Below are 72,089 nucleotides of genomic sequence, written 5' to 3'. Positions count from 1 at the left end.
TTTGTCAAGGGACAAAATTACAACAATTTAGTTCAAAGGCTTTAATTGGCTTTATTTTCAATTATAGAATTGAGCAACACGTTATTCCATAAAAAGGAAAAATGTTCTGATAGTCTGAGCAAAGGAAGTTGATTTTATAGATAAAATAACTTGCTTCTTTTCTCATACAGTTGTTGAGAGCTATATATTTCCTGATAAGCACGGCTTGACATTTTGAAATAATGTTTTTGTTTTCATTAAAACTTTTTCTTGTGCTTTCTCCTTTGAACTTTGAGTTATTCATAAGTATGCTATTTAACTTCAAAATATTTAGCATTTTCTGAGATTTCTTTCTATCATTAACCTTCAATTTAATTTTGTTGTGGCCAGAGAACACACTTTACACAATTTAAGGTTTTTTTTTAAAGGTATTGACTTGTTTTGTGGCACAGTATATCATCTATCTGGAGAATTTCCCAAATGAACTTGGAAACAATGTGTCTTCAGAATTCTTTGGGTAGAACGATCTATAAATGTCAGTTCTAATAAGTCTGTTGATAGAGTTGCTCAAATTTTCTTTACACTAGCTGATTTACTCTTTCATTATTCTCTCAATTATTGAAATATTCAGCTATTGTTGGTAAGTGGTCTATTTCTCCTTTAAGTTCTGTCGTCATTTTTGCTTTATGTATTCTTGGCTACTGTTCTCAGTATGAATACATTTAAGATTGTTATAGGGATGCATGTTTGGCTTACTTGAGTGCTTAACTTTGATACTCTGCTCCAGCTTCTGACTCCAGCTTTCTGCTAATGCAGACCCTGGAAGGCAGCAGTGAGAGATCAAGTAATTGAGTTCCTGCCACCTACGTAGGAGACCTGGACTGAGTTATTGTCTCCTATCTTCAGCCTCATCTCAGCCCTTGTCATCACTGGCATTTGGGAAATGAATCTGCAGATGGGAGTGCTCTGTCTGTCCTTTTCACTCTCTATGCTTTTCAAATGGATAATAAAATGTTTTTGAAGTGTTGTATCTTCCTGATCCAATGACACTTTTATCAGTATAAAGATATTTTGACATCAGGATTTTGACTTGGTTTTCTTATATGATTTTGATCTCTTTTAAAGAATATTTTTATTGTTAGATCAGTGCTATCATACTTGCCTTCACTTATTTATGATTTTTTAAAAATTCTGAGTGATGAGTGACTTTTATACTCATGAAAAGCCCAGTTGGATGACCACTCCTGAGTTTATGCTAATGAGGCAACAGAAGTGGGCCCTCATGTATCCTCAGAATGGGGTTGGTCAGCAGAAAGACCAAGAGATTACAGACCTCCAAGGGAAGGGTGAGTGGGCTGAAGACTGAGTCTGTAAAAGTCCTAGACAAAGAGCTATGGAGAGCTTCCAGGTTGATGAATCCATTCACATGGCCAGAGGGCAGCATACTCCAGCTCCACAGTGACAGAGATTCCAGACCTTGCCCTATGTATGTTTTCATGTGGCTGTTTCTTTGTACTGTTGATAAAAATTGGTAAGGTAAATATAAGCAAATAGTTTTCCTGAGTTCTGCAAGCTGTTCTAGCAAATTATTGAGCCTGAGGAGATCATGGGAACTGTCAATTCATAACTGGTTCATCAGAAGGTGGGTAGGATGCAGGCATTTGGGTTTGGCAAGGTGGTTAGGACACCACATGAAACATCAGCATCAAATATCAGATCCTCTGGGTTTAAGTCTTGGCTCTACTCTCCAATGCCACTTCTTGCTAATGTGCACCCTAGGAGGCAGTAGGTGATGGCTTAAGTACTTGTGTCCTTGCCACCCATGTGGGAGACCTGGATGGAGTTCTGCACTCCTCTTTGGCTTGGCCCTGGCTAAGAAGTAAACCAGTAGATGAGATATCTCTCTGTCTCTCTCTGTCTCTGTCTCTGTCTCTCTCTCTCTCTTCCATTTTCAAATAGCCTAAATAAATACATGAAATAATTTAAAGTAAAATTAAGTTAAATAAAGAAGGACAAGTGCCCCAGGACTTGCATCTGGCATCTGAAGTGGGGGCAATTTTGTGTGATTGAGCCCTTTAACCTGTGGAATCTTACGCTAACTCTAGGTAGACAGTGTCAGAATTAAATTTAATTATTGGACTTTAGATGTTGCCAGGGATTCAGAGAATTGGTTAGTGTCAGAATATACCTCAGAGCTTGGAAGTACATCCAACTCTTCTCAATCTTCAATGTTATTGATCACTAACCCTTCACACATCCCCTTTGTGTGTGTGCACTGTCAGCCAAGGATATGTGGTTGATTTGTGTCTGCTCCAGCTCTTACTAGGCATATGTGGTGGGTCATATCAATATCCTCACATCTAGCTCAAGTTCAAGGTTTTGTCATTAACTCTCTGGCTTTTCTGCTAATCCACTGTGTAGCCCTCTAACAGAATGTAAACTCAGGTGATGCTGGCTCACCTTGTTCGTATTTATGAATATGAGGTCACTACTTTATTTTTTTTTTCTTGACAGGCAGAGTGGATAGTGAGAGAGAGAGACAAAGAGAAAGGTCTTCCTTTTTGCTGTTGGTTCACCCTCCAATGGCCGCCACGGCTGGCGTGCGCACCACGCTGATCCAAAGGCAGGAGCCAGGTGCTTCTCCTCGTCTCCCATGGGGTGCAGGGCCCAAGCACTTGGGCCATCCTCCACTGCCTTCCTGGGCCACAGCAGAGAGCTGGCCTGGAAGAGGGGCAACCAGGACAGAATCCGGCGCCCCGACCGGGACTGGAACCCGGTGTGCCGGTGCTGCTAGGTGGAGGATTAGCCTATTGAGCTGCGGCGCCGGCCGAGGTCACTACTGTAAGTGACCAAATTCCAAATCTAGGAAGACCCCTCCAATGGGAGCCAAGTTGCTAATTTTTACAGCCGGTCCTATCTTGGTTGGATTACTATGTCAAAAATGCTATGGAGTCATTTTCAAGAATAAATTTTAATACTAAACGCTACTCAGTTTGTTGTATGCTCTGGGATGACTCTCATTTCTCCTGAAATTGCTATTTTTTTTTAAATAATTACACATTCTTGGTCACTTTTTCAGAGGAAGATTCATTAATTTTCGTATTATGTCATGATGAAAAAAGGACTAAATTTGGAAAAAAGGTTACTTTAAAACAAGTACAGTTGCAGGGTACATAAGGGAAGAAGGAAGGCAGGCAGGTAGGAAGGAAATATAAAAACCATGGAGTAAAGTGAAAAGATAAATCTCTCCTGCTTGCCTTTAAATGCCATCCCCTAATGGGAACTACTGTTAATATTTATTATGTAACCTTCCAGAAAGTCCCTGTTAAAATAAAAGCATAGATTTGTCTCTGTATATAATTATGATTGTACTACATATTGGTGGAGACTCTGGGTGGTTCTTCTATCTTTCCTGTATCCTGGTTTCCTGCCTCCTCTTGAGTGTGGGTGGGGTCAGTGAATTACTTCTGAACAATCAAGTGTGGCATAGGTGACGGGATGTCACTGCCACCACTACAGTGCATTAATAAAACGTGGTCTGCCGGCAGGCTCACTCTGGAGACTCCTTGATGGCTGAACAAAGCGATGCCGTGAAAGCTCACATTGCAAGGAGTCGCTGGCAGCCTCTTAGGTGCTCAGGGCAGTCTTCAGACAAGAGCTAAGAAGCGGAAGCCTTGTGTTCCACCACAGCAGGGAAATGAACCCTACCCATCATGAGCGAACGTAGAGTATTCTTCTCCAGGCAACCTTCAGATGAGAGGGCAGGCTGAGTAGTGCCTTGATTGCACTCTGTGAGACTCTAATCAAAAACTGCAGATAAGCCATACCCAGACTCCTGAACAGCAGACACTGAGATTATTTAAATTGCTAAGGATATGATAACTTTGCCATGCAGTAATAGAAAACCAGTACAAGTGCCATTCTGCAATGTGATTTTTAGAAAAATTAACATTTTATCTTGGGCTTCTATTTTGATGTGTCAATGTACACCTTTACTTTCACTGAGTTAATGGTATTACTTTTAATGCAAGTATGTCAAATGCATATAAAGTTGCCTCTGATTATTGGAAATTTAATTTATTTCGAGATTTATTATTTTAGTTAACTGCATTGTGTATGTGTGTGTACAGTGTGTGTTGTGTTATATATATGTATATATTACAATGTGTACATTATTGAACATACATCTATGAGGACTAATGCCAAAACATCTGTAGGGCAACATGCATTAGTAGCAGCAGAATTTCTAAATGTTTGTATACTTTTCCTTTTGAGATAATAGCTTAATATTTTACATAAAAATTTTCAAAAGTTCAAAGCAACACAGAAGATTACAGAGAACAATGGTTTTAAAAAATTCCAAAATGCATTGACTGGACCTCATTTCAAACATAGCTTCAAAGAGAGACAGAAAGGACAAACTGATAGTTATATATGCAGACAAATCATTTAATCAATTCATATGTAAATAAGCCAATAGATAAAGAAGCCTAGCATTCAACTTTTATTTGAATTAAAGAATAGAAAATAAACTGAAATAAACTAACAAATTGTTTATTATGACAAGTATTAGGAGTGTGTGTTTAGGGGTGGATTTGGGGCACAGTGGTTGAGACATGGCTAGGGATGCTTGCATGCTGTATCAGAATGCCTCTGTTTGACTATTGGTTCTGCTTCCAGTTCCAGTCTCCTGCTAATTTGTGAGGCAGAAGGTGATGGCTAAGTATTTGGGTCCCTGCCATCCACAAGAGAAACCTAGAAACCTGGATTGAGTTCTTTTTTTTTTTTTTTTTTTCTTTTTTTGACAGGCAGAGTGGATATAGTGAGAGAGAGACAGAGAGGAAAGGTCTTCCTTTTGCCGTTGGTTCACCCTCCAATGGCTGCCACGGCTGGCGCATTGCAGCCGGCGCACGGCGCTGATCCGATGGCAGGAGCCAGGTACTTCTCCTGGTCTCCTATGGGGTACAGGGCCCAAGCACTTGGGCCATCCTCCACTGTACTCCCAGGCCATAGCAGAGAGCTGGCCTGGAAGAGGGAAGCCGGGACAGAATCCGGCACCCTGACTGGGACTAGAACCCGGTGTGCCAGCGCCGCAGGCGGAGGATTAGCCTATTGAGCCACGGCGCCGGCCTGGATTGAGTTCTGAGTTTGACCTAGTTCAGTTCCAATTATTGTGGACATTTGGGAGGCCAACCAGCAGATTGAAGATCTCTCTCTGGGGGGCAGTGTTGTGGAGCCACTGCCTGTCATGGGTTCCAGTTTGAGGCTTAGCTCTACCAGTTCCAATCCAGCTCTCTGATTGGGAACATTTGGACCCCTGCACACAGGTGGGAGACCTGGAAGCCACTCCTGGCTCCTGGCTTGTCCTGGCCTAACCCTGGCTGTTGTGGCCATCTGAGGTGTGAACCAGCAGATAGATGATCTCTCTTTCTCTCTCTCTCCCCCTGCCTCTGTCTTTCAAATAATAAATAAATGTAAAAAAATTTCTGCCTCTCCACCTTTCAAATAAAATCAAACAATAAAATTAGAAAGATTCTGTTAAATTTTGTTTGACAATCTTACCTATTAATTTTACATTATGTGTATTGACCTATGATTTGAAAGAAGTGTTACTGCATTGGAAAGTACCTCCAAGCAAAATTAGGATTCTTAATGAAAATTGGGCACATTCAATTGTCTTACTCCTTCTAAAGGGGGCTTTTCTAGAAGTTTTATCATAAAGAGAGTAGTACTTTTATGGTTGACACCATTTAAGAAAGCTGCTTTATATTATGGGTTACTAAAGAAAATGATCATAAATGAGAACTCGAATTTTGCGAAATTTCCTGTGTTTTTCTGGATGTAATAACATGATAATATGGCTTTTAATCTTTTGAATGTGATGAGGGAAAGATTTTTAGATGTTGAACTATTAGAGAATTCCTAGACTACCAGTGTATATGGTCACTTCTATAGTACCAATTTTAAATTACCTAAGGTAATTTATTTTTGTATCATTGAATATAATGGTTAAATCTGTTTTTAGGGACTCTGGCCTACAAGTCTCTTTTTATTGTTGTTACTGCGCATGAGAGGAAATCTTTGGTACAGCATTTCTCTTACCAGCTTGCTCTTCAGCTGTGTCCATTTTAGCCCATTTACGGAGTTGTTGTTCAACAATTGCATACCTCATTCTATCGTCTCTATTTGATTCTTTTTCATAGCCATCTAGTCTTGCTTCATGGTTGCTTCTAGGTCTTATAACAGTGCTCAATTTGATTTGCATATATGTGCATTTGAGATATTTATTGTTTCTGTTTCATAGTGTTAACACTTTAATATCTTTTGCTTTTTACTGTGAGCATATATTTTAAAGATTTATTTTTATTTGAAAGGCAGTGAGAGAGAGAGAATGAGAGAGAGAGAAAGAGAGAGGGGAGAGAGATCTTCTAGCTGCTGGTTTATTCCCCAAATGCCTGCAATGACCAGGGATGGGCCAGGACAAAGTCAGAGGCCAGCAGCTTCAACAGGGTCTCCCATGTGGGTGCAGGGGCCCCAGCCTTTGGACTTTCTTCCATTGCTTTCCTAGGCATATTAGTAGGGAGCTGGATAGGAAGTGGAGCAGCCGGGACTCAAACTGGGGCCCATAAGCAGCAAACAGCAGCTTAACCCAACGCTGCACTGCAGCACCAGCCCCTATGTTTTCTTTTTATCTTCCATTTCTTTTATCTAACTGCAGCCAGTTCAGTTTTCATTTTATTTAATCTCTTTTCATTTTTAACTCATAGTTGCAGCAGCGTCACATGCAAATTAATTTTCTGAATATATAGAGAAAATGTTTTTAAGTTTCCACCTTTTTGAGAGGGACTATTGTTATTCTACCTTTTGATTTCATTCCTTTTTTACTTATCACTATTCAAACTCACTGTGCTATTTATAGCTTTTCTTTGTGCAGGAAATTCATTATTTCTAAAAGCAAAGAGTGGGGAGAGAGGTCAATCTGTGGAGGATAAAAACTTAAATTTAGGTATTATCTGAGAACATTTTTAAAAAATAAAATCATTCTTCCTCTGTTCTGGGAACATATTTCTCACTTTTAAACGTTTGTTTTTTCACATGTGTATTTCCCAGAAGGGCTTATCAGAAATTCCAAGTCGGGGGCCTGGCGCTGCGGCGCAGCAGGTTAAGCAGTGGCCTGCAGGGCTGGCATCCCATATGGCGCAGGTTTGAGTCCTGGTTGCTCTACTTCCAATCCAGCTCTCTGCTAATGTGTCTGGGAAGGTAGAGGAAGATGGCCTAAGTGCTTGGGCCTCTGCACCGACATGGAAGACCCAGAAGAAGCTCCTGGTTCCTGGCATCAGCCTGGCACAGTCCTGGCTATTGCAGCCATTTCAGGGGTGAACCAGCAAATGGAACACCTCTCTCTCTCTCTCTCTCTTTCTCTCTCTCATTCTATCTTTCAAATAAATACATTAATCTTAAAAGGAAAAAAAAAAGAAATTCCAAGTCAGGTGCTTTGCACATCTCTGTCAAAGTACTTTTTATACCACATTCAATTTTGAAAAAAAGAAAAAAACTAGAGAAAGCTTGAAATGTATGGCTCTCCAATGAAACAGTAAAATCAAAAGTATAATTAATTTAAAAAAAAATGTGGGAGCCAGTGCTGAGGCAAAGCAGGTAAAGCTGCCACCTACAGTACCAGCATCCCATATGAGTGCCGGTTCCAGTCCCGGCTGCTCCACTTCTGATCCCGCTCTCTGCTACGGTCTGGGAAGGCAGTGGAGGATTGATCAAGTCCTCAGAGCCCTGGACCCATGCGGGAGACCTGGAGGAAGCTCCTGGCTCCTGGCTTCAGATCACTCAGCTCTGGCTGTTGCGGCCAATGGGGGAGTGAACCAGCAGATGGAAGACCTCTCTCTGTCTCTCTCTACCTCTGCCTCTCTGTAACTCTGCCTTTTAAATAAATACATACATCTTTAAAAAATGTTTCTTGAGCTTATCTGATAACATGGTAAGCGCTTAACATACTTCTGATGAAGATTTTTGACTAGGGCAAGTATTAGTTAGCCTTCTGTATCTGCTAAACACATCTGTGTACTTGCTTATAAAATCTGGGTTTAGGAGAAGAACCCTGCTCTGTCAGTTTAGCCAGAAGCCTCTGTCCTTAAAATCTTCAGTATCTGATCAGGTTCCTCATCCTCTGCCATCCCCTAAATAGCATCTGATTGCCTTGACCTATCTTCAGCAGTATATATTAGGTTGGTGTATATCAGCTTTTTTATCCCATACTATCTAAGCCACTTAGGTAGTAAAGACATTTATTTTGGTTCATGGTTTTGGAGGTTCACAATTCAAAATCTGGAAGGCCTATTGGTTCAGTCGTCTGGTAAGGCCAGAGGATAGCAATGGTGGAACATTTGTGGAGGAACACTCACACAGCAAGCCAGGAAGTGTAAAGAGTGGCTGGGCCCGATATGGCTTTTTTTTTTTTTTTAAGATTTTATTTATTTATTTGAGAGGTAGAGTTACAGACAGTGAGAGGGAAAGAGAGAGAAAGGTCTTCTACTCACTGGTTCACCCCCCAATTGGCAAAAATGGCTGGAGCTGCACTGATCCGAAGCCAGGAGCCAGGAGCTTCCTCCAGATCTCCCACACGGAGCGTTTGGGCCATCTTCTACTGCTTTCCCAGGCACAGCAGAGAGCTGGATCGAGGTGGAGCAGCCGGGACTAGAACCGGCACCCATATGGGATGCCAGCTCCGCAAGCAGAGGATTAACCTACTGCACCACAGCGCCAGCCCCCAATGTGGCTTTTATAAACAACTGTCTCACAAGAACTACCTTCTGAAGGTATGCACCCCCCCACCCCTATTACCTAAAGACCTTCCATTTACCTCAAGTCCTGGAAACCATAAATGGGGAAAGTCTTACTCTTAATCCCATCACGTTGTCACTTTGGTGTTTAACTGTCTGCATGCATTTGGGAGCTCTACCATTCTTTATAGCAATCAGCTTAGCTAGAATATCCCTGATCCATGATCCTCTAAGCAACATTCTACCCTCTGTCCCCATTCTGCTCCTTGGTTATGAATGCCCACAGGTGCATGCTGTATTTGGAGTTGAGCCCAATATCTTTCTCCCACTGCAAGACCCTGCTGCACTGATATTTATATGTGTTGTGATGGTCCTGAATAAAGTCTGCATTCCCATGCTTTAACAAGTATCATTGAATATTTTTCTTAATGCTGATGCAAACTAATCTGACCTTAGGAAAGTTAATCTATATGAACCTTGTTTTTCTTAGTTTAAAATGCTATGCTCAAGATAATTGATCTTGTAGATCCCTTACTGACCTAAAATTCTGAATTCTGATTATGTATCTCCATTGTCTTCTGGCTCAGTGCAACCATTAACAACTTCATATTTAGTTCTCACATCTGAGCATTATCTTCTTCTGTATGATTCTTAGCAGAATTATTGCATAAATTTTTCATTGTTTACTAAGCCTTCTCAATATATTTACAGAGATGTCTCTTTAGAATAATCTGATTATGCCTTTATTTGTTGCCAGCAGAGGTATGTTCATAGTAAACTCCATATTAATACTACATCTTTCCCTCTCATGGCGCTCAGTTCACAGTCAGATATCTTGTCTGGAAGACACCTGCAGAGAACAACAGAATTGCTCAAAGATCTCAGAGTTTCAGGCCATGAGTGGAACAGAAAAAGATAAAATTTCAAATATGTTGGTGTTTCTGGGGCAGGCATTTGGTGTAGCTGTTAAGATGCTGCTTGGGATGCTTATGTCCTGCATCAGAATGCTGGAGTTCAAATTCCAGCTTCACTTCTGATTCTGGATTCCTGTTACCGTACACCCTCAGAGGCAGCAGGTGATGGCTTCATTTCTTGGGTGCCTACCACCATGTGGGAGACCCAGACTGAGTTCCAGCTTCCTGATTTTGACCTGGCCTACCCTGGCTGTTGCAGGCATGCAGGCAGTGATCCAACAGATAGCTCTGTCTGTCTCTCTCAAATAAATAAAAATACATAAGTCAAAAAATTTTAAAAGGTGCTTCTCTTGCTTCCTCTTTCATATATTCACTAAATGAAGCATACATTTGTTATTCTATATGATGGACCAATCTAAAATTTTCTAATTACCATTAAATACAGTCTAGAAATAATTCTTTGGGTTTAAGATCTGGGAGAAAAAGGTCAAAATTCTGCTTGTGAATGGCAACTATGGGAGTATATTTTTAAAAAGATATTTATTGATTGATTTGAAAGGCGGCGGTGGTGGGGTGGAGGGGAGAGAGAGAGAGAGAAGAGATACTATCTGCTAGCTCAGTTCCCAAATGGCTGCAATAATCAGGTTTGGGCCAGGCTGAAGCCAGGAGCCAGGTACCCCATCCTGGTCTCCTGCATGGCTAGCAGGAGGCAAAGTACTTGAGTCATCTTCAGGTTCACTGGCAGGAATCTGTATCAGAAGCAGAGCAGCCAAAACTCCTGCTAGCACTCTTAATCGAGGATCCTAGCATCATGAGCAGCACCTTAACCCACTGTGCCACAATACCAGTTCCCATATAAGTCCTTTTTCTGTTACTGATAACACAGTACCATAGACTAAGCAAATTATAAAGAAAAGAGGTTTATTTCAGCTCACAGTTCTGGTCTATGGTTGAAGGTACCAGTGGTCATTGTCTTCTTGCTGGCAGAGTCCCAGGCTGGTAGCAGGGTGTTACATAGCAAGAAACAGAAACCAAATGTGTATTTGTCTTCTGGCTTTGGTCTTGGTCTCAGTCTCGGTCTTGGTCTCGCTCTCACTCTCTCTCTCTCTCATTATAAAGCCACCAGGATTCAATCATAGAGGCTCCATCTGGAGTCTTATGCAATCTGACCACCTTCCAAATCCTCCCTCCCCCCACCTAATCACAAGGTCGTACTGTTTCTACCCTCTTAATACCTTACAATGAGAATTCAATTTCAACACCTGAGAGCACTTCGAGACACACAGACCATAACACCTGCTCTCTTTGTTTCAGGAAACAATGACATTTTAGCCTGAAATGTACATTTCTTTGAGATTTACTTACTTCTCTGTTTTTTTCTCCCATGTATATATGAGGTTACATGTTAACGAATTTCGTTTCTTTTTCTCTTACTAATTTTTTATTACAGGGAGTCCCAGTAAAAAACTATGAGGGATAAAGAGAAAAATATTTTTCTTTCCCTACAAGAACAAGGAGCTACATGATATATAGTTATATAAATGTTTCACAAAAATACAACTGAATCATAACTGAATTTATGATGAACAAATCATTCTAAAGATTCTTGTAACACCAAAAGTAATGCTTTGTTTTCTCTCTCTTTTTTTTTAAAGATTTATTTATTTGAGGGTCGGGCACTGTGGCATAGTGGGTAAAGCCGAAGCCTGCAGTTCAATACCCAGCTGCTCCACTTCTGATCCAGCTCTCTGCTATGGCTTGGGAAGGCAGTGGAGGATGGCCCAAGTCCTTGGACTCCTGCATCCATGTGGGAGACCTGGAGGAAGCTCCTGGCTTCTGGCTTTGGATTGGTGCAGCTCCAGCTGTTGAGGCCATCAGTGAACCATTGGCTGGAAGACCTCTCTCTCTCTCTCTCTGCCTCTCTGTAAGTCTGCCTTTCAAATAAGTAAATAAATCTTTTTTAAAAAGGCAGAGATAGAGAGAAGGAGAGATAGATAGAGATCTTCCATCTGCTGGTTCACTCACTAAATAGCCACTGGGCCAGCCCGAAGCCAGGAGCCCGGAGTTTCTCCCAGGTCTCCCATAAGGTGCAGGCCCTAGGACTCAAACAGGTACCCATATGGGATGCTGGTGCTGCAGGTGGTGGCTCAATCCTCTATGCCACAGTGCTGGTTCAATTTTCTTGAACTGGGAGTTAACTGCCAAGTCATTATGGAATATCTCTAAGATTGGTTTTGAGTGGAAAGTATTGATTTATTTCTCTCAAAGAATTATACTGCACTAGTGTTTTCTGTTGTTAGGTTTGTAGGGCTTTAAATTTCTTTCATTTCATTCTGGTTGATTTTCCAAATATTTATTCACCATTGACAATATACAAGGCACAATGTAAGTGATAGAGTATAAATGGGACCTAGAATATAAAATATATTACTTCATTTGAAATGATAAGACATGTGCATGCAGATACTTGAAGGTAATTGATGATATAAAACAATGAGTTAAGTTCAAAATTATCCTTATGACTGCTATCATGGATGTTAAATATTTTCTTCTTTTATTTTTTATTTATTTGACAGATAGAGTTAGACAGTGAAAGAGAGAGAGAGACAGAGAGAAAGGTCTTCCTTCTGTTGGTTCACTCCCCAAATGGCCACTATGGCCGGTGCTGCGCCAATCCGAACCAGGAGCCAGGTGCTTCTTCCTGGTCTCCCACGTGGGTGCAGGGGATCAAGCACTTGGGCCATCCTCCACTGCCCTCCTGGGCCACAGCAGAGAGCTGGACTGTAAGAGGAACAGCCGGGACTAGAACCTGGCACCCATATGGGATGCCGGTGCTGTAGGCAGAGGATTAACCAAGTGAGCCACGGTGCTGGCCCCATGGATTGTTAAGTAGATAATTGCCTTATGGCTGCTGATAGTTTAAAAAAAATCATACTTTCCTTTAATAGAACACACATTTCTTTGTTAGAAACACAAGATTGAAAGGTCAGCCATCTGGGTTTTCTTAGTCCTGCCACTGAAATTCAAACAACATGTTTTGGGAGCATTATTAAACCAATTGCATGTTCTCAGGTTTCCTGGGGTAGACACTGGAGGGATGAAAAAGTAGCTGTTAGAAACTAACAAACAGTAGATGCTGGTGAGGAGGTGGGGAAAAGGAACCCTAATCCACTGTTGGTGGGAATGTAAAGTAGAACAGCCATTGTGGAAGGCAGTATGGAGATTCCTCAGAAAACTGAAAACACATCTACCATATGACCCAGCAAACCCACTCCTGGGAATTTACCCAAAGGAAACGAAATCAGCATATGAAAGAGTGATCAGTACTCCTAAGTTCACTGCAGCTCAATTAACAATATCTAAGATATGGAATCAATCCAGATGTCTGTCAACTGATGACTAGATAAAGAAATTGTGGTGTGTGTATATATACCATCCCCACTCCCATCCCGCCTCCCACTACATCTCCCATTCCATTTTCCATTAAGATTCATTTTTAATTGACTTTGTATACAGAAGACCAACTCTATACTAAGTAGAGATTTCAACTATTTGCACCCACACAGACACACAAAGTATAAAGTACAGTTTGAAGACAAGTTTTACTGTTAATTCTCATAGTACAACTCATTAATTCCATATTGTTCTTCAGCCCCCTTCAGTTCCTCCATCTTACGTTAAATTCAGAATGTCTCCCAGTGCCCAAGCACTAACGAGCCTCTTAAGTCCTATACCAAGTCAGCAGATAAAAATGTTGTGTGATGAACATGACCATTCTATTCTTCCTTCATGTTGCAGTCTTAATTTTCTAGCAGCTTTTTTCAGACTGGAGGTGCCCTAGTAGTTAACAAGTGACAGCTGTGATTGGCCACCAGCTTTATGAGTCTCCTGGGAGATTCAGCTTGTAGAAGGAGAAGGTCACCTTTATCTAATTGGAAATAAATTTGAAAGTCTCACAAAGATGAATCCAGAACATTAATAAAAACAGAGAAAGAAGCACTGCCAAAAGTGTTACCCAAACAAATCACTCAAGGGTTGGTCTTCTGGGACTGATAACATCACGAGCACTTGCTTAGAGCCTGTAGGAAGCCTATTGTGTCAGAGCTGTAAACTTACCAAGTTTATTCAGCCCCAAATACAAGGCATGAGAATTAATCCAAGACACAGCTCATGTCGTGTTGTGCACAGAAAGTAGTCTGATACCAAGCTACAGGTCTAAGAGGGAGGACAAGAGAATGGATAGCTTTTATTCAACTTCAAATCTATTTTAGATACTCAACAATAGGGTTAGGAATGAAGCTGAGAAGAAAAAGCCAGAATTAGTGATAATTCACTTTTGAAAGAAAAAATGCAAGCCTAAGGAGGCCTCATCTGTAAACACACAATTTCAGCAATGGTTGTTATTTTAGTTTTTGAAAGGGCACAGAACACTGTGGACACTGTTCCTCTAGGTGCTGTTTTCAGAGAACAAATTTATCAGCAATTGTTGTGGCCTATTTTACATAAACAACTGGGATAGAATTCTCAGGGAAAAAAAATCAGAAACAAGGAATTGTCCAGAATGAGTCTTCACAAAGAATCAATGATCCTGTCACTGCTTAATTTCCTCCCCTTTCCTCTGGCTTTCCCAGGACAGGAGTCCAAATCCTCTGTTAAGTCCATTAAGTACACGGCACCCATGAGACTCCCTGATTCACCTTCTAAGCTAGAACTCTGACTGTTGGGTCAGGCCATGAACGTGAAATTAATGCCTTCACTTCCTAATTATGCAAGGACACATGAGCTCTCCCCAGGACACCTGGTCTAACCATGTAACATTTCATTTACTTTCTTTGGTATTGAGGGAATCAATTTGAAGCAAGTATTTGGAATAAATAGTTTAAATATTGGCCTCTTATTTTTTAAGTTCACATAGGTATGCTACTGCTCATTTCTTTAAAAAAATTCCATTATAAGATAAGAAATGAATATTTTGAGAAAAAGTTGTCTATCAGAGCATCTTCACTGGTTAAAATAAGATACCCTATGGGCTACAGCAAACCAAGTACCAAGTAAAATCCTAAACCATGTAGTAATTAGTATTTAGTGAACCCGTATTTTATATCAGGTATATGGTTGAACTTAGTAATAATCTGCACATATAACAAGAGCCATGGCCAGGCTCCCTTGATATGGCCCCACTGTAGCTTTCCAATACTTTCTACTATTTTGCTTCACTGACCCAGGCCACCGTCAAATCAGTCAGCCAGCTGGCCTCTTTTACTTTGTGATTTCCTGCTGCCACTTAACACTGCAAGGAATGCCTTTCCTCCTCCCACGACCACATTCACATGCCTCAGAACTGTCACCTTTCTCAGCTCAGCTCAGTGCTTCTCTTGCTGGCCGGAAGTAATTTCTCCTTCCTTTCAACTTTTATAGCACTCTCTCAGAGGTTTGCTCAAGAATTTATCACTTGTCACTTTGTAAGATCACTATTTATATCAGAGTCCTGTTTGACTCTCTAGACCTGAGGGCAGAATCTATGATTGACTCACTGTTTTATCTTCCTCAGAGCTTAACTTCTATAGTAGAAGATAACAGAGAAGTGAGAATGCCAGATTTAGAAAAAAAAAAAGGTTGAAAGGACACATAGTTAAATTTTATTTTCTTATGGGGAATAATTTTAAGCGTACTTGGACATTTTGCATATTGAAATATTACATGGAAAATAAGTCACACTAAAAACATTCAATTCAAGGGCCTGGTGTTGTAGCACAGTTGGGTTAAGCCGCTGTCATCCCAAATGTGTGCCAGTTTAAGCCCCAGCTGCTCCACTTCTGATCAGCTCTTTGCTAATGTGCCTGGAAAAGCAGCGGAAGATGGTCCAAGTGCTTGGACCCCTGCCACCCACATGGGAGGCCTGACTGAGCCCCAGCCATTGCCACCATATGGGGAGTGAACCAAGAGATGGAAGATCTCTGTCTCTGTATCTCCTTCTCTGTAAATCTGCCTTTCAAGTAAATTAATCTTCAAAAAATTCAATTTTTATCTGGAATTAAAATTAACTAGATGTTCTATTTTTAAAAGATATTTCATATTTTTTTAGAGGCCCAGAGACAGAGAGACAAGGTAAAGAGAGAGAGAGAGAGAGAGACAGAGACAGAGAGAGCACACTCCCATCTGCTGACTCATTCCCCAAAGGTTCACAACAGCTTAACAGGGCTGAGCTGAGCTGATACTTGGAGCTGGGAACTCAATCCAAGTGGAAAGGTAGATAGGTGGTAGGAGGTGAGCTGAGGTCTGACAGTCCCTTCCCAATCCACCCAGACAGCCTATGTTGACGTCTAACAGCTTCAGCCCAACTGCATGATGGTATGGGTCTGTAATTGACCTGCCCAACTAAATAGCTGTTGACAGCTCCTTGCCAATCTGTAGAGGTCCTTGATTGACAGCTTTATACAGTTCACATTTTTGTTGGCCAGTGGGACAGCAGCACTAGCCCATATGACAGCCTGGCCCAGCTCCCATGTGGGATCCTCCTTCTATGCACCATCAAGGCTTCCTTCCCTTCCTCTGCTCAGGCCAGGACTCAGTTTCTGCGCCTGATGCAAGACTAACTCCCATGCTCCAACAAGACCCCTTTACAGTAGTAGAAAGCGGAAGTTCCACAATGTTGCAAACTTGCAACCAGCTCCAGCTGAAAATATCCAACTTGGCTGTAGGATATGTGCCCCCACCACCTTTAGGTCATTATAATAAAATTACCATAGGGCACGCCCACTCTCTTCATGCACCTGATGCCACTACACTTCTGCTATTTCCTAAAATGGGAATCAGCGATATCTGCACCCCACCCATAGCTGAATCCTTTCGAATATTCACTGGAGCTCCAGCTGGGACATCACCCCCAATGCCTCTAGAGAGAATAAATGATAGGTCTAACCCAACTGACAAGGCCTTTTTGTTTTTCCAAAATATTTATTCATTTAAAAGGCAGAGTTACAGAGACAGAGAGAAAGAAGAGACAGAAATCTTCCACCCACTGGTTCACTCCCCAAATGGCCCAAATGGCCCCAGCTGGTTCAGGCCAAAGCTAGAGTCCAGAACTCCACCTGGGTCAGAGGCCCAAGTACTTGGGCCAGCTTCCACTGTTTCCCCAGGTGTATTAGCTGGGAACCGGATTAGAAGTGGAATACTTGGGACTCCAACAGGTGCTCACATGGAATACATAACTGCCATAACTCACTGAACCACAGTGACAAATCCTGAGGACTTTTTCTAAGTCAAGTTTTTCCTTGGTTGGGGCTTTTCCTTTGTGGAGGGCTTTTTGACTGTTGGAAATCTTTCCTTGGAGAAGGGCTTTTCTTTGTTTGGGGCCTTTTTGAGTTTTTGGTTATTCATGCACAAGTTGGTTTTTGGGCTTGCACTTTTGTTTTACTCTAAATAAATCCTGCTTTCCTGTACATCCCTATGCCTCTACCTTTGAATCCTTTCATATGTGAAGGGGAGAACCTGCAGTAAGCCTAGCCAGGAGACCCCAGTCCCACAACACCAGGATTCCAGTTATTTAAGTCATCATCACTGCCTCCCAGGTTCTGCAACAGCAGGAAATTGGAGACAGATGCCAGAGCTGAGTATTAACCAAGTACTCTGATGTGGGATGTGAAGATCTTAACCAGCATCTTTTCTATTATTATTTTATAGATTTATTTTATTTGTTTGATAGAGTTACAGAGAGAGAAAGGGAAAGACAGGGAGAGAGATAGAGATCTTCTATCTGCTGGTTGGCACTTCTTCCTTTCATCAGGATTTTCCTGCCCTGCTCACATGTACTTGCCAGGTGGAAAAACAACCTGATAAACTAATCTGAGCAAAGGTGTCAAAGGCTGACATAGATGTAATAGGTTTAACATGCACCTCCTCCGACGTCACACTTCCTGTGCCGATGTTACTGATTTCCCAACAAAGTTAACCGCTTCCTCCTGGATGCTACTCCACACCTCTACCAACCCTTCAGTACTTGTTTAGTACTTCTCTGGTGGAAGAATGATTAACTGTTTATAAAGGCAATGCGTACAAATGTAGTGTTTATAAATATACACAAAGCCTTCATGTCTACACCACCAGTGCCTGGCATAGTTTCTGCCCAACAATAGGCAATCAATATATATTTGTTAAATAAATGTTTCTGTTAACTACTTAAACAGGGAGTCCTATATATGTAACAGTCAGTACAATGATTCTATAGTTATTAGAAGGCCCAGCACTGGTAGTAGTCAATAAGGAAGTGTTTTAGGTCTTGTGGTCTAATAAGTAGTCCTTAATTGTGTCTAGTGTTTCAGACCTGAAGATCTCCTCTGAGTATAGGGCTATTATTAGTTCAAGACTGTTTACAGTGCAGACTATTATTAACCTTAAACTGTTTTGTCTCTTTCTTTTTGAAAAAAATTTATTTATTTATTTGAAAGCTGAGTAAAAGAGATAGAAAGTGAGGAGAGAGAGAGAGAGAGATTGAGAGAGTCTTCCTTCGGCTATTCACTTCCAAAATGCCTTCAGCAACCAATGCTGGGCCATGTTGAAGCCAAGAGCCAGAACTCCATCTAGGTCCCCCACATGGATGACATTTGTAATTAGTGTCTCCATAAATGTTTTTCTCAATTTTCTTGAATGACATCTTAGACAGTTTGAATAACTTTCTGGTAAGTTTTAATTATTCAAATATAGGCTTGTCTAGATTAAAACTGAAAGCAGGAGTTGGGGAAAGGATTAAGTGCAGCCTGCTCTTCAACTCCCCCCACCCCCTTCCTCATTCAAGTCAATTTCTCTGAAGTTGAGGACAGGGAGGAGAGACAGGAGAACCAGAGGTCCTCTTACAAAAAATCCATATACTGGACTAAGGCATATGGCACTTCTGTAATCACCCTGGCTTTGAGTGGCTCTATCCTTTTTTGGTGGTATCTGTTGATATAGTGGTCTCTGTAAGGGCAGAGTACCTAGTTTCTTGGAAAGGTAGTCAGTTGTGCTAAGGCTTATCTCCTCCAGCTCTGCTGCAGTATTTTGCTGGGTGAGGCTTCTTGGTTCTGTGGCTACATGAGCTGCTCTAGAAATCTTATCTTCCACCTCTATCACTGTATTCTTACACATGGAATCTGGAAATGATTAGGTATATTAAGGTCTGAGGTATGATGTCCAAGTGTTAAGATAAACAATGTGTTAGCCACGCAATATTAGGGTATACAAGTCCAAGATTTGTTCACTTTGGGATTTTAAAATACTATAAATATAAGCTATGCCAGTAAATTTACTGACCTCAGAATATCTAAACCAGAAATAAGTACTTTCTTCCATGTTTACAAACATACTGTTCCCCCAAATTCTTTATCATGCTCTCCTAAGGCATCTTTCACCACACTACTGAGCTTCAGGGGGAGTTTTACAGTGGGCCTCTAGTTTCTACAGTTCTGCAAGGAAAAGAAAGACCAACTTCCTTTTGTTGGCATCTCCATCTGTGCCATGATTCTCTTACAGCACATGCCCTTACTTAGCCATCCTACTAGCCAGCTGTTCATAGCAGGAACACCAGTCCTCAGCTGGTGGCAGCATGATGGTACATAACTGTGACACTAGATTTCCCCTCCTGATGCCTTCAGAACTAATATGGATTCTAACACAAATCATTGAGAGCTGGTTATACATCTTAAAATAAATATTTTCATCATTAGCAAACCAGCATGTCATCAACAATATGAAGCTCAGGCATATTTTTAAACTGTTTCTGAATTGTTACTCTCTTCAATTTTATCTTTTCATATTCACAGATGTATAGCTTTAGAAATCACTGATGGGGCCGGCGCTGTGGGGCAGCTAGTTAAAGCCCTGGACTGAAGCGCCAGCATCCCATATGGGCGCTGGTTCTAGTCTCGGCTGCTTCTCTTCCAATCCAGCTCTCTGCTTTGGCCTGGGAAAACAATAGAAGATGGCCCAAGTCCTTGGGCCCATGCACCCACGTGGGAGACCTGGAAGAAGCTCCTGGCTCCTGGCTTCAGATCCATGCAGCTCCAGCTGTTGCGGCCATCTGGGGAGTGAACCAGCAGATGGAAGACCTCTCTCTATATAACTCTCTCTGTAACTCTGTCTTTCAAATAAATAAAATAAATCTTAGAAAAAAAAGAAATCACTGACATTGCCAGTCCAGGTAAATCAGAATAATCTTCATTTTCTGTTGAATGAAACCTTACTTTCCTCTGTGAGAGACTGAGAGTGTCATCAGTTGAATTAACTTTCAGTTTGTTCCCTCTGAAAATATCCAGACAGTGCTTTTTAAGAGCTCTGTTTCTAAGAAAAATAAAATGAATCATGTGTACTCAGCATGTTAATAAGCAATTAGTACTCAATTTTAAAAGGCTGAAATCCAAGGCTTTATGTTGCTCTAGGCGGAGCTGGCACATTTGTCCTGGTTTGAGCTCTCAGGTTATTTATAGATCCTGCCCAGGAAGGCTTTGGCTCCTGATGCTATGAACCATGTTTTATGGTTTGAATGGTGTCCTCCAGAAGAAATATGTTGAAACAGTCACCCCCAACAGTTTAAAATGTGACCTTATTTGGAAATAAGGTCTTAATAAAACTAATCAAGTTAAAATGAAGTCATTAGTATGGCTCTCTATCCAATATGACTAATGTCCTGATAAAAAGGAGTAACTTTTACACACACACACAGAGTCAGGGAGAATGCCTTGTGAGGCTGAAAGTAGAGATTGGAGTGGTACATCTACAAGCCCAGGTATCAAGCATTACCAGAAAATCATGATTTACCTCACAGCCTCAAAGAGAGCCAACCTTGCTGATCCCTTAATCCTGGACTTCTGATCCCCAGAATTGAGACAATGCATTTCTGTTGTTTAAGTCAACTAATTTGTGATACTTGTAATGGAAGTGCTAGCAAAGTAATGTGCAATACTCCGTTTCTAATCTCTTAATTTCTGACTTTCTCAATTGTATATAAAGAAGACTCACCTTAAATTTGGCGGCAATTATACAATTGGTGAGGATAAAACAGAGGGAAGAGCTACTGGCATTTTGGTATGGTGATGCTACTAAAAGTATGATTTTCCCAACCTTAGCTCTCCAGCTCTTGTTATCTCTATCTCATCTACTTTCTGAGACAAAGAGATGGCACTGCCCAGTAGAAATTGATCCTAATTGATCCTTTACTTTCATTTCTGAAGTGAAATGCCTTTCTATCAAATAAATCTAGGATTGAACATTGGCAAAGTAGTAAACGTTGAAGAACTTGATCCAAGTCTTCTCAATTTTGTGAAATAAAGATGAGAACTTTTAATTTCTGTTATGAGCAAAAAATATCTATCAAATCATCTGGAAAAAGGTTTTCATTTTAGTAAGTAGGAATTCATTATGGGTTAAGTAGAACTTATCTTCCCCAAATTCATGCAGATGTTTAAATTCTGATGTTTTAACATTAATGGTTAATAGATTAAGGGTACAGACTTAGTCTAATCATGGTTTCTGAGAGTTGGGTCTAGTGGAAGTTGGTCATTGGGAATGAACGCTCAGAGTGTGGTTCTTGTGAGAGGGTTAACTGAGCTCAAATTCTTCCTACTTGTTCTCTCTGTTTTCTGTAATTATGTAACTATTCCTCCACACCTGCAATGGCCATGACCAGTCTCCATCAGACACCTGACTATGGGGTGGCCCAATCTGAACTATAACCTCCAAACAGTAAACTGAAATAAAGAAGCTATTCTCAGGTATTTTAGTCAAAGTAAATGAAAAGCGGACTAATATAGAAATCAATACTCAAAATTTTCTAGACCAGTGATCTTCCTGTCACCAGTGGTAGACAGTTTGCTTTGATTCTTTTTCACTGATGGAGTAATGAATTACAGTTCAGTGAGATGGAAGTAGGGACAGTAGAGCAAGGCTTATTGCAGTATGTTCCAAGGGTGGAATATGACAGTTGAGAGAAAATGTGGCACATTTTCTTCCTGGTTTGAAACTTTTATCCCTAAAGCTTAAGGTTGTCAAGTGGTGATGTAGCTGTGATGCTCATGACATTTGTGATTGACATCTGGGAGATGCATAACTTCGGACTCTCTGAGCATGTGGCTATAAACTAAACTTTTGATTTGCCCGAGCTTCCATTTAATCAGGATACAAGTTACACTGCAAATCAGGCAGTCTTGGCTTGCCCTGGGAGAAGAGGAGAGGGTCCTTGGTTTCACGTCTGCAGGGGGGGTCTTGTGGCCCCTCCCCAGTTGCTTGTGTTCAACTCCCTGCCTGACACTTTTGTTTAGTCCCCACTTGCTGTAAGAATGAGAGACGCCAAAGTCTGTGCATTAATAAAGTATTACATTTCTATCACTTAATAGCAAGTAACATGATCTGCATTTCAAAAGTTGCAAGGGAAAAATGAGCTTTCACAATGCACAATCAGTTGCACAATGCAGCCAAGCACAATGTCTAGTAAATGATCAGAAACTCTTTTTCCTACTTACTAAAATACAAGATGATTTCAAAAACATGGAAGAACTAAATTAATGTTTATTGGCCACTCTGTTTCAGTACTTTATATACATTGCTTCATTTAACCTTCATCACAGCAGCCTTATTAACCTACTTTACTGAAGAGTAAGCTGAGGGTGGCAGTGCTGTGGCACAGCAGGCTGTCACTACTTGTGACACTGGCATCCTACATCAGTGTTCCAGTTAAGAGTCCCAACTGCTGTGCTTCTGATCCAGCTCCCTGCTAATGCACCTAGGAGAGCAGTGGACCCCTGCCACCCACGTGGGAGACCTAGGTAGAGTTCTCAGCTCCTGCTTCAGTCAGGCCCAGCCCCAGTTGTTGCAACCATTTGGGGAGTGAACCAGCAGATGGAAGATATCTCTCTCTTCCCCACTCTGGTCACTCTACCTTTCAGATAAATAAACAAACCTTCAAGAAGGAAAAGCAAGCTGATGCTCAAAGATGTTTACAAACCTTCTCCAGAAAACGATGACTGGCAGAAGTGGGATATGAATCTACATTTGCTTCAACCTGACAGATTAGCAGTTTTTCTCAACTTTGTGGATCATTTGTATTCAAGTCACCTGGAAATAAACTTTAAAGTGCTGGTTTAAAATTCCTAAATCCAGAAATCTTGATTCTGTGGGTCTGGGGTAGGGTTCAAGAATTTGTGTTTCAGGGGCCAGCATTTGGCACAATGGTTTGTCATCCTTGGGATGCCTGCATCCCAAATCAGAGTGCCTGATTTGAGTCCCAACCTTCTTGCTTCCCAACCAACTACCCATGAATATGTACCCTAGGAAACCTAGATGGAGTTCCAGGTTCTTAGGTTCAGTTTGGCCCAGCCTCAGCTGTTGTAGGCATCTGGGGAAAGGACCAGCAGATGGGAGATCTCTCTCTCTCTCTCTGTTCTTTCGCTTAGCCTTTCAAATAAAACAAAAATAAATGAAAGTTTAAAAAAAGAGAACTTGAGTTTCAAATTCAGCATCATACATAATTTTGACACAAACCTGCCATATTTTTAAAAAGTCTGTGAGAATGATTCTCAGGTAACTTAATCTTTCAAATATTAGTTCAGATTGGCAATCTTTTCATAGAAACTAAGCTACTTGGAATAAAAATAAATCTTCCCCTTTTCAGAGATGGACCGATCCAAAGCCAGGAACTTGGGGCTTCTTCCAGGTCTCCCACATGGGTGCAGGGGCCCAAGGCCTTGGGCCATCTTCTGCTGCTTTCCCAGGCATATTAGCAGGGAGCTGGATTGGAAGTGGAGCAGCTGGGACTTGAACCAGTGCCTATATGGGATGTCGGCACTGCAGACAGCAGCTTAACCCATTTTGCCACAGTGCTGGCCCCAAGACAAATAAATAAATCTTGAAAGAAAGGAAGGAAGAAAGGAAAGAAGGAAGGAAGGAAGGAAACCTCTTGCCCATGCTCCAGTCTGACTACCCTTCACAACATCTTTAAACAAACAAACAAACCTTTACTACATGACATTACTGTGGTCCAGTGTTGCTCTAGCTTTTGGATATTTGAACCAGTATAAGGAACAATGAAGCACTATCATGTGACTCTGTATTTTGATAACAGGAATATTTAAAAATTTTTCATCTAATATCATAATCATCTTGTAAAATAAATGAAATTTTGACAAATATGTAAGGGCATAATATTAAACTGTTTCTTAAAGCAAATGATTTTAGCTTTGTGAAAAAATTCTGTACTTATTTTTTCCTTTGAATTAACAAAATTTCATCAGGAACCAAAACAGGTCCGTGGGTTGAAATATGCCCATAAACCACTGCTATGGGTGTCCAAATTATCCACAAGAAGACTCAGCCAATGACTTTGAGTATTGTAACTAAATTAAGATAATTAAGCTTACCTGCATGGAAGGATGCACTATAAGGTAGGCAGAATATACTTATGTTGTACTGACAGTAGGTATATAGTCATATAATGGGAGACCTGAAAAAGAAATATCTATGTTGGGGCTGGTTTTCTGGTGCACTGGATTAAGCTGCCACTTGCAACTCTGGTACCCCACAACAGAGTACCTGGTTCAAGTTCCGGTTTCTCTGCTTCTGATCCAGCTTCCTACTAATGTGCCTGGAAAAGTAGTAGATGATGGCTCGAGTACTTGGGCCCCCACCACCTATGTGGGAGACTTGCATTTGGTTTCAGCCTGACCCAGCCCTAGCTGTTCCAGGCTTTTGAGGAGTAAACCAGCAGTTGGAAGATCTCTCTAGCTTTCCAAATAAATAAATAAATCTCTTTTTTTTTAAAGAGCCAGTTCTTGATTAACAAATTGAAAAGGGTGATTCAACTTGTCAGAGAACTTGAATTTAAAAAGATAGATCTGTATAGACTAGAGTAGGAAGTAAAGGATTAGTGAAGAAGAGGCAGCTAAGCTGAATTTTGCTAGGTTAGAAAAGGTGCGAAGGGAATCCTAGATGGAAAAAAGAAAACCACGTAGAGGGTGGAAGTAAGCCACCGAGGGTGGCAGTGATTCAAGTGCAGGTGTTGTACAGAGATCAGTCTGATTAGAACAGAGCTGGTTTTAAAAAGTAGTAGATGATTAGGTTGTATAAAGAGAGGTGGTTTGGGATGATGTGAAAAATGGACTATCAGGCTAAGGAGTTAGACAGTCATAAAGGTGTTGCAGTTTTGAGTTTCTCATGTACAGAGGAATCTAAAGTTAAGACAGTATTTTGCGATGGTAAGTAATGTGTTTTGACTTCTGATTCTGAAAACCTAGTTTCTGACACAAATAAACCGTGGATTCCTGCAGATGGCATGATGGCCACTAGATTTGGAATCCATACAGAATCTTTGCAATATCTGGCAAGTCTGATCTATCTTGGGATTAGAATCTTAGTTTGAATTTCTACTATTTATTTACTTACACACTTGCAAGGTCTGGCACTCTGCTTTTTGTCTCCAAGTCTAAAATGAAAACATAGGTGGGTGAAATACAATATCCTCATTCCCCGACATCACTTTACCCTTGCCGTGCCTACTGGAGAAAAAATAATTTGAGACAAATAATTCAATGTCAGATTAGTAATGCTCTTTCAGCATAATATAGTCTGGTTTATTTTTAATAAATAAGGTCAAAATTATGTTAATACTATGCTTATGAATTCTCATGTAGAGCAAATAGTGGCTTCTGAAGGAAATGAATCCTCAGGGTAGAATAAATGTATCAAATGTTTTTAGTTAATATCAATGTCAGGAAAAGAAAAAGGAACAGAACCAGAAATAACTAGTAATCAACAAATGGCTGAAGCTGTGACACAGTTAAAATAACGCAAGAAACTGAGAGAGTCTAGGACTTTATTTTGTTTGGAGTGATGGTAGCTCCTAGAGAAATCAGGGATGGAAGAAACCCATCAGAGTGGGGAAAAGGATTAGGAATGAGAGAGTACATACACAGGACATCTGTGAAGGCCCAGAATGTCTTTGTGAGACTGACAGTTCACCCAAGGGTAAGGAGGGAGACATAATTCTTGGAACAACACAAAGGAACAAAGTAGTTAGATCAATGTAATCAACCAACTAAATTCTCCCAGAAGAACTGTCTAACCCTTTATACATCTTTGGATTTTGCATATAGGTTCTAGGAGCTGGTAGAAGGTAGAGGGTATTTAGGGATACAAACTTTGTTAAGATTCAAGGATACAACCTGCGCAAATAAAAAGAAGGGCTCTATCACACAGCTTTTCACAACAATGAATACTGTTTCTATGAAGTATGCTGTAGAGGATTAGGCTACACAGTACAGGAAGGAAAAGACCATTGCTAATATTAAGGATTCGGTTCCAATTTTGAAAATATCTTAATAGATTATCCTAGGAAAAATATTCAGGGATTAATTTCTAATTTATATAGTCAACTTATGTTTGCCACATTGAGTTTTCTCAATAAATAGTGGGAGAAAATGGAAAGGCAATATTTTTTAAGACTAAGGAGTAAATTAGATGTTACTGGGTCCTTATACAACACGTAGAGATTCAGACAGTCTCCTTTTTGTGAGAGCTCTGGGAAGATATTGAGAGCTTAGAAGTGATTTTCTTCTGAGGGCTCATTTAAATAGAGTCACTATCATTAAAAAAGCAAAAACAAACAAGCAAAAAAAAAACACCCAAAAACCAAAAAACCAAGGGAATGATAATACCTGAAAATAACAAAAGGCAAAGTATCCTAAACTTTCCTGATGTATGATACTGGCTTCATTTCTAAGATTTCCTCTCTGCTGTGATAGAAGCATCTGTGTCACCTCAAATCCCACATGTTGAGATCCTGACTTTCAAGATATGGTATTGGGAGGTGAGGCATTTGGAGGTAATCAAGTCAGGAGGTTAGTGCTCTGATGAACGAAATAAGCTCCCTATAAAAAGAGTAAGGGTCTGGCGGTGCTGCAGCATAGTGGGTAAAGCCGCCGGCTGCTATGCCAGCTTCCCATTTAGATGCTGGTTTGAGTCCTGGCTGCTCCATTTCCAATCCAACTCTGCTATGGTCAAGGAAAGCAGTAGAAGATGGCCCAAGTGCTTGAGCTCCTGCACCCACGTGGGAGACCTGGAAGAAACTCCTGACTCCTGGCTTCTGATCAGCACAGCTCCGACCATTGCTGCCAGTTGGGGAGTGAACCAATGGATGGAAGACCTCTCTCTCTCTCTGCCTCTCCTCTCTGTGTGTAACTCTTTCAAATAAACTTAAAACAAAGGGGGAGGGGGTAAAGAGGAACTCATTCACTCCTTCCATTACACAAGGACACAGCTAGCAGTCACCACTTACAGTCTAAAAAAGATGCCCTCGCCAGATGCCAAATCTGCTGGTATCCTAATCTTGAACTTTCCAGCCTCCAGAACTGTAAGAAATATCTGTTGTTTATAAGCTACTCAGTTCATGGTATTTTATTATAGCAGCCTGAACAGACTAAGACACCTTTCTAAAATGTATGCGATTAGTTTCAAAATTAGAGTTAGGGGGTGGTGTTTGGTGCAGCTGTTGGTCACCACTTGGGATACCCACATTCCATATCAGCGTGCCTGGTTCAGTCCTGGCTCTTCTGCTTCTGATTCAGCTTTCTGCCAATGTGTACCCTATGAGATTCAAGTACTAGGATTCTTCCCCCTGTCCCACTCCCTCGTGAAAGACCCAGATAGAGTTCCAGGTGTGTAGCTTGGCCTGCCCAGCTCCTTGGCTGTTGTAGGCACTCAGGGAGTGAACCAGTGGATGAGAGATCTCTCTCTGTCTCTGCATTTCAAATAGGAAAATAATTTTTGAAAATTATAATTTTTCCTATTGCATTAATTCCTTTTAAATAACTGAAACACCTCTGGATATTATAATGACAATACTGGAAATATATAGAATATAAAATTTAAATTAAAAAGTCATATTGGATAGTTTAACAATGTTAAATTTGTTTTGGCTGATAATCTCAACTTTTCTGTATTTTTAAGTAAGTTATATAATATAACTTACTTAATATAACTTATATAAGTTATATAATAACTTAATGACTTGTTTTTAAATATTTTATTCATTTATTTGAGAGGTAAAGTTACAGAGGGAAAGAAAGGTCTTCCATTCACTGATCCACTCCCCAAAAGGATGCAACAGCTGGAGCTGGGGCTGATCCAAAGCCAGGAGCCAGGAGCTTCCTCAGGGTCTCCCACACAGGTATAAGGGCCCAGGCACTGGGGCCATCTTCAGCTGCTTTCCCAGGCCATACCAGAGAGCTGGATCAGAAGAGGAGAGCCAGGACTAGAACAGGCACCCATATGGGATGCTGGTGCCACAGGTGGAGGCTTAGCTTACTGTGTCACAGCACCAGCCCCCTGTACTATTAACATAATACAGCTTGATGTGAAACTTTGGGGAAAGGATACTACCGATTTTTTGCATTCCTGGATCTGGCTTAGATCTCATCACAAGTTATCAATGGATAATATTTTATGATTTCAAACTAAAAATTCCATTTGTATCTTGACTAAAGAAATTTTTTAAAGTACTGAAACTAATAAAGAAAAACATAGTGGAGTGAAAGGGTAAAAAGCAGAAAGCTACTTTGAATTCAGTGCTGCTTTTCTCCTTAAGCCTGAAGTACAAACATGTATTTTGAAGTCAATAAATTTAGACTCTTTTTTCAAACAGAACACTGTGTTCAATGTTTATCACTGTTTACTTATGTAAGAGAAAGTGCAGAAAACTCTCTAAGATTATCATTTATACAACAGCGCCACCTAGTGAATGCGCTGTGCATACAAAAATGTTAATAATTTGCTAATGTTTAAATACTAGTTTGTTTTCAGTTTATCAGGGCCCCAACTGTTTATATATCATTGTACATTATACTAATTCAAAACATATAAAAATATTAAACATTTTATTATTAATTCATAACTACAGATAATAAATGTAAAGGATATTCCGACACTTGTGAATAAAGGATTTGGCATATTAAATGTTTTTTTTAAGATTTATTTATTGGAAAAGCAGGGCAACAATAGGTGAAGAGAGACTGAGAAAAAGAGAGAGAGGAAGGGAGGGAGAGAAAGAGATCAGTCTTTCACCCACTGGTTCACTCCGCATATGGCTGCAATAGCCAGGTCTGGGCACGCTGAAGCTAGGAGTCAGGAACTCCATCAGGGTCTCCCACATGGATAGCAGGGGTCCAACTACTTGGGCCATCTCCCACTGTCTTCCCAGGCTCATTTTGAGGAAGCTGATGAGAAGCAGAATAGCTGGAACTTGAACAGCACTCTGATATGGGATGCCAGAGTCGAAAGTAGCAGCTTAATCTGTTGTGCCACAACACTGGTCCTTGCATATTAAATGCTAGTTGTAACAGAAAAGGAACCCAATAAGATACATACAGGAAAAAAAAAAAGGAGGAAGAGGGTGTGGGGATGCCCAAAGTAATCTTTCAAGGAGGGACAGATCTATTGTAAAGAATATATAGTATAACAGTCTAGGAGGGAAAAAAATAAAGGTCTAGAAAGAAAAGTAGTGATCAATAGCATTGGTAGAGGGAATAAATTTTATCTTCTGAGACAGGAAAATAAGAAATAAGTAGATAAATTTCACATTGAAATGAGGAGGCAGAATTTAAGGTGTATGTTTCATGTTGGCTTTTCTCTCTCAATTAATTGGGAAGAAGGTACTGAAAATGTACCTTCTTGGTAATTCCTAGTCAAATGAATAGGTGACTGACAGCTAGTAGGGTATAGAGCTGAATTTTAGCGTTTCACCTGTTCGTACCACATTAGACCTAATGGATCAATTTTCTTTCCTTACCAATCTGCTGAAAGCAAATTGGAAACAACAGTTTGGAATTCTTGTTGTTTAAAAAGGAGGTTGATTTAAAGCAGTAGCTACCACAGGAACACTACCTGTATGAAAGATAGAGTCCCGTATATTCATTAAATAAAAGTTAAAAAAAAAAAAAAAAAAAAAAAAAAAAAACTAAACCCTAGAAAATCATGAAAAAAGTAAAAATTAAGATTCTGACTATTATATTTTTGAGATAATTCTTTGAGAAATTTTTCTCTATATGTGTATATTTGTGTACATATACATATATACATGTATATGAGTAGATGCCATTTCATCAACTGCCCATAATCAGAAATGTAGCTTTTCATGTAAAAATATAGATATGTCATCTCCCCTAATTCTTTCATAATATTACATTGTATATTTAAAAAAAAAAAAAAAAAAAAAAGAGAAAGATAGAGTCCCAACAGCAGCAGACTACCATAGTCTGAGCATCCCAGTCTTGTCTTTCAAAGGTCCACTTGGTCTTTTCAGAGCTGACATAAAGTCTTTAAAGGGTAATCTAGAAAGTGAGCATGGACTTAAAATTAGGAAGGGAACAGGTACAGCACATTGCAGATGCAGATGAATAATAAGTGTCTGAAATATACCTTTTCAACTACCCTGGTCACTTTCTAACAGTCTGGGAAGGGGATTGAGAAAAGTGGTAAGACTTGTGAGAAATTGCTGAAATTTACAGGACAGGAAGCTGACTAATGGTAAATTAAGACTGCCATGAATCAGAGCAAAGCTGAAGTTAGGGACTAAGAATCTGACAAACATCACTTTGCATTACTTTCTCCAGGGTGCTCAACCTGGGGATTTTCAGGCTAGCTTCAGGGTTACGGTTTGACAGGCACCTGGGTCAGATCACTGGACACAGGGAATCTGGATACAGATAAAGCAGCAACGTAGGTTGAGAAAGGAGGTAATAGCAAGAGAACTGACAGAGAAAATGAAATAGAGGAGCAGATACAGGGTTAGAGGAAATACAGGAGAGGATAAAGATGATGCTTACAGGAAGAATCTAGACTGGTCCCTGATGCAAGGTTCCACTTAGGATTTTTTGACTTTACGATGGTATAGAAGCGACATGCCCTCAAGAGAAATCATACTTTGAATTCTGAAGTTCTCCTTGGCTGGTCATTATGCGGTATGATTCTCTCTTGCGATGCCAGCCGGCGGCTATGAACCAAGAAGCTGCAGCTCCCAGTCAGGTATGCAATCACTAGCAGGGGGAAAACCTAAACAACCCGACTTAGGCATATATGTTGCTATGATGTTTAGTAAGTTGGTTATATAAAAAACATATTTTCAACTCTTATATTTTTGACTTAAAGTGGGTTTATCAGTCTATAACCTCATCACAGGTCAAGGAGCATCTTTGTACTGTAGTTTAATTTTCCTCAGCAGTGTCTTTATGGACAATGACAAAACTCTAGAAAATGTAGGGTGAGAAATCTGTCCTTCCAACCTCCACCTCACACCGATGCACTGACAATTTGGTATCAGGCAACCAAATTTTAAAAGGCACATTCATTTCACATTTATTTACTATAGATACAATAAAATGGTTGTCTTGTTTTTCTTCTTTTTTCATCTCATTTTCCTCTTTCCCTATGGCGCATTCTGAAGTTGGCTTTTGCTATGGCTTGTATATTAGTTTGGATGGAGGGATTAAGGGCACTATGGCTAAGCTCAGGGTGACAAGGGAGAAAGAACCAGGGGCAAGTCATAGAGCCCATGTATTATGGGCTTCCCATCCAAAGTCTTATGTTAATGGTATTAAGAAGGTGGAAACTAATCTATTACAGATTTAGAGGTGGGACCTTTAGGAACCAATTACATTGAATTAAACTGTTGTATGGGAGGGGAGTCCCAGACTCCCCATTAAACAGACCTCTCACGGGAGAATGCTCTACCCTGCAGCCAGATGCAAGCTCTCGGCTGCCCCAAACCTCAATTACACATATTCCCACCCCCAGTTTCCCCCGCAGTTAGGCCTGGCACATCCTCTGGAGCAAGATCCTGATTTACAAGAGGTGCAGCTCCTCCTTGGTAGAATCCAACACACTCGGGAAGGGCACGTTGGGGGAGCAGTCAGCGGTGGGAAGCCCCCGAGTGCCTGGCTCCAAGTGGAGGGAGGGAGGGGGAGAGAGGGAGAGAGGGAGAGAGGGAGTGGAGGGGGAGAGGGAGAGGGAGAGGGAGAGGGAGAGGGAGAGGGAGAGGGAGAGAGAGAGAGAGAGAGAGAGGGAGGGAGGGAGGGAGGGAGAGAAGCTAAGGTTGCGAGACCTGGATCTACTCCAGGTAGTGTCACTTTCTTTGTAACGAGGGACAACCCATTTGTCTCTCAGCCCAGTTATCGTGGCTGTAACGGAAGATTTGAGCAGACGCAAGGCTGGGTTCCTTTTGCCCCTCCAAGTCGCGCTTAGGAAATAAGGTCTGGAGGCTGTGCGTCCATAACCGGGCTAGGCTACCCGTAAATTCTTGTACCCGGCTGAGGGCCATACGTAATCCGCTCAGTCTATCGGCGCCCTCTTACGAGGCGATGCTGACGGTGTCTAACTGCCTTCCCCCACTCGCACCAGCACTTGACTGGAGCTTCCAGGGGGTGATGCCTAAAAGTTCTGCCACAGCACCCGGCTCGGCAACGCTCAAGCAACGTCGGTATTGTTAACTCTGGGACTCTTGACTTACCCCTGGTTCACTGCAAGCCCCGAGTTCTTTCTCCCTTGTCACCCTGAGCTCAGCCATAGTGCCCTTAATCCCTCCATTAACTTTTGCCCTGCAATTGGGCACCCTCTCGGTAAAGTCCCAGGTCCCCACCGAATGCCCAACCCCGGACCCGCCCCCAAGCCGCAGCCCCCACGCTTCCTGCCGAGGCCAGGGTCCGACTAGACGCCAAGTCCGCGAAAACTAGTTCCGCGCGCAGCCCGGCACGCGCCTGCAAGCACCGCCCACTTAGGGCTTATTGAGCCCACCCGGCACCCGGCGCGGCCGGAAGTGCGCTCGGCGGGACGGGGCGGGACTTCCAGGAGGAGGCGGCAGTTTTGAAAAGTGACAACGGTTGGTGTTTGCTGAGTTTTGACTTGGCCGTGACTGCTACCGGGATTTGCCGCCCTCCTGCGGGCGGCTGCGGCGGTAGGTGAGCGCGAGCGGACGCGGGAGGAAGGGAGGCCGAGGGCGTCCCGGGCCGCCTCTGGCGTCGGGACCGCGGCCTGGCTGTTTTCGTGGTGCGGGGCGCCGGGTCGGAGGAGCGCGCTCCTGGAGGGTGGGGCTTGCCTGCGGCTCCTTTTTCTTTGAGTCCAGGAACAGACCGAGCTCAGTGCCAGTGAAGCTAAGGCTGTTATCGGGTGTGGCATAGACTGTGGGGCGAGTTGACCTGGAGCTGGTCAGGCTAAGCTTGTGTTTCTGTGTATTTAAAAATCCGTGTATCAGGAAGGGGGTTGACAGCGAGGCTTGTTCGGGTGCAGAGGCCAGATCTTGGTTGTTTCAGTATGTCTTAATCAAAACCCAATCCCAAAACCATGAAGCAAAAGGAAAAGCTATCATACCTCATCCAAGTCAGAGGGCAGCGTGTGAGTGGCACTGGGATCATTTTCCTCGCTCCTATGCATGGTTCTCAAAAAATGTTTGCAGCAAAACACACTTTTTAATTCCGTTCTCCACGAACTGTTTGGGTACCCTCGTATGCGTTCAGAAGAACTTTTGTGTTTAATTCATTGGGATTGGGAGTCCTTTCTGTTTGTGTTGAATTGTGATCTCCGCAAGCCAGTTTTGGCAAAACGCAGTGTGTGAAACGTAATGGACATTCTTCCAACACCTGTGCTCAGCACCTTGGTGTTGCAAAGAAAGAAGAAACCCGAGGAGCAAGTAGCAGTTAATTTCGGCTGCTTGCTCAGCCGTCGAAGGGTCATTTTTCATGTACTGTCCTGCCCATGCACTCAGACTGTGTGCTTGGAAGGGCCGTCTTCCTCAGTTCCCCCGCACTCACGTATCGATGAGTGAACTGGACCTGAGATTGTTCTAGGGAGGAAGGATAGGGTTTGGATGTGGCAGGAGGCCCTTTGGGAATCAAGCTTGGAGGAGACTAACTTGTAGCCAGAAGTTCATTCGATTGGTGAAAGTTTTAGAAACCAAGCAGAAAAGTCGGAATTTGCTTTAGTGGGTAAAGTAATTGATGTATTTTTGTGTAGATGTTACATGATGCCTTTTATGTTGTATTAGGATTAATCTAAAAGCAGAGTGTACAAAGCATGTGAGAGGAAAGGGATGTGTGATAGGAATTACGAGGTATTTCACACCTGCTCTTCCTGTTGTGGCAATCTCTAATCCAGATGTGGCTTGTTTTGGAAAATGATTTTTTTTGGTAGTCTTTGGCCCAGTTCTTTCATCAACAGTTTTTAAAGTATGACTTTAAAAATATAGGATGCATATTTATATATATATATATGTATATATTAATGCTGAAAGGGACACCTACTATGGGAGGTGCCAGAGTCTAGATTTAAAAAGATAACAAGCTCTAGAATGAAAGCTTACGATTATGTGGTTTATTAGTAGAAATACAAGCCCTTGCCTAAGGTTAAAATAATGAGTTACCTAAGAATAACATGGAGAAGTGCAGGCTTCATCTAAGTGGGTCATGTTGAAGAGGTTCTTAAGTTTGAGTTGATCATAAGCATGTGTTTGCCGGAAGTAGTGAGGATGGCTGTAGACTAGATCACCAGAGGCCATTGCCTACGGTAGGAGTACTCTCCCCTAGGCAGACTAAATCTGGAGTGTTGTGTTCAGTTTGGTCAACACATAAAACAGTGTGTTTGAGAGGAAGGTAAGTAGGATGGTGTGATATCTTGAAATTTATATTTAGTCTTTATCCCTGTTTCCTGATATATAGCTTATAAAGTGCTTGGACTCTTTGCTGCTTGTTGTGTTTTTGTGTGCTAATGATGGCTGGTAGCAGTATCCTTTGTAAAAAACCAGTAAAATAAGCATTTCCCCGAGTTCTGTGAATCACTCTAGTAAATTAATGAAACCCAAGGAGAGGGTCGTGGGGATCCCGATTTGTAGCTGGTGGGCCACAGCACAGGTAAAACAACCTGGGGCTTTCACTGGGTGTCTGAAGTGGGTGAGGGGTGCTGCAGCCTTGGAAACTGAGCCCTCCCTCCACCTGTGGAATTTGACTGCAGGTGAGTGTTAGAAGTGAACTGCATTAGAGGACCACCAGCTGGTGACTGCAGAGGACTGATTGCCAGGTGTGTAGGGAAAAACCCACACAGGATTGTTCACAGAAATCTTCCATGTTGATTGCTCTTGAGCTAGAGCAGCGTAGAGAGAACCATGTTTATAAAACAATATCATATATGGAGTGGCTTTAGGTAAAGAAGCTGTGTATACTCTAAAGAGAACTTCGCAGAGGTTGATAGCTTTCTTCACGTTTTTGAAAGCAGTGTCTACAGACAGGGATTAATACCGTCTATGTAGTGGTAGTCACTAGAAATAAGACCAGCAAGTGGAAGTTACAACAAACGTTTCTATGAAGCATGAGGAAGAGTTATCTAAGTGGAAACAAATTTTTTCAGAACTAGTGGACTCTTAGATGTTTTTGTGTTCCCGCAGAATGGTGGTCACCTTTTAGAATGGCTTCCTACATTGATTTGAGGTTAGGAAAGTTGTCAGAGCTTCTCTTTAATCCTGATATTTTAAGAAACATTAGAAGCCAAAGAAATGGGTTTCCAGGGTATGGGCCATTTCAGGTTCTTCGCAGAGTTGAGCATAATCACGCGGGGTCTTGGGCCTCCCTGTTTCCCTGGAGGGGAGGAATCTGTAGGTAATTAAACAGGTGTTTGAGTGGCTAGGATCCTGGCTGCTAATGCTGTTAGCATCCTATTGCTGCTGTTAACGCTCCTATTGTACTCTATCAGGCTCAGGTAAAGCTCTGTAGTGTTAGAGTTCTAGAAACAAATCCTGTAACTGTTAAATTTATTGCCATTTTGGACTGAATAATTGTTTGCTGGGGGAAAGGGTAAGTTCACCCTAGGCATTGTAGGTTGTTTTTATCCCTGACCTCTACTCTCTAGTTTCCAATAGCAATAGCCACTCCTGTCCTAACAACTAAAAATGCCACCAAATATTGTCAAATGTGGTCCCAGAAAGGATGAGGGGGGAAGGATTGTGAGAACTACTCTTCTAGAGACATGGGTACCAATAATTCTTTGTCTGAATACAGTAGGGAAAATAAGTTTTGGTGCTTTTATTTTTCTTTAAATTCACACTCTGATGATAGGAATTCCTGTCAATTACATCATTTAATTTATTCTGTCTTTTGTCTCTCCAACTTCCATATCAAGCCTTATTAGCCACCACATTATGTATGTTGAATAGGATGTAAATCAGAAAGTATTTACTTACCCTGTGTTGGTATTGCTTATATATAGCATATATATATTATATATATTGCTTATATATAGCATATATATGTATATATATGTGCTGATGGTGCGGCTTCTGTGCCTTACTTTGAGGATTATTTCTCAATATTGATTGCAGGACCCCTTGGCCCCAAATATAAAAAAGAAATACATGGTTTCTCATCTGTCTATTCAGCCAAAGTCCTCCCTTCCATGCAGAAGTGAATATCATTAGGAAAGTTAGGAGAAAATGGCTGTACTTTAGAAAGGAGTATGTCCATCTATCTATATATCTTTTGTTTTTATCTTATAAGTGTATTTGTTGATTATTATTACTACTGTAAGTAGTGCAACCTTGCTTTGTTAATTTTGTCTTTATCAGTTTCTAGTTAGTGAGAATGACTATGTAGTAATTCTGATCTTTGTTTTTTCTTCCTTTAGACTAAGAGGAGTCTCCCAAGATGGAAACTTTGTCTTTCCCCAGATATAATGTAGCTGAGATTGTGATTCATATTCGCAACAAGTTCTTAACAGGAGCTGATGGTAAAAACCTCTCCAAGAATGATCTTTATCCAAATCCAAAGGTAAAATATGGTTGTATTGGAATGTGGATAGTGACATTTGAAAACAAAGCTTCTGGGTTTATAAAGTAGCAAGAAAGGCATATACTCTCCTATTTGATGTAGGCCAATCATTTTAATCTAGAGAAAATCTCACACCTGGTGGAATTTTAAACTAACATTGATTTTGTTATGTGGTGCAACTTCTACATTCCCGTTAGGAATTCCATTCTTTAATATGCTTGTTTTCTTTAAAAAAAAATTCTCAACCATAGATATTAAAGTATATTAAATTTCTATATTATTGGAGTGTTGGTCTAAGGATCTCATTTATTGGTAGGCTTGATGTAACTTTTTCCGAGTGGTTTCCAACCACAAAAAAATGCCTAGAAACAATCCTCTTTGGAAGTTTATAGATTAATTTTTGTGCATTATGCCCGAGGGGGAAATTGGCTTGTTTTGACAGGCATTGTTCTTTATATCTTTAGTTATTAAATGCAAAAATGAACTATTTGTATGTCACAGAAAATCCCAGAGTCTCCTTCCAGTTTCCTGTGCTTGTACTGAAGTGATAGCATAGTGAAACCTAATTTAATGATGTGGAACTCAAACTTTTTGATCTCTATAATACTTTAATTCTTCCAAATAGAAGAAATAGTCTAAAAATAAATGATAGGCCTTTAAACTGAAAAAAATCTAGCTTTATGAAAAGTTTAGCACTGTATTTTCCCTATATTTTTCAGTTTAGTGCTCACCCAATAATCTGTGTATGGATCGGAACAGATTCATAAGCCAGTATTTGGGAGTTGCTGATCTAGAAGATCTTACAAGTCTTACACTACCCTAGTAAATTTATGCCTCCTAGATCAAATACTCCCTTAAACTTTAAATCTAAGGATACCTTAATATCTATAGCAGCAGCCCAGGTTTTCCATGATATTGAAAAATAAATACACCCTCAGTGTTCCATTATTTCTACCTCATGCCTGATAGCCTATTCTGAAAGACTGAACTTCCCTCCATTCCTTAAGATAGCTGATTTGTTTAGATTGGATTTGGATATGCTACCTTTCATTCTCAAACAACTGATCTCATTGACCATTTGCGAGGTATAAACAAACTGATGAGTATCATAAGATGTTTTAAAATTTAGAAGAATTAAGAAATTTCAATGGAGATGGTATTTTGTCATTTTTTTCTTTGCAATATTAGATGGTAATAATGATAGTGATACAGTTTTAAAGCCATGCATCAGGACATTAAGAGTGATTTTTCTGTTATAGCCTGAAGTCTTGCACATGATTTACATGAGAGCCTTACAAATAGTATATGGAATTCGACTGGAGCATTTTTACATGGTGAGTTTAAAATGATGGTATTTTGATGACAGTTCCTAGTTCTCACAGTTCATACTGGATTTTTGAATAGGGAGTTTTTTTTTTTTAAATAAGTCCAAAGTGCTACATAAAAATTGATGTAATCTGCAAAAGAATCTTAGAATAGTGAGTAGTTTATGTAAATTTAGTAATATGAAAATGAATAAAAGCTGTAAATGACACAAATTATTGATATTACATGATTACTCATAGATTTATGGGTTTGCCTTCAAGAGGCTGTAGTAAACAACAGGAAAATCTTCATAGGTGTCATTCTCTCCTTAGGTAGGCCTCCCAAATTATTACAATGGACGATATGCAGGAAGATTGAAATAATTGACATGAGACAACTGAGCTTTTAGCTAATTAGGCATTTCTGGTAGGAAGTCAATATTCTTGATCTTGTTTCAGTGTAAAATCATTAGAGCGTTTGAAGATACACTAAAATTCATCTTAGAATTTCTTAGAATTGTTAGAATTTCTTAGAACTGTTATTAGAATTTCACCAATATTATTGCATATTATTTAAAGATCTGAGTTATTTAGGATTTTTCAATTGTTAAACAGTTTAATGATAAGTTAATATATTTTGGTTTTAATCTATGGTTAAAGATTTCTTGTAGTTGAAGATTTTTCTCATGCTGTCTGTTCAATGTGTATCATAGATTTTGTGATTTATTACATTTAGATGCCAGTGAACTCGGAAGTCATGTATCCACATATAATGGAAGGCTTCTTACCAGTCAGTAATTTATTTATTCATCTGTGAGTATTCTTAGTCTACATTCATATTTATGTTACCATTAAACTTTGTTAGCACAATTTTTGGTGGGAAAGAACGTCTACTATTTCCCATTCTCCTCCATCCTATATACATTCAGAATTACAGATTTCCACCAAATAGAACTGCCTCCACTGTGGTACTTTCAGGGGGCTTTCAGATAAAAGTGTAATGTATAATTCCAACAACTTTCTGTCTTCTTTTTAAAATTTCTAAAATTTATTTTCTTTATGTTGAAAGAAAGACAGATTAGGGAGTGCTGATTCACTCCCCAAATGCCTGCCATAGCAGGGACTGGAGCAGGCCAAAGCAGTAAACCAGAACTCAGTCTAGGGCTCTCTTGTGGATGACAAGGTCACAAGTATTTGAGCTGTCGCCCACTGCCTCCTGGGGTGCATATTAACAAGAAGCTGTACTGGAAGTGGGTGAGCTGGGACTTGAACCTGGCACTCTGATACAGAATGTGGGCGACCCAAGGTGTGTCTTAAATACTGTGCCAAATCCCCATTCTGTTTGCTATATTGTGGAAGATTTTGAGTTCTTAATGTGTCTTAGGGTTTCTATGAGTGTTTGTTGTTATTAGAAGATGTAACTATACCTTGTTATGTGTGAATCTATGTAGTATCTAGAAAAAATAGATTTTAGTGCTATATCATGCATTGTAGTAGACTTCTTCTGATTTGGTCCTTTGATATTGAGAAATCTCTTTTTGATAAGAGGTTTGTTTTCTGTAGCTGAGTATGTAATTTATAATATACTCTTCAATATTCTTTCTCCACTTCATCTTCAAGGGATTCATTTCTGCCCATCTGCCGGGTGAATGATTTTGAGATTGCTGATATTCTATATCCAAGTAAGTGTAAACTTAAAACAATTTCTAGTGTCTGGCTTCAATCTGCTGTTGTACTCTTCATCAGTCAATGTTCAAAAAAAACTTAATATGGCTTTAGAAAATGTATCCCATCTTGTAGGGTGATTTTATTGTATCTTATTATTGAAATTGTTTTTTCTGTAAATTTGCAGAAATTCTGTTTTTTAAAACATTCTTAAGTCCTTACATATCAAAAATGTTCTGTATACTTGAGAATATAAATACAAATTATATGCAAGTGTGATATTGCATCATACCAGTTTTACCAAATTATAGCAGTATTACTTTTTACTATGTAATAATTATCTCTTAGCAGTAATAAGAATAGTCATGATGTTGTATGAGAATGTATAATTCTGCCACGTTTATTTAAGTGTCCTTCATTAATTTGTTTCTGATATTCATCAAATCATTTTATGCTGCAGGAGATTGGGTGTGCTATTTAAAAATTTGGGTTTTTCTTAGCCATTTAGGGGTCTTTGTTTATTAATCTATAATTTACACACAACAGAAATCCACCACTTAAAGGTAGACTAGTTTTAAGGAATGTTTATTATTGTGTAATCACTGCCACAGTTATGTGTAGAATATTCTCATGACCACCAAAAGTTCCTGCACATCCCTTTGCTGTCTCCTACAGCCACTCCCATTGTCCGGCAACCCCTAATCTGTTTTCTGTCACTGTGGGTTTGCCTTTTAGAATTTCATTTGAAATCATACAGAGTGTAGTCTTTCATGTCTGGTTTCTTTACACATAATACTTTTAAAATTCATCCATGGTATTTCTTTTGTTAGTATTTTGTTTCTTCTAATTTTGGAGTGCTGTAAGTATATTGCACAATTTGCTGATCCACTGAGTAGTTGATAGACATTTGAATTGTTTGTAATATTTGGTCATTCTGAATAAAGGTATGAATGTTAGCATGCAAGTCTCTGTGTGGACATGTTTTCATTTCTCTGAATAAATACGTAGGAATAGATAGACTTATTCATGTGGTGATAACATGTTAATTGGGGTATAGCCTGAAAACTCTCCACAGTGCAGGCTGGTGCATTTACAGGATTGAATTTATTTGATTCTGTTGGAGATTTCTGTTCTACATTGCCTGTTGTCCATTGTCTGAAATTTGTCACTTCCTATGTTGTGTCTGTTTTTCTAGTTGTTTGTGATGGGAGGATAAATCTGGTCCTTTTATTTCCTTGTGGCCAAGAGTAATTTGCTGGTTTTTTTCTTCGTTACTAAAGTAACTCTTATGTTTAAGTTTGAGCAAATGTTCAATATTTTGTTAGAGTGTATACAGTTTTATTTTATACACCATGAGCAGAGTATGTGGCAAGAGAGGATGAATTTTGGTTCTTAGGTTGTTTTAAAGATATATTTTTAAAAGAGTCTTGTTTTCTATTTTAGAAGCAAAACGGACAAGTCGGTTTTTAAGTGGCATTATCAACTTTATTCACTTCAGAGAAGCCTGCCGTGAGACATATATGGAATTTCTTTGGCAATATGTAAGACTTAAATACATTTTTGTTTGCATACCAGATCAGTAATATCATTTATGAGCTATTAATCTATTTTGAAATATTTGTCTTGGGTATGAAATTGTTGTACGGCCTTTAGAATTGAATTTATATAAAGATGCAGATTTTTGTACTCCTGGAAAGCATACCCTAGAATGAGATTTTCTTTGATATTTGTAACATTTGGGAAAGGCTGAGTTGTTTTGTTTAATTCTTTTAACTAATCTTCCTTTCCTGTATTAGGAAATGTTGGCGAAGTGAATATTGATAAGTTTTTCTTTTCATATTGCATAGGTAGTATAGTGTTATTTAAATAATTGAGATAGCTGAGTTTTATTTGCCTTTTAAATACTGGCCTAATTGTACCAAGTTGTGTATCACACATGCCCCGCATTGCACTATAAGTCTTGGTCCAATGTATTCAATCACTTTATCAAGTAGAAACGTACTTTCCTTCTATACTTTAGAACATGTTGGAACATTCTGGATAATCTGTGATTTATACCTAGTTGTCCTCAGTTCTGGACTCTCAGAAAAGCATACAAGTAACATCAAGCAATTAGATCTTGAGCTCTGGCTGTACTGAACTTTATAGATAAATAGTTGGTACAAATCGTGCTAAGTTTGTAATTCCTAGAGATCACACATTCTTTAGAGTTTACACATGCATGTGCCAACCATCACATATGTGATTTTGTTTGGCTAATTTCTCCTCATTTTTAAAGTTAAAGCTCAGACATCTGTCACCTGTATAAAGCCCTCCATGACCTTCAGCCATTACCAACATTGTGTTAGATGTCACTTCTTCTTTGTCCCCACTGTATTCATTACTGCAGCAAGCTGCTTTATAGTCATTTATTCCTGTATCTGACTCTTAATGGCGACTGAACTATTGGAATTCAGGAATTATAAGCTAGTCTTGGAAATTCCCAGCACCTAGTATAGTACCTAACTATGGTAAGTGGTCAACAGAAGTCTAATTCATTTGTTATGAATGCATGACTATCATACATTTCTTATTTCTGATGGTAAAAATTATAGAGTGAGTAAACCTCTTGCAGTTTGTGCTTCTGGATTTTAGAAATAAAAATATGTCAATGATTATGTTGAAAAGCGCTAATATAATATTATTAAAATTGCTTTAATAGAAATCCTCTGTGGACAAAATGCAGCAGTTAAATACTGCTCACCAGGAGGCATTAATGAAGTTGGAGAGACTTGAGTAAGTGTCAGATACGTGAATGCAGTTTTAAATGAAAAATTAATTGTAAGTTATATTTTACAACTTAGAGTCCACCTTGAGTGTCTTTTATCTTCTTTAGTAAATGGTATTTAAGTTTGCCTTGTCCAACAAAACAGACAAAATTTAGTTTTTATTCTTTTAATTATATTATTTACTCTTTGGCTTCTTTCTCTTCAGTATGTTAGCCTGATTTGTTTAAACTCTTAACTTCCTCCCTAAGTTATATATGGATTATCTTAGGTAGATGAATTAACTGTCCAGACTCTTTCTTCCTTTAGATCTGTTAACTCTGTTAAAATTTTTGTTCCTAAGACAGAATTTGTTTTGTTTTGTTTTTGACCCACAGATCATAGAAAAAGCTCAATAAACAATTATGCTTTTTGGCCTTCCTTATTTGAGAATACTTTTAAAAGTTTAAAGATTTATGTATTTATTTAAAAGAGTTATACAGAGAGAAGAGAGAGCGAGAGGAATCTTCCACCCACTGGTTCATTCCCTAGATAGCTGCAGTGGCCAAGTCTGAGCCAGGCTGACACCAGGAGCCAGGTGCTTCATCTGGCTCTCCCACAGAGGTGTCAGGGGCCCAAACATTTGGGCCATTTTCCGTTGCATTTCCCAGGCCATTATGAGGGCGCTGGATCAGAAGTGAATCAGTAGCATATGGCCTGGCACCCATACGGGATGCTGGCATTACAGGCAGTGGCTTTATCTGGTACACCACAACACCATCTCCAAAAAGATGGTGATTTTGGTACCATAGAATTTTAAAATCCATGTTTTTTCATAAACATTTTAATAAACTTTTTTAAAATTCTTCATTTGCATAAATTTCAATTTTTTTGCACCAAAATAATCTTTTAAGTCTATTTTCCACAAACTGTTTAAAGTACCCTCATATATATACCCTCTTACTGCATATATCCTGGTATAGGGGTTTATCGGGACATACCACCCAGTTGTATGCCGGAAATCCCACAGCTTGAAAATGGATTTAATACACCCAGTACTGAACATCTGAACATGCTGAGCCACGTAGTGTGCTGTAGAGTGTTGGTGGTTCACCCTCACGATTACGTGGCTGATTAGGAGATATGGTTCACTGCTGTGCTCAGACCATAAAAAAGTCTTACACCGTGCATTGCAGGAAAGATCAAAATTCCTAGTAGGGTTTCTATCACTCTTGTGTCCTTACAGAGTTGAAAAAATTGTTTATGTGGAGCCATTTTAAATTGGGGACCATTTATATTGATTTTGAACAAAAGTTTTTTTTTTTTAATTATATCCTTTCTAATTTGTTGATGTCCTTAGGCTTTTTATTTCAGTTGAGACCTTTTCTAACCTACCCCTGGTATACATGGCCTTTATAAGCAGCAGTAGGCTGAAAGACTGGGAAAGGGCAGTAGATATTAAAATTTAGCATAAGACACCACAAGTCACATCAAAAAAAAAGTGACAGAATGGGAGAAAATCTTTGTAACATGCTGCAAAACATTACCAACTCTATTAACCAAAGCCCTGCAATATCCTAGTATACAAACTGATAGAGGAAAAGGTAACTTAATAGAGAAATGGACAAATGCTATAAACTGGGAACTTATAGGAGTATGAAAACAGATGGCTAATAGGTGAGCAGGAACTAAAGTTAAGAATAAGCATGGAAGAGATTTGAGCATGTCCAAGTGCTGTTTGCAAGGACTAGAGCAGAGGAATGGATGGTATGAGAGAGAGTAAGAGATGTCCAGAGATGAGAGCCGGAGTGAAGGGGAGAAATTAGCATTGAACAGGAAAAGGAATAGCATTTTCACTTTATTACAAATGGAGTTAGAAGGGGTAGGTGGTAGAAGATGAGTTGTAGATTTGATGGTAGAAAATTAATGGAGCTCATCTGATGTTTATTTTCTCTCTTTGGTAGACTGTCATAGGAAAGGATGGAGTTCAGGAACAGTGAAAACAATGTTTTCTTCATCTAAGTTATTTAAGGGCAGGGACTTCATTTTGACCCTTCAAAATTAGGAATAAACGTTATTTTAATTTATTATCTTTAGTTCTGTTCCAGTTGAAGAGCAAGAGGAGTTTAAGCAACTTACAGATGATATTCAGGAGCTGCAACAATCACTGAATCAGGAGTTCCGTCAAAAAACGGTATCTGTTGTGACACACCTTCAGATTTAAAAAAAAATTTTATAGATGTGGTAAGGCGTGTACTGGTGGTAAGAGCACATTGCATTAGTTGCAAAATAATTGGAATATATTGATTGCTGTGCCTATTTGTGCTCCTTATAATGATAAGTGATTGTTTTGCCCATGTACAGTCATGATGGTTTGTGTTGTCAAAATTATGTACTATAGTGTTGAATGCAATTTTTTATTATTCTCTTGTCCCTAAACTACATTCTGTGGCAACCTGGAGACTGCAGCAAACCCTCAAGGGTGCCTCCGGATATTACTATGAATTTTCCTGGGAAACCCTGTAATAACATTTGTCATTTACCTGTTGAACTATTATTAGCATATGGCAGTTTTGTTGTGAGATCATATTACTTTCCTTTCGTATCTGTGTGAAGCTGGATTTTTTCTACATATTGCAATTTCTACAATAGAAAGCAACCAATAGTGTTTTTTTTTTCTTACTATTTGTTGAACTATTCGCTTAGTGTACAGTTAATCTTACGGATAAAGTAAACTGAAAGTAGTTCATTGTAGACATTAAGAGAAGAGAATGAGAGAGGAAGAGGAAAGGTAGGAGTGTGAGCAGGAGGGAGGTAGGGTGTGAAGTATCTCTGTGCTCCTAAATCTGTATATATGAAATACATGAAATTTATTTACCTTAAATAAAATAAAGAAGCATTATCATGAAAATCATTGTGGAACAGGAAGTGATTATGTCTATGTCCAGTCTGATTCCAAGGTATGTGAATTTATATAGAAACATCCAATTTGGAAGTAGTGGTGGTTATTTTGAGGATAAGGTAAAAATATTTTTCCTTTCAACTACTATGTATTGTTTTTTCCATGGGCTCCCTATTGTTAGGATATATATACATGTACGGTTATTTATGCTTAACTACTTAGTAAAGAAACTCTTAGTTTTTTTTTGGCCTATGGACATTGTGAATGGAGAACATTTAAGAATATCTCATCTAACTCACTTAATTCCTTTCTTACATTTATTTTATGAGAAAGCAGTGAGTGGCTGAATGTGAATCTGATTTGATTTATTGTAAAGCATGTGCTGCTTTTTCCTTTAGATAGTGCTGCAGGAAGGAAATTCCCAAAAGAAGTCAGAGATTTCAGAGAAAACCAAACGCTTGGTAAGCAACTTTAGCATTTAAAGTTTGTGTATTTTAGAGGAATATTTTAGTAGTGTGTGTTATTTAATCAAACATTTCTTATGTTTTTCCTTGAAAATAAAACTTTAAGTTTGAATGTAACAGATGTCTACTGTTTTACAAAATATTGAAATATAGAAATGGATGAAGAAGATAAAAAAAAAAACTGAGCTCTTACCACTCCATCTGATATATATCATAGATTTCATTCTTTATGCAAATTTACATATATGTGTGTAACTTTACATTAATTGTATTACATTCAATATGTTCCAAGCTGCCTTTTATCCTGACTTAACAGTATAGTCCAAATAGTTATCAGGAGTTTCAAATAGATCTTTGTTGTGTTAGTGGCTGTATATTGTTATGCATTGTTTATATGTACCATAATGTGGATTATTTGAGTCTCCCAGTACTTACATTGCTTGTTTTTTTGCTAACCATAAATGTATATATATGAGTGCTAAACACATATATCTGAACTTAATGTATATTTCTGCATCGGATTGATTTTTTTTTTTTAAGATTTGCTTTATGTATTTGAAAGGCAGAGTGGCAGATAAAGGGACAGAAAGAAAGAAAAAGGTGTTCCATTTGCTTGTCCACTTTCCAAGTGAGACCACAAAGGCCGGGGCTGGGCCAGGCAGAAGCCCTTAGCTTCATCCAGGTCTCCCACGTGAATAGCAGGGGCCTTGGGCCATTTTTTGCTACTTTCCCATGCACGTTAGCAGGGAGCTGGGTAGGAAGTGGAGCAGCCAGGAACTGAACTGGCATTGTGATATTAGATGTCAGTATCACAAGTGGTGGCTTCACCAGCTACACCACAACACAGCTCCTGCTTTTTATATTAGAATAAATTCCCAAGTTTAGGATTTCTGGGTCAAAAGAAATAAACATTTACAGTTGACACATATTGAAACTAACTTCAATAAAACGTGTATGTTCCTTTCTCTACACCCTTGCCAAATTGGATGTTTTTAGTGTTTTCCTTTGATACTCATTTTTTTCTCTTACAGAGAAAAAAAGCTTCAGTTTTTAATTTGATGTCTTTAATTCTAGTGATTTTTACATCTCAGTGATTTGATTTTTACATCTCAGTTACTCTCATTTTTAAAACTATTTATATAGCTTACTTGTTTAAAAAAAATCTCCGTTAATAAGAGATGTTAGCTGTCTAATTATGTGTCTTATAGATATGGTCTTTATCATATTGGACTTTAATTATGTACATAGGAAGGCCTTTCCCATTCATCTTACTACTTTTCAGTAGTATGTTTTCTCATTTTACTTTCATGTTTTCCCTATTATTTTAACACATATATTTTAGATACACCTGAAATGTACTTTATTATCATATGTCTTATTTTTTTGTTTATTGGCAAATGACTTCTTCTGAGTAGTACTGACTGTGGCTCAATTTTATTACTCATTTGTTTTTGTCTCATTTAAAACTAGGTTAAAACAAAATCACCTTGTAATTATATCAAGCTTAGCTTTTCATAAAGGGAAGAAAAGTAGTGAAAGTCAACACTGTTTTAAACAACATGACTAATTTTGTAGAGCGTTAAGAGTAGATAGTATGGTGGTTTGCTGACTCCAAGATGGAGTATATAGAAACAACAGAAATGCAGTATTTCAGACATTCAGTTTTGGCCTCTGAGTTAGCCATTAAAAAGGTAAGAACCTTTTTTTTTTAAGTTAAAATTTAGACAAATGACAGAAGTCATGTAACAAAACATCCATCTTATAAAATACTCAAATTAAAGTTCTTTTCCCAGCCCTCTTCACCTAGAGGTAACATTGTTCTTTCTCTGTGACATCCCATGCACATAAAGTCACTTGTCACACTTTGGTGGTTCTGTTTTTGTGGAAACAAGTCGGTTTTTTTGTAGAAACAATTTTGTTCACAGAATTGATCTGTTTTATATGTTGATCTGTGAATCAATTCTTTTGCTTAATATTGCTGAGAATTCTTTCATGTCAGTATGTGGAACCATAATATCTGAAAACAATATATACACTATCAACAAGTATTTGAGAAAAAAGGTTCATATGAGTTTTTTTTTAATATACAATTTTTAGATTTGCAGAAAAGTTCTAAGAGACTATCTGGATAGCCTACACTTTGCTTCCCTCTATGGGGGAAATTCATGAGAAGGAATTTTTTTTTTTTTTTAAGATTTATTTATTTGAAAGGCAGAGTTAGAGAGAGAGATGGAGAAAGGGAGATACAGAGAGGAAGAGGTCTTCCATCCACTGGTTCACTCCTCAAATGGGCACAATGGCCAAGGCTGGGCTATGCTGAAACTGGGAGCCAGCAAGCTCTTCTGGTTCTCCCACGTGGGTGCAGGTACACAAGCACTTCTTCCACTGCTTTCCCAGGCACTTTAGCGGGGAGCTGGATCAGAAATGAAGCAGCCGAAACTTGAACTAGCACTTATATGGGATGCCAGTGCTACAGTCAGCAGCTTTACCTCCTCTACCACAGCACCAGCCCCAAGGATTTTGTTTTGATTCAACAAACATTTATTGAGCATCTTCTCAGTGCTCTTTGGAGACCCAGAGAGCAAAGATAACGTAACAACTCCAAATTGCATGGCCAATTTGGAAACGGGTGTTAAACCCTTATTTATAGCTTTGCAATACATTAATTATGCTATTTACAGAAGGAATGTAAAGGAAATGGTAGCAGGATTTTCAAGGATCAATAGAAATTCAATGGGCAGACAGGAGTGGTATGCTGATTTTCTAGGAGAATCATACTTATCAAAGAATTAGCAGTTAGAAGTTGTGGTTTGGTGCATTAAACCACCACCTGCAATACTGGCATCACATATCACAGTGCCAGTTCAAGTCCCAGCTGCTCTGCTTCTGATCTACCTGCCTATTAATATACCTGAGACAGCAGTGGAAGATGGCCCAAGTACTTGGGCCCCTGCCACCCACGTTGGAGACCGGGATGGAATTCCAAGCTCCTGGCTTCATCCTGCCCCAGCCATAGCCATTGTGGTTGGTTGGGGAGTGAACCAGCTTGAAGATACTGCTTTTTCTCTCTCTTTCTCCCTCTGTCTCTGTGTGTCACTTTTTCAAATAAGTTTTAAATAAATTTTTTTAAAAATTTAAAAAAGGTATGTTAGAATTGTCTAAACTAAAAACAATTATTACCATATTATAGGATATAGTAGGCAACTTGTGACAGATGAAACTGAAAAGGAAGGTAATAGCTGTGTAATGAAGGAGCTTGAGTGTCATGCTAGGGAGCTTGCCTTTTGGCATAGAGTTACTCATGAGCAAGTAAGCAGGCCAGTAATATGGTCAAAATTTAATTTTACCCCTCTACAGTGAATATGGGACTAGTTTTTTGTTCTTTTCCATGATTGATGTGGTAAATCACCATTTTATTATATATTATATATAAAAATGTTTTCTGAACAGAATGAACTAAAGCTGTCAGTAGTTTCTTTGAAAGAAATACAAGACAGTTTGAAAACAAAAATTGTGGATTCTCCAGAGAAACTGAAGAATTATAAAGAAAAAATGAAAGATACAGTCCAGAAGCTTAAAAATTCCAGGGTGAGTTTCCTTTTCATTTTAATTCTTTCCTATGTGTTTTCTTTTTGGCCAGTCTTGTTTAATTGTGTTAATTTTCTGGTTCCTAGATTATCTCTACTTTCTTCCTCTTTCACTTTTTGAATTTGCATCCAGTTATAGCTCTTCTTAAAAGTAGATATAGGGGGGAAAAATTTCAAGACATGGGATCAGTTGTGTAGCAGAGTTTTGAGACTTTGCTGTGAGTGGTGAAAACAAATATTCTGAACATGTGAATTGATGAGAATCATGTTGTAGTAACTACTATGCAACTGTGTTGACCCTGAGAATCTAACATATCAATAAATTCCTTTAAAACAACAGTTATGTACTCCCAAGATCTAGTTATTTTAGTATACAGGAGAAAAATATTAAGCGATTTTGTAAACAGTTGCATAATTAGAAATCATAGTATGTACTTTGACAGAGTAAAGGGCATGCATGTGTGGAGCCTGAAGGTGTACAAGAAATGTTGGTCCCCTCTGTTTAATTTTGCTTAAATGTAAAACTGCTCCAAAAAATTAAAATCCATTTAAAAAAAAAAAAACACAAAGAGAAAAAATAGGGTGTTTTAAAATAATGTTATGGCGGGGGGCCCAATTTAGTATTGTGAGAATCAGAAGAGGAAAGGAAGTAGAAATGTATGCTAATATCTGAAGGATTAACAGTTTATCAGTAAATTTTACATGGAAGCACATTCAAGGCAGAGGGATTAGCATATATGAATTCTGTGAAGTAGTAGGGAACAAGGTATGCTCAAGGTTAGAGATCACTGTGGGAGGTGGTTTGAAGTGGGATAGGACAAAATTAGAAGTGGATAGACAACTTAGCATCATTTATGAGGCAAGGTTTTTAAGCTACTGATGAAAAAATGTATGGCTTATCTCTGAGCTTACTAAGATCACTCCTGATAATTAATATTATCATACAGAAGTAAACAAAAATTATCATAATAGAAATGAGAGCCCAGAAATGGCTTTATATAATATATATATAGGTGAAAAGGATGGTTTATCTAAAAGAAAGTTCTGTTTCAATTAGATATTCAACTTGAAGGAAAGGTAGTTGGGTCTATCCCTTATGCCAGTTAGAAAAATAAATTCTGTGTATTAAAAGATAAAATATAACAATTTTAGGAGAACGTATTTAATCTTTAACTGGGATTTTTTAAAAAAAAAATTAAGATTGGGAACCCAAAAACTAAGCCTATTGGAACATACTTAAATTGCATATGTCAGGTAAGAGGATTATGTCTGATATGCAAGAAGTATCCGTGAAATAGCAAGAAAAAGACATCATAGAAAACTGAGCAGTAATGCGACTGGGCATCTCACTGAAGGGATATAGAACTGGTGAATAAGGTGGGACAAGGGGCAGGCTAATGGGGAGAAGGGAGAAGTCTTTGTATTGTTCCAGTGGTTATGGTAAATGTGTATTCATTTTTAAATATTAGAAGAGGAATTAATCTTCTTAAAATAACTAGCTGTAGTAATAACAATTATGTAAATGAATGGGAAGATTATAAATGGTAATATGATTGCCCAGTAATAATCAGAAGTGGTTTGAGTATTTGCAGAGTGAACTATTTTAATGTCTTCATAAATAACCTTGGAAGATATTTCAGTGAATGCTATAGTAAAATAGGGCACTTTTCCTTTGTCTGAGGATAGATATTTGGCAGTTAAGCATAATTATATGTGTATGGACACTTGTCAGTAAAAGTGCTGGGTTACTGATTTAGAAACTTGTTCTCTGAAGCTTTCAGTTTTAAGTGCAGAAATTATTTAAGAGCAAAAAATTGACATTGCCATTTCATAAAGGAGAATAACACTGTGGTCTCTGTTTTCTTTTTTCAAAGCAAGAAGTGATGGAAAAATATGAAATCTACAGAGATTCAGTAGACCGCCTGCCATCCTGTCAGTCAGAGGTGCAGTTATATCAAAAGAAGATACAGGACCTTGCAGATAATAGGGAAAAACTAACCACCATTTTAAAAGAGGTTTGTATGGTGTAGAGTTTTCATGTCTTTATTATGTAATATCTTATTGTAATTCCTTGGATTTGTTTTCACATTTATTAGCTTTTCCTGGGGAAAAAAAAAAAGATTGTTCTAAGTATAATTGATATAGCACTATATACTGGGAAACAAGACAGTTTTCTTATTAAACAGAGCAATAGCTACTATTTTAGCCCTAAGAAGAAATGGATAAGAATGAACATAGACCATTGGCATGTATATTTTGGAAAATTGTAATGTAATTTTAAACGAGTTAAAATACTTGGAAATGATCTTATAATCAGTAACATAAAGTTTCAGCATGGCATCCAACATTGTACCTAAGATTATTTTATTTTCTTTATGTTTTTAATTTATGTTATTTGAAAGGCATAGTTACAGAAGGAAAGACACAGAGAGAGGTCTTCCATCCTCTAGTTCAATCCCCAAATGGCATAACAGCCTGGGCTGGGCCAAGCCAAAGCCAGGAGCTAGGAGCTTCTTTCTGGTCTCCCACATGGGTACGGGGCACCAGCACTTGAGCCATCCTCCACTGCTTTCCCAGGCACATTAACAGGAAGTTGAATCAGGAAGTACAGCAGCTGGGACTCGAACTGGTGCCCATATGGAATGCTGGCACTGCAGTCAGTGGCTTAACCAGCTACACCACAGCGCTGGCCCCATATCTAAGATTTATAAAGAGATTTAAAGTTTATGACATTTAATGTCTCTGTCCTAAAGAATGAGAGCTATTGTTGTCACTTAAGTTTCTTAGGCTAGATACCTGAAAATCCTTTTCCACTTCTTAACTCTATCATCTTAATCTAGACTGCCTGCTGGATTACTAACATATTAGTGAAAGCAGTTTTTTTTTTTGTTTGTTTGTTTGTTTGGTTTTTTTTTTTTGAGGAAAATAAGGTGATATTACCTGAGGTATTCTTTCCTAACTTCATACTCCTCTTATCTGACATCAGGAATCACCAAAAAAAGATTGACAAGTCCTGTTTTGCATTTTGTTTAAGGTCTACCCTTCCTTGTTGTTTTTTTTAATATTATGTGGACTTACTTTTTTTTTTTAAGATTTATTTTATTTGAAAGACAGAGTTACAGAGAGACATAGAGACACAGAGAGATCTTCTATCTGCTGGTTCATTCTCCAAATGGCCGCAATGGCTGGAGCTGAGCCAATCTGTAATCAGGAGCCAGGAGCTTCTTCTGGGTCCACGTGGGTCCAGGGGCTTTCTGCTGCTTTCCCAGGTGCATTAGCAGGGAGCTGGATCACAAGAGGAGCATCCATGACTCAAACCAGTGCCCATATGGGATGCTGGTGCCTACCATCTTATCTCAGACCCTGACTCTCAACCCTAGCCTCAGAGCCCATCTTCTTACTGTGTCTCTGTTCCTGTCCTTGCTCAGGTTAATTCATCAAAGTATCTCTCGAGTTACTGTGTTCTTTCTTTCTTCTTGTTGTCTCCTTTAGTTAGAGTGGCATTTTTCTGCTGGGCTTCTGGGTTTAAACAGTTTTATTCATTTTAAAATTATATTTTACTAAAGCTTATCATAGATAATAACTTTTTCATTTTCTTTAATTGGTTGTATTAACTTCAAATACTTCTCCTAAAACATAGAGCCTGAATTTGGAGGACCAAATTGAGAGTGATGAGTCAGAACTGAAGAGATTGAAGACTGAAGAAAATTCATTCAAAAGACTGATGATTGTGAAGAAGGAAAAACTTGCTACAGCACAATTCAAAATAAATAAGAAGCATGAGGATGTTAAGCAGTACAAACGCTCAGTAATTGAGTATGTAGTTATTTTCAATTTTAGTGCATTAGAAAGTAATTAGAAAAAGCTAATACATCTTCCCCCTCTAGGAGTCCCAAACTACGATATGCATATTTTCTGGAAGGTATTCTACCTTCAGGTGACTAAAACAGATGAGTTAATTATGAAACTTACAGTGCTTTGTCTAGATTTGGAGGTGTTTTAGCTATGAGGTTTTTTTCCTTTTCTAGATACCATGATTGTAGTGCCTTGTGTAATTCTTCAAAAGGGTATTGGTGTTACTACTTCTTTCAGCACCCTATATTTTCTTAATTGAAGTTTAATTTTGTGTACACAGAGCCAGTATGGTTTTCCATAGCATTGATGTCTTGGACAATCTATTCAAAGAAAATCACTTAACATGACTTAGTGAAGCCAATATCCTTCATGTTGATGGAAACATTGGTGGCACGTATTGAGGCCATATTTCTGTATTAGACCATGCTGTTTGAGCAGATGTGGCAAGAGTGAAAATCCTAGCCAAGTTTTTCTGGGTAGCTTCCAGTAGAGCTGCTCATGACCCATCTTGTTTTCAGGAATGCAGTGAGGCAGAAGCCTCAGTGCACTTTAGAGATGATGGTCTGTGGTTGCATTAGGATAAGTCCACTGGTCCAGCTGGCCAGTAGAGTTGTCACAGCCACATTTTGAGGAAAAGTCTTACTGTTTAAGGAAGAATTAATGCTTTGCTAAATATTGGGGTTTTTTTTAGCCAATATGTTGAGATATTATTAGTAGAGTTCCTCCCCATCAGTCCCAAGAATGTGTTTTCAGAATACATGTCCCGTAAGTATCCAGGATGCCATTCTTTCAGTAGGGATTGAGCATTTCCTCCACACTGCCTCACACAAATAAAGAAAAAGGGCAGAACCTGAGGACTTTGTGTTTGTTGCCAAATGCCTTACAGAAAAGTTGTGCTGGTTCAACTGGGGAAATGTAACTTAAAAATCTCCATTTTAAAGAATGTCTTTTTGGTGAAGACTTTACTGTATATCATGATGTGACTGTAGCATCACATTTCAGGATTTTCATCCATTTCCCTTTGTTCCTTGAGAAAAGTTTTACTTTTGTCAAACACTGATCACTTTGGAATCAAAATTAGAATTAAGTGTTTACCTTTTTAGATACTTAAGAGGAATTATCTATTAACTGTCACTGTTTCCCTGTAGGGATTGCAATAAAGTTCAAGAAAAAAGAGGTGCTGTCTGTGAGCGAGTAACTACAATAAATCAAGAAATCCAAAAAATTAAGTCTGCAATTCAACAACTAAAAGATGCCACCGAAAGGGAGAAACTGAAGTCTCAGGTGAGTGTGTTCAAAAGAAATTAGCTTCAGATAATCACATGAGCTTAAAATGTAAATTCATGTCATCCTAATTATGAGGATTCTGATTAATTCTCTGGAGTAGAAATTGACCCCTAGGGTTTTTCCTTTTACTTTAATTTATAGCACCTTTTCTATTATCCTTGTAATGGAAGTAGCCCTGAGATAATGCTACTTCAGTTGGAAGGGAAAAAGGAAATGAAAAGAATGTAAAAGAAAGAAAATGGTCATGTTTCTCTTCCATGGCCTGCCCAATACATTGTTGGACTTTTTCTGTTCTTTTCTTTTTATACTCCATCTATCTATCTTTTTCCTGCCCCTTAACTGGTTAGTCATCAAGACTCAGTCTTTGGCCCTTTAACTCTAGAATGAGGGTTAGAAAGATGTTAGGTGATTATCTGATCCTACCTCTTACATAATCCAAGTCAACAAATACTTATGTGTCTTCATGTAGTCTAAGTACAGTTAATAAACCAGCTATTAATTAATAACTAGTTAGTAATTCAAATTTGAGATATCTGTCTAGCAGTTGTGAAAGATGCCTGTGTCTACCTTGTATAACACTACCAACCTGTTGGGAGTGTATATGTCTCACCAATAGCAATTTTACATTTCTTGACAGTAACAACCATGTCTTGTTAACGTTAGTGTGTCATATAAAACCGTGCCTAGGATGGTGCCTTATATGTAATACACTTTCCATGCATATTTTTAAAATTGAAAGGCTGGGGTCAGTGCCATGGCTCACTTGGTTAATCCTCCGCCTGTGGTGCCAGCATGCAATATGGGCGCTGGGTCCTAGTCCTGGTTGCTTCTCTTCCAGTCCAGCTCTGCTGTGGTCCAGGAAGGCAGTGGAGGATGGCCCAAGTGCTTGGGTGCCTGCACCCACGTGGGAGGCCAGGAAGAAGCTCCTGGCTTCGGATTGGCATAGCTCTGGCTGTAGCGGCCATTTGGGGGGTGAACCAACAGAAGGAAGACCTTTCTCTCTCTCTTTCACTGTCCAACTCTCTGTCAAAAAAAAAAAAAAAAAAAAAAAAAAAGAATTGAAAGACCAACTAGCATGTTTCTTAAAATTCTTTGTATTCAAATTGAATGGGGAATTTTTAAATGAACAAACTCCAATCCAAATATATTATTTAGAATCTACCAGGTGGGCCCCTGAATTTGTATTTTTTTTTAGCATGGCTTTTGAGAAGTTCTGACAGGCTCTTCTTAATTGTTTTCAGTGGTATAGAGTTATAAAACTGTACATGCTGTTCTACAAGGACAGCTTTAGTTAGTAAAAATGTTATTTTTTATTTTGAATTTAAATATTTCTGTATTCTATTGAACTCAGAACTGTTTGGAAAAATCTGTAGCCTTTTCAACTTAATAATTCCTCAGACATTTGTGGATAATAATCATGGGTACTTTCAAATTTATATTATTTAGGTTAGTTAGCCTGTTTTCTAGCCATTCTCTAGATAGGTTGATTTTCAGATTCATTACTATCTTTTTTACTGTCTTTTCTATTCTGTTTACTACTTATCATTATTCCATTTGAAATGTAAAACTCTGTGACAGCAGTTAGCCTAGCAGTTAAGATGTTCATGTCCTGTGTTGGAGTACCTGGGTTCAATACTCAGCTCTGGCTCCTGACTCTAGCTTCCTGCTAATACGGACCCTGGGAGGCAGTGATGATGGCTCTAGTAATTGGGTTCCTACCACTCACATAGGAGACCTGGCTTGAGTTCTTAGCTCCTGGCTTCAGCCTGGCTGGGTCATTGAGGGCACTTGGAGAACAAACCAGCAGCTGGGAACTCTCTGTATCTATCTGCCTTTCTTTCTCAGTCTCTGCCTCTCAAAAAAATTAAAAAATTGGGCCTAGCATTGTGGGATAGCAGGTTAAGGCATCATTTGTAACGTGGGCATCTCATGTAGAGTGCTGATTAAAGTCTTGGCTGCTCCACTTCTAATCCAGCTGCCTGCTAATGGCCTGGGAAGGCAGTGTGGGATGGCCTAAGTGCTTTGACCCCTGCTATCCACGTGGGCAATCGGGATGGAGTTCCTGGCTACTGGCTTCAGCCTGTTCAGCATCAACCTGGCTTTTGGGGGCATTTGCAGAGTGAACTAGCAGTTGAAAGATTCTCTCTCTCTCTCTCTCTCCGCCCCCCTTCCTCTCTCCGTCCCTCTTTCTCTGTCACTGCCTTTCAAATAAAGAAATAAATCTTTTTAAAAAAAATTAAAAATAAGTAAATAAGAATGAAATCTAAAAGCTAGTGCTAAATTCAATCATCCAAAATAATGGTATGGCTAATCCCAAAGTACAATTCTTTTGTTAAGCATAATATTGAATTAGATTTTTAGTAGCAGCAGCTTGCCTTAGACTCATTGAGCTTATGATCAATTAAAGGAGCTCTGTCTTACACATAGAATTCTGCTGAATTAAGATTTTTTTAACCATGCTTTTAACCTGATTATTACTTTTTTTAAGGATTTAGTTTATTTGAAAGGCAGAGTTACAGAGAGAAATCTTCCATCCACTTGGTTAATTCCCCAAGTGACTACAGCAGCCAAGGCTGGACAAGGCCAAAGCCAGGAACCTGGAACTCCATCTGCGTTTCCCATATGAGTGGCAGGGACCCAAGCAGTTGGGCCATCTTCTGCTGCTTTCCTGAGTGCATTAGTAGGAGCTGGATTGGGAGTTTGGGACTCTGACTGGTGCTCATGTAGGATGCCAGTGTCATAGCAGCAGCTTAACCTGCTGTGCCCTGACCCTGGCCCCAGTGACTGTTACTTTTTATTCAGGATTTTACTATTAAGAAATAATAGTGGGTTTTTAAGATTTTGTTTTACTTATTCAACCTATATTTACAAAATAGCAAAATCAGTTTAAATCTATCATTCACATTCATTATTTCTCATTTTGTAATGTAACCTGCAATCTTGATTTCCATTCCTTTTTCTCCAAGATAAACATGTTGAGTAGAACTAAGTTCTTCACTGCATTGTATTTTTTGCTTCAGTTTGGCATGGAGTAATTGATCAAACCTTAAGGTACAATTGTTCAACTGCTACGTTGTTCTAACCTACTTTGCCCAGTCTTCATTGTGATACTCGTTGTTCATTATTAGCATGGGAAGGTCTCTGAATGCTTTGGTTAGCTTAGGACTTCAGATGTTTGCTTCTGCGGACTTGCCACAGGAATTGGGTTTGGTTGGTTCATTCATTTATTGTGGCCCTACCTCTAGAATTGACTCATTGGAAGTAGGCTCATGTTTATTCTCAGGAGAGTATTCCTTTGGGCATATTTAAGTGGTTGCTTTATATATTTATAGATCATGTATCCTTATTTAGCCACACTTAGTTTTGATATTTTTTCACAAGTAATAGCTTTTTACTAAATTTATTCAACTTTCTTTTTACTGTGAATAAACATATACCCCAATAGAACTAGGAGGTTAAATTGATTTATAACTGCTAAATGTGCTGATTTTTTAAAAATGGCATTCACACAAGCCAACAACTAATTCATCTTATTTTTCCTACATGATTTAAGAAATACTTTCAGAAATTTTCTGTTTTCCCAGTGGTTCATATTCTGTCATATTCATAGTAATTTGATGCCTGCTTAGACATTGGAATCTAAAAATGCCCTAGTTTGTATTATGATTTAATACCAATGTTTAGATTTTTTGAGTGTTTGGCCTTATACATCTATTTAATTCACTTAATCTAGAGTGATAGTTCTCAGACTTGCATAGGTGGCAGAGTTGCTAGAAATAGTATTGTTTTTTGGAACACAGTGAATTCATACTATATTAAATTATTTAATTTATTCAATACCTGATAGTGTCCATATTAGGATTTAGCTAAGATAAGTAGTAGACAAAACTATAGGTTAAAAAAAGTTAATGAGAGAGGTGCTTTGAGAACATTGTATCTATTTACTACTTTTTTTCTTCTCCTGTTAGAAAAGGGCTGCTATTTGATTTCATTGGAAAAAACTTACAGAATACCACTGTTTCTTGTGAGATTGTTTACGAATTGTTTTGTCTAAGAAAAATGAATAGAGGATCAACATTATATTCGATGAGTATGAGATAAAAGACAACATAGAATAATTTAGTTCGGATTTCATTAAATCTTTAAAAATTGTTCAGCTCTCATTTTGTCTTAATTCTTAGCATATCCATGTAGGTTTATATGAAAATTCATTATTGCTTAAGTAGAAATACCTGATCTATTTATTAAAACAACTCTAAAAGATTCTAATATATTTTTCAGTCTTATAGATTACTTATTAAATCTTTACACATCTTTTGAATGATGATTAGGGTCAAATGTAGAAGTTATAGTTATCCTTAATAATCTAGATATTTAACATGAAAGCTCAAAAGTAAAATTTTTTCCTTGGTAATTATAAGCTTATTCTGAATTCCTTGCAGCCCTAGCTATTATCCCATGTCTCCACTTTGTTCTAAGTAACAAACTTTTTTAATGTATTATTATAGTTTACAGAATGAATTTTCAAAATATATTTTAATTGGCACATTGTAAGTATTTATGGGGTATAGTATGACATTTTAATACTTGTATGTAATGTGTAATGGTTAGATCAGAGTAGTTAGCATATCTATCACCTCAGACATTTATCATTTCTATGTATTGGGAATATTTAAAATCCACTCTTGTAGCTGTTTTGAAATATTTAGTTAGTTGTTGTCAATCATAGTTATCCCACTGTGCTACTGAACTTTATAAGTTATTCCCCTCATCCAGTGGTACCCCTGTACCCATTAGCCATCCTCTCTCCATCCGTCCCTCCCCTATATTCTTCCTAGGTTCTGGTAACCACTCTTTTTCTATTTTCTACTTTTTTTAAAATCAGTTTTTCAGTTACCATAAATACTTGAGAATTTGCAGTAGAATGAATGTTTAATAACAGCAGGCACACATGCACATGTGGAAGCATGAAAGTTTAGTCTTTAAAATATTAATAAATACAAATGAAATTCTTCTAATTTATTTTTAGTTTAGGTTGTTACATGGAATAATTCTTACTCTGTTTCATTCTCCACTTAGGAAATATTTCTAAACTTGAAAACTGCTTTGGAGAAATACCATGAAGGCATTGAAAAGGCAACAGAGGAGTGTTATGATAGGATAGATGAAAAAACAGCTGAACTGAAGAGGAGGATGTTCAGAATGTCAACCTGATTAGCAACGTCACTTGTCTTTGTAAATGGCTTGCCATCTTTTAATTTTTTTGTTTGGAAAGGGAAGAGTGAAGTTGAAACTACTAGAAGTATCAGAAGTAACAAATAATGTTGGCTCAATCTGTTTTTATATACTCATATATAAATTGTTATTAGATATGCATTTAAAGTGGACTTTTATTAATTTATAATTAAAGTAACTTGTGCAGTTATTCCTGTCTCTATTCTTCCCCCCTTATTGTCAGTAGTAGGAGGAGCAAAACAAAAACCAGTACTTATGAAATGTGTATATATATATATTTTTCTGTTAATTTCATGGCTGTTGTTAATTTGTTGACATACAGAGTTGTGGCATTATTGAGCCCTGACTGTGCTATAAACACTGTAGTTGGGATATCATTTATTTCTCCCTTAAGCAACTTTAGGTAGATTTTATTATTACTACTTTATAGGTGATGTCACTATGAAGATCTTGAAAAATTAAATAGCTGAGCCAAAATTTGACCATGCTCTGTATGATACCAAAGTCCGGAATGGTCCCACTATACCACACTTTCTAATGTAATTATGTGAAAGAGAAAGTTTGAGTGTTTATTTCTTCATTGATGCTATTAGGATTTTTATGAGAAGAATCGGATTAGAACAGTGTCTGGCATGGTAGACACTCAGCTCCTATTATCTGTTAGTATGACAGTCATGGGAGCTCCAGGTGGTTTTCCTTTTGTCAGGCTTAATAAAATGTTCATGTGGTTAGAGGTTTTCAGTGAGGGGAAAGGCCCTGGATTGGGAAGAACAGAAGGGGATAAGCAGTCAAACCACTGCCCTGTCCCTTTCTTGCTTCTCTTTAAATAATCACAGATTTTGATCCATAGTAAAGTCGTGCAGTGAGGCCAGTTAATGGGCATAAAACATGACTGTACCTCTGTCATCTTAAATTTAAAATGGACTTTTCTCCAGCTTTAGTGACTGCGCTGTTCCCCGTACTCCGTATAACCAAATTTCTTGAGAGTGTTTCGTTCCCCATTCATCATTTCATCATGACATTGTTATTTTTAGCCATAGTAATCTTGTGAACTTTTCTAAGATCACCAGAAAATTCCTAGTTCCTAAAATTCTGTGGATGCTTTTTATTGCTTTATCTTCCTCAATTCTACCCATCTAATACTTCGCATTTGTCTCAGAAACACCACTGCCTTGGTTCTTTTAGTTCTCTGTCCTTTTTAACTTTTTCCGTCCAAGGGCTTTGTTTTCTGTTCACCTCCTAAGCATTTGTGTCATCTTGGCTTCTTCCCTTGACCTTCCTTGTCACACCCACTATAATGCTCCTTGAAAACTTTTAGCTGTGGCTTCAGTCATGAATTAAACATTCATACAACTTCTACATTTATGTACATTTGTCATATACCTCCTGAATTTCAGTCTTGTATATTCAATGCCCAGTACGTGTCTAAATCTTACGAAGGCAATCTTCTGGTGAAGCCCAGCGGGCCCTTTCAGAATAATGTTCTTCACGCATAAAAAAAGTACAGGATTGCAAGAGAAACCAATTATATTCAAATATGATTATCAAAAATTTAAAACCATTGTGGTGAACTGTATCACTATGCTTTTGCCTGTGTTGGAAAAGGAACTCATTCACTGTTAGAATGTTAATCTCCCTCCCTTTATCCGTCTAGTAGCAAGAATTGTGGATTAATGTGCCCACATCTACTTTTCACTTCTCATTTGCTCATGTTGCAGTCTGTATTCTCATTGTCACCTGATGAACTTGGGGCAGTTGTACCAGGCTCCCAGTCTCAAAGCCACCTACAGAGACATCAGAGTATTCTGATGTGCAGATTGGTTTGTATCAGTGATCTGTGCAAAGTTTTTTAACCTTTCAAACTGTCTTGCAAGTGTGCCAATTTTTAACTGAAAGAGGAACTGTGGAATACTTTAAATTTCCAAAGGAAACAACAGTACTTCATATCTGTCAGACACCATAGCTCACCATAGTTCAGTTGCGTTGTTAGGCTGCCTTATATCCCTTTTCAATTCATATGTTTGTGAGGCTAGGGTTTTGGCATTTGCTGTAAAGAAAAAAACCCAAATATTAAAATCAAAACTTTTATGGGACAGATAATGAGACAGCAATATCGAATCTGATTCCAAAGTTTGAGAACTTGTACAGCACCCAATAGGCACAGATAGCCTATTAGTACTTAATTACTTAACAGTAAAATAAAACGTTTCAGTTTCTGTTAGGTTGCTGAAACATCCATTGTTAGAACATAAATGCCTGTTAACTTTTTTGGATGTAACTACTTCAATGGAACTGTTAAATATTTTGTAGGGAACCTTTCTCCTTATGGAATAAACTAAAAATTTTTAACTGCCAGCTTTTCATTTTTTGTGGTTATTTTAACTATAATTTGTATCAGAATTTTTATATATGTTTTTCACTTGAGACCAGTAAGTGCTTCTGTTTTAGAATTTCAGGTCTAGCATGGTACCATGCAGTTGATAGTAACTTAAATGTTTACCTGAGAAATGGCCTTTTTTTTTTTTCTTTTCTGTGATCAAATGACAGAGCCTGGAGGCCAAGTTTATCCAAACTCAGCAAGAAACACTCTTTTCACACTAAATATCAGCACATGTTATAGTAACTTGATAACTTCACTTACCTATTTTTGTCCCCAAAAGCCTTATTGAAGAGGCCCTCAATATAATCCACATGAAAATTTATATTTGGCTATTTTGATTAGGGGATAAATTTAAAAATTTAGAATTTATTCCCAGAGCCTTCTTGAAAGTGAGTATTTGAGGCATGTAACCTTTTTACTTTTTCTTAAGACAGGGAAATGAATACAAAAAGCAAATGATATCCCCTATATGTGGGCTCTGTTGAGGCCTGATTGTGAAGGAAACAGTGTTCTGATCCAGACTTTAGTTATCTTTTATGAGTTCAGCTACTTAGCCATATGTAGAGCAAATATTTAATTTCAAGTTCAACTGACATATTTCAAGGAGCTAATCCATTTTGTGACAAAGCAAGGGAAATTGAAATATGCACCTTGCAGGCTGAAGTTAATACATCTGATTTTAGTTTAACGGGATGTTTCCTATTTTTAGTAAGACCAGAAAAGTTTTATATGAAATTCCATTTCAAATTCAGGGCCTGCCACCTATTTCAATTAAGTTGGCACTCTGCCTTTGATTGAAATATGCTTCTCATCTTCCTATCCATATTGCCACCAGGGGGCATAACACAACTTGCATAACCAATGCTAAAATAGCTGTGGATTTGAAAGGCTGAAACAGGCTGAAAATTTTAAAGTGACAGTAAGTGCTTGACGACAAAAGTCAGAATTTAGGAAAAATATGTTTGGAGTTGAAACATGCTGAATAGTATTTTAAAATTTTACTGAAAGGGTGACATTCTGGTATTCCACCTTGACCCTGTATTTACTATCCTTAAAAAAAATTTTTGTTTTGAGCTGATATTTGGCATGGTGGTTAAGACACATAAGACTCAGAGTGCCTTATGTTTGGCACCCCCCTCTAGCTCCTGACTCCAGTTTCCTGTTAATGTAGACCCGGGGATGCAGCAGGTAGTGGCTGAGGTAGTTGGGTCCCTGACCCTCACATGGAAGACCCGGATTGCATTGCTAGCCCCTGGATCTACCCTCTGCCAGAATCAGCTTTTGATGCTGGGGGCACCTGGGGAGTGAACCAGTGAGTGGGAATTCTCTCCATCCATATATCTCCATCCTTCTGACTCTTTAATTTTTTTTTTTTTTTTTTTTTTTTTTTTGACAGTGCACAGTGAGAGAGAGAAAGGTCTTCCTTTTTCTTTTGGTTCACCCCAACCAATGGCCGCTACAGCTGGCATGCTGTGGTCGGCGCACCGCGCTGATCCGAAGCCAGAAGCCAGGTGCTTCTCCTGGTCTCCCTTGAGGTGCAGGGCCCAAGCACTTGGGCCATCCTCCACTGCACTCCCTGGCCACAGCAGAGAGCTGGCCTGGAAGAGGGGCAACCGGGACAGAATCCGGCGCCCCAACCGGGACTAGAACCTGGTGTGCCGGCACTGCAGGCGGAGGATTAGCCTAGTGTGAGCCACGGCGCCAGCCTATGCCTCTTGAATTTAAAAAAAAATTTTTTTTAAATATTTGGAAAAGAGAGAGGAAGAGACAAAGGGATCTTCCATCTGCTGCTTCATTTCCCGAATGGCCACAATGGCCAGGGCAAGGCCAGGCCAGGCTGAAGCTAGGAGCCAGGAATTCCATCCTGGTCTTCCACTGCTGCCTTCCCAGGCACATTAACTTTGATATCGGCTGCCAGCATTGCAAGAGGTAGCTTAACCCTCTGTGTGACTATGTCAGCCTCTTAGAAAATAGTTGTATTGACATTACCTCCTTAGTAATCGGTTCTGGACGTCTAGTCCAGATTGCATGTAACTTGGAAAGTTGAATTTTCCTGAGACAAGAATTTGAGATAACATACAATGAGAAGTCGTTTAGGAAATGAACCTAGTGCACACCCCCCGACACTGCTGTCTCAGTATGACATCCTTTTTTCTCTGATAATCCTGTAAAGTAAGTCCCTACTACCACAAACTTGCCCAGATCCAATCTTACTGCCACCACAGATTCCCCTAAAGTACAAACTTGATTGTCTTTCCTCACTTTTCTATGTCTTTGACAGAATGAGATCCCTAATACTTTGAAATATTCTTATTGATTGATTGATTGATTTGAGAGGCCGAGAGAAAGAGGAAGAAATCCCATTCCTCAAATACCTGCAATGGCCAGGGCTGGGCTGTGGCCTGAGACAGGAGTCAGATAATCAATCTTGGTCTCCCAAATGAGTGGCAGGAACCCAATTACTTGAGCCACCATCACTGCCTCCCAGGGTCTGCATTAATAAGAAGTTGGAATCAGGAGCCAAAGCTAGTAATTGGACTCAGGCACTCCAGTGTGGGACATGTGGATCTTACCTGAGCCTAAACACCCACTTCCATGAAAGTCAACATTTTGATATAGGAAATATAGTGTAGAACAGAAGTTCTCTAATCGCTCTGTATAAAATCTGATTGGATGGGTCTTCAGAGTTCTACACTTGAAATAGGCATACTAAGTGATTTTAGTATAAGAATCCTAGGCGATCACTTTAAGAACTGCTATGTGATTAACAGCATAAACTAAAGTCAACCATCACATTACTTTCCTTATAAAATGGAGTAACAGGGACAGCATTGTGGTAAGCATGTAACTGCTTGCAATGCTAGCATCCCACATTTGAGTGCTTGTTTGAGTCCCAGTTGCTCTACTTCCTATCTAGCTTGCTGCTAACATGTCTGGGAAGGCAGTGGAAGATGTCCCCACATACTTGGGCCCCTGCCACTCATGTGGGAGACCTGAATGAAGCTTCAGTCTCCTGGCTTCAACCAGCCATTTGGGGCATGAACCAGAGGATGAAAGATCCTCTCCCCGACCTGGCCCCACACTTAGACACCCTCTCTCCCTTTCAAATAATTAAATGTTTTTAAAAATTATAAATAATTATAAAATAATTAATAAAAAATATATTATAAAAATTATAAATAATGCTACAGCAAATGCATCTCAAGCATATATGAATGAGTGAGTTCTGGAACACAAGAGCGCAGTACCAGTCAGAGCAAACACTAATGGCTGCTGGTGCTGCTACAGCCATAACTCAATAGATTTCTGTGGGGCCAGTTGAATGTGCCTTCTGTCTTCTGTACTACCTCTTTCAAAACACTGTCCACCTAGTTGCTGGTGAATGAATAAATGTTTTTTGGATGAAATAATCTAGTCTGCTTGACAAAAAAGGGTACAGGATCCTCAAACAAAGAGTTTGGAGGAAAAGAAATCAGCACTGTATTTTGAGTGCATGATTTTATCCTATCAAGGGAGAAAAGCAGAAAAGATGCAAACTTCCCCTGGCTCCACAGGGTGTCACTACTAGCTCTTCGCTGGTTGTGCATAGGTATAGCAATTGCCTGGCATTAAAATGAGGATTTTTTTCAAACCTCAGGATTCATCAGAATAACTTGGAAACTAAAACAGATGATTCCTCCAGGCTTCTGATTTAATAGGTGTGGGGTCAGGCTCTGGAATTTGCATTTCAGCCAATTCCAGGTAAAGCTGATTCTTCAGGTGTCACTTTTAGAGAGCCACTGAGCGTCACAGGAGTTAGAGAACCACGGCATTAGGAAACACTTCACAAATGGAGTGGAGTTCTTTGCACCAGTATTTTATTGCAGTGCTTCTGTTTTTAATTTTTTTAAGATTTATTTATTTATTGGAAGGTCAGAGTCACAAAGTCAGAGTCAGAGAGAGAGAGAGAGAGAGAGAGATCTTCCATCGGCTTGTTCACTCCACAGATGGTGGTAATGGCCAGGACTGTGCCAGGATGAAGCCAGAAGCTTCTTCCAGGTCTCCCACATGGATGACAGGGGCCCAAACACTTGGGCTGTTAGTAGGGAGCTGTATGACAAGTGAAGCAGCCAGGACTCGAACCAGTGACCATATGGGATGCTGGCATCATAGATGACAGGTTTACCTGTTATGCCACAACGCTGGCCCCTGCAGTGGTTGTCAACCTTAAAGGTATTAAGAGTCTCCTGGAGAAATTATTATAATCAAGAGTCTGGTTTAGTAGTCTGAGTGGGGCCTGAGATCCTGTGTTTCTTTATTGCTGTGTTTCTTTAACACTCTCAGTATAAAATATCAATGTTGCTGGATCACACTTTGAGTGCTGGATTACTCAGCTTTTTGTTGCTATAACAAAATACTCAAGATAGGCTAACCTTATAAAGAAAGGTGATTTACTTTATTCACAGACTTGAAGGCTCAAAGTCCAAAGATTGGGCAACCCCATTGGTTTGGCCTCTGGTGAGGATCTCATGGTAGATTCCTGTATCAGGGAATGCCTACAAGAGGAAGAAATCACATCATGAAAGAAGTCAGAGAGAGCCTGGGTGGAGCCAGGCTCAGGCTTTTATAACAGCTGGCTCTTCAAGAACTCACTTCAGGACACCAGGGCCCCTTTCCAAGGACAACCCCCTTCAGTAACCTAGGTCCCACCTCCTACTGGTACCTCTGCTTCCCAGTACCTGCCACCCTAAGGACCAAACTTCCAACACTTAAACCTCTGTGGGTGGGTAGTCAAACAGCACAGCAAGTGGCCAGAGTTGATGGCCCTCCCAACCTCAGCGTCATTGATTCTACTCTCACATCACCAAATTCTTTGCCTTTCAAGGTTGTGATGATATGTCCCGATTTTAGTGCTGAATGTCCCACATTTCAGGAAATCCTTGTGTTCAGGGCAAATCAGGATGGTTGTCCTCCTTGAACACATATTATCCATTCTGTTTGCTCCCTCCTCTTATACCCATGGTTGGGTTTCCATTACTTTCACAGAATCTAGACTGCTTCTTCCCTCAGTAATTCAACAGACTTTTCCCAAGGGCCCACCATACACAGGTTCAATCTGAGTTTGTTGGAAGAAATGGAAGTGAGAATGGCAATTTATGTTCTCTAGAAGTATCCATGGACACTGTTAAGTCTTAAAGACTTTCTCTTCATTCAGATATTATTGTTCAATTTTGCCCATATCCCTTATTACATAAACGAATGAGCAACTTTTGCTATGTAATAAATTATTCTGATTCTTATCAGCTTAAAAAGTATTTACTATCTCACACAATCTCTGAGGGTCAAGGAATCCAGGAACAGTTTTGCTGGGTGTTCTTGTCTACGAGCTCTCATAAGATTGCAGTCCATCGACTTCCATAGCTGCTGTGATCCAAAGGCTTGGATAGGGCTCTAAGATGGCCTTCGATGATCTGCTTCCAAGATGGCTCAACCAAAGGACTTGGCACGAGCCTCAGTTCCTGCTGACTGTTACCAGGAGGCCTCTGTTTTTCACCAAACAGCCTTCATAAGGCTGTTCAATGTAACAGCTAGCTTCCCTAAAAGTAAATGATATATATAGAGAGAAATCAAGATGGAAGGCACAATGTCGTCATCACCTAATCTTGGAAGAGACATCCCATCACTTCTGCCATGTTCTACTCATCACATAGATTAACCATGGTAATGTGGAAGGGGATGGCAGAAAGTTATGAATACAAAGAGGCAGTTCTCTTTGGGAATTATAAGATGACTCTGTTTTGGAAGGTTAGGAATTCTAGACCCTTACCAACAGCATAGAGGAAATGTCTTAAGGTAGAGTTATGGGATCCTTCCTTTGAGTAGTCTGCTTGTCTTGCTGAATATCACCTGAAGATATGAGTGTATCTCTTACAACATACCCTTTTCTTGATTGGAATGTTAGACTTGTCTAATGTGATCACAGCACGACTTGGTAGATGAAGCTCTCATTATCGCCTGTGAAACAGATGGGAAACTTTGGCACAGAGAGGTTCTTAGTGGCAACCAGTTGCTTCGCTTGCCCAAAAACAAAAAATGATTGCCAATGTCATTATTAGTTCAAGTCTCAACTGTTGAGTTGGCATTCAAGTCTTGTCTAAACTGGACCTATATTATCTTTAATCAGAGTGCTTTTTCATTGACTCCAATGTCCATTAGAACAAAATTATGAATTGCTTCTAAATTGCAATTTTATATCAACTTTTAAGAAATGCCATTAGACATTTACTAGCTCCATTTCCAAAATTTAGTGGCCCATAGATTGAACTTCATAAACCAGATGCAATTTCAAAGATTAAAATCTAAAAACTTTGGGGAGCCCAGTTTGGCTCCTTCAGCACAGGCTGCTATATAAGAAAAACATATAAATCCTTCCTTAATTGAATTTCTATTGTGACAGTCTGGGATTACCACCAACCACCTGCCCCATGTATGTCTTGATTCAGTATATTTCTTTTTCTTGGAGAATTCAAAATCTGTCTGTCCTCTGGAAGTTCTGATGATTTGGCAGCCCCAGACTGCATCCAGGATAGTTGACTTTTCTCCCAAAGGTGGTTTCAGGGTGCAGTCCACCTGCTAAGATGGTCCTGCTTTCATCAACCAGGAGACACAGCACCTCAAAGTCTTCATAAAAAGATCATCAACATGAAACATTAGATGCCATTGCTGTGGAGGACGAGGTCTAGGAATCAACCTCCAGTCATGTAGGTAGCCTCTGTGAAGTTTTTCCTAACTCTCTAGCTAAAACTATGGCCCATTTTTTAAAGGCCTGCATCCATCTTTTCTTTTTCCTGGTTAAAAGTGAATTTCTAAAGCTTTATACATATCTACCATAGGGTCACAGTCAACAAACACTATTTTTGCCATTATACTCATCATACAAATGTATGAAGCACTATGGAATTTTAACATGTTTTTTAAAATATTCATTTGTTGGAAAGGCAGAGTGACAAAGAGAGGAGGAGAAAGAGAGAGAGGGATCATTGATCTGCTGGTTTATTCCCCAAATGTGTGCAGTAGCTTGGACTGGGCCAGGCCAAAGCCAGGAACCAGAAACTCTACCCAGGTCTCCCCTGTGGGTAGCAGGAACCCAAGCCTTGAGCCAACACTACTGCCTTTCAGATGCATTAGCAGGAAGCTGGTTCAAAATTGGAGGCAGGACTAGATCCCAGGCACTTCCATGTGGGATGTAGTCATCCTCAGTGGCAGCTTAACCCACTGCACCAAAATGCCCTCCCCAATGTTAGCGTGATTTTTGATGCACACATAGTAAAATTTCTCTGGGATATACAAGTATGCCAAAGAGTAGAATTATGAGGTCTCCAAAGTGGTTTGTCATTTTATATTAGCACCAGCAGCATTTGTCTTTTCCAATTATTTCATTTCTTTGTTATCACTTGGCATAATCAGACTTCTTGATGCTTTCCAATGTGATAGACATGAAATGATGTTGCATTGTGGTTTCATTTTTATTTTCCTGATTACTAGTGAGGATAAACATATTTTCATATGTTTATTGTCCACAATTTTTTTTTTTTTTTTGGTGAATTACCTGTTCGTGGTTTTTGGCTATTTTATATCTGGTAACTTATTTTATTCCTTATTGCTTTCAAGTACATATATATTTTTTTAACAATTCTATATTACTATTTTTTGTCCATTATATGCTTTACAAATGTCTCCTATTTGTGGTTTGCCTTTTCTCTCTTCTTTCATGACACTTTTTTAAAAAGTACATTGTTATATTTGTCCCAGTGATTTGTGACTTTCGAATCCACTAAAGTTATTAAATCCACTAGATGGTGAGATCCTTGAAGGTAAAATACTTGCCATTCATGATTAAGGGCCTACTATCATGCCTTGTACTCTCTGGGGTCCAATAAACACTTTCTGGTTTCCGTTTTTGAAATGAATAGGGCTTTTTTTCTTAAACATGGTGAAAAACAACTTGTAGAAGCTAATGCAGGGGTTGGTAAACCACTGTCCAGGGGCCAAACCAGCCTACTGCTGGATTTTTTTTTTTAAGTTTTATTTATTTTATTTGAAAAGCAGAGTTACAGAGAGGCAGAGGAGAGAGAGAAGTCTTCCATCTGCTGGTTCACTCCCCAAATGGCCGCAATGGCCGAAGCTGAGTGATCCGAAGCCAGGATCCAGGAGCCAGGCGCTTTTTCTGGATCTCCCATGTGGGTACAGGGGCCCAAGGTCTTGAGCCATCCTCTTCTGTTTTCCCAGGCCATAGCAGAGAGCTGGTTTGGAAGTGGAGCAGCTGGAACTCAAACCAGCACCCATATGGGATGCCAGCAATTCAGGCGGCGGCTTTACCCACTAGGCCAAAGCTTTAACCCCTACTACTGGCTTTGTAAATAAAGTCTCACGGGAGCACAGCCACACTCATTTGCTCATGTTTTGTCTAAAATGGCAGAGTTGAGTAGCTGTGACAGAAACCATATGGTCCACAAAACCAAAGCTTTCACTATTTAGCATTTTTCGAAGGAAGGTTGTGATCCTTGTCTAGGAGATAAAGGTGAAGGCACCAAGAAGCATGCAATTCACACATACTTAAAGCTTTGAGGGGGAAAAATGTGCAGCTCAACTCTTTTCTGCCATTTTTAAACATTTTATTATTTGCCAGTCTAGCTATTTTCCAAACCTTCACTTAATTCTATCCTAAAAGAATGAGTAAGGAGATAAGCACATGGCATCCAATGATGGACTGTTTAGGACGGTGTCCCAAAGATTATAACACCTCATGACATTCTGACTGTCTCAGTTTGTGTAAGTACATTGTGACATTCACACAACTAAATCAGCCAGCAACACACTTCTCACAATGTGTCTCTATCATTAAGTGACAACATGTGGCTGCATTTAAAAGTAATCTCACTTAATTTAGGTCCTAAATAATGCCTCATTCTCCAAATAATGTCAGCATTCTATTTTTTTTTTAAAAAAACTATTTATTTATATTGTTTGACAAGAGACACAGAGAAATAAACAGAGAGAGAAAAAGAGCTCCTTTCCATCAGTTCACTCTCCGAATGATATGCCCCAACAGCCAGGTCTCAGCCAGGCCAAAACTTAGAGCAAGGAAGTCACATCTAGGTCTCCCACCTGTGAAGCAGGACTCCGACTACTGGGACCATCATCTGCTGTTCCCCAGGCTGTGCAGTAATAGGCGGCTGAGACCTAGAGCAGAGTTGGAACCTGAATGCAGACATCGCAAGCAGCCGCTTACCTGCTATGCTGAATGTCCACTCCCTCAGCATCCGGTCTTGAACGCACTAATACAGAGATGCATTTTATTTCATAAGAATTTCTACCCCAAATTGCCTCCTGAATCATCAGCTACTTAAGAACAAGAAGAATGTCTTTGAATTTCTTTGTAATTGCTAAGTCCTCAACCTCACTCAGTGTTCTGCTCGCTAAGTTTATTCCATAAATGTTGACGTACGACTGCTGATATTACAGTGCATTATTTACCTGGTTGCATTTTGCAGGAATTGGGACAGACAGAGAGGGACTGGGCTTAGGGGGAGAGGAAGTGGAGAAAGCCAAGGGATAGAGGGAAGCAAGGAAGAAAGATAGCCCTGAAAGCATTTGCTCATTTACAACTTCTGGGGCTGCTGAAATTGCTTTCGAATTTTGCAGGCTTTGACATTTTTGCCATTTTTTCCATGTTCCTGCTGCCGTTCCTAGTACCACAGATAAGAAACCCTCAAATCTTGCTGTGTTCGGGAATAATGAGAATGGAAATAAAAGATCTTTTTCATCTTTTTAACATTAAGAAAAAAAAAAACTAGTCAAAGCCCAGCAGTTCAACAAATATTACTCATGTCATTGGCAGGAAGAAAAGGAGACTTTTGAATAAAAAAATGGAAAAGAGGAACACAAGAGGCATTGTTTGCATATCAGAAAAATTAATCTACATAGGAAAGTGTAAGAGCCTGCAATTCAGAAAGCAAAGAATTAGGACAGCCCAGCTGAGAATAATTTTCTAGCCAGTTAATTTAATTGCATAAATCATTCCTTTGTTAGCAATAAAGAGATATAATTAAAATGAGATTGCCTCTAGTTTCTATTCTCTAGAAACTAAAGGAATTGATTTTGGGCAAAGCATTCTTCCAAATAC

The 72,089-nt window shown here is 39.0% G+C and overlaps 1 protein-coding gene across 4 annotated transcripts; it reads left to right on the top strand.

Annotated features, from left to right (window-relative positions):
• Positions 1-32,507: 32,507 nt before the first annotated feature.
• Positions 32,508-61,899, top strand: NUF2 (NUF2 component of NDC80 kinetochore complex). Of its 4 annotated transcripts, none has more exons than XM_008264151.5 (14): positions 32,508-32,648; positions 36,359-36,501; positions 37,761-37,835; positions 38,542-38,618; positions 39,426-39,487; positions 40,914-41,011; positions 42,172-42,245; positions 44,312-44,408; positions 45,515-45,577; positions 49,031-49,168; positions 51,042-51,182; positions 52,808-52,983; positions 54,171-54,306; positions 59,389-61,899. In XM_008264151.5, exons 2-14 carry the CDS (start codon positions 36,379-36,381, stop codon positions 59,521-59,523), a joined length of 1,395 nt encoding a protein of 464 aa, XP_008262373.1. In that variant the 5' UTR covers positions 32,508-32,648; positions 36,359-36,378; the 3' UTR covers positions 59,524-61,899. The 4 variants fall into 4 exon arrangements, with proteins under 4 accessions (XP_008262373.1, XP_008262374.1, XP_089155780.1 ...); XM_008264152.5 differs by having other exon boundaries at positions 32,510-32,652; XM_089299654.1 differs by lacking the exon at positions 32,508-32,648 and adding an exon at positions 34,208-34,338.
• The last annotated feature ends 10,190 nt before the right edge of the window (positions 61,900-72,089 follow it).

This window comes from Oryctolagus cuniculus, chromosome 7, assembly GCF_051225735.1.
Source record: "Oryctolagus cuniculus isolate XC-2025 breed Fujian yellow rabbit chromosome 7, ASM5122573v1, whole genome shotgun sequence".
NCBI classification, from domain to species: Eukaryota; Metazoa; Chordata; class Mammalia; order Lagomorpha; family Leporidae; genus Oryctolagus; species Oryctolagus cuniculus.
This window is presented reverse-complemented; position numbering and strand designations above follow the sequence as displayed.

Excerpts from the sequence above, each read along its gene's own strand:
- NUF2 (XM_008264151.5), top strand. The coding sequence starts at position 36,379 with ATGGAAACTTTGTCTTTCCCCAGATATAATGTAGCTGAGATTGTGATT. Across the intron at positions 37,836-38,541 it reads GACTGGAGCATTTTTACATG|ATGCCAGTGAACTCGGAAGT; the intron begins GTGAGTTTAAAA and ends TATTACATTTAG. Across the intron at positions 44,409-45,514 it reads AGGAGTTCCGTCAAAAAACG|ATAGTGCTGCAGGAAGGAAA; the intron begins GTATCTGTTGTG and ends TTTTTCCTTTAG.